Source organism: Solanum verrucosum, unplaced genomic scaffold (genome assembly GCF_900185275.1).
Source record: "Solanum verrucosum unplaced genomic scaffold, falcon-dt-bn FXZP01000129.1, whole genome shotgun sequence".
Classification (NCBI taxonomy): domain Eukaryota; kingdom Viridiplantae; phylum Streptophyta; class Magnoliopsida; order Solanales; family Solanaceae; genus Solanum; species Solanum verrucosum.
In genome coordinates this window covers 329586-401674 of record NW_026020333.1, presented here as the reverse complement: position 1 = coordinate 401674, position 72089 = coordinate 329586, and the positions used below count along the sequence as shown (strand labels likewise).

The 72089-nt window shown below is 32.4% G+C and overlaps 1 protein-coding gene across 1 annotated transcript; it reads left to right on the top strand.

Annotated features, from left to right (window-relative positions):
* The first annotated feature begins 20950 nt into the window (after positions 1-20950).
* On the top strand, positions 20951-36860 carry LOC125836825 (O-fucosyltransferase 27). Its single transcript, XM_049515985.1, has 10 exons — positions 20951-21310; positions 22192-22276; positions 23158-23228; positions 23305-23393; positions 23750-23993; positions 24735-24847; positions 24922-25012; positions 25119-25247; positions 25560-26110; positions 36389-36860. The coding sequence occupies exons 1-10, from the start codon at positions 21095-21097 to the stop codon at positions 36858-36860; spliced, it is 2061 nt and encodes a 686-aa protein (XP_049371942.1). The 5' UTR covers positions 20951-21094.
* Positions 36861-72089: the final 35229 nt, after the last annotated feature.

Genomic DNA, 72089 nt, shown 5'->3' with positions numbered 1-72089 from the left:
TGATGTCATTTTGAAATGGTTTGCCCTTAGTCCCTATTTCCCGTTAATTAATGTTGAATGTACTTCCGCGACCGATGAAGTGTGATGACAAGTTTGAGAGGCTTGTTTGGGGTCCCTTCGGGTTCCTCATTCGCCATGTCACGTCTAGGCCCGCCTAGGCTTGGGTCGTGACAATAACCTTCAGTACAGGATGTGTTAGGTGGCCCATAAGATATCTAATGAAAGGTCTTCAAATTATCTTTTCAATGCCACCGAGTTTGCTAAATTTCGAGCTCGTATGAGAGAGATATGTCCGGTTTGAAGTCAAGTTGTCCAATTAAGGAAAGTTACCCGAAAATATGAGGGGTATTTTGGTCTTTTCCTTACCAAATCAAATTTAAGCGTTTTTAGTAAGGTTTTAGGATTCTAAACTGATTAGAATTAGTTTCATTCATCCCCAAAAGTGTTTAGGGTTTTAGAGAGAAGATTCAAGAGGAGAAAAAGTTCAAAGTTTCAAGCGTTCGTTCAAGAAATTCAAGATTTCGCCAAGAACCTAGTTCTTTCAGGTATGTAAGTTTCCATAGTATTGAGTTCATTCACCCACACGCCAATCATGATTTATTCAGCGTAATTTCGTTCTTGAAATTTAAGGATTTAAGTTCTTGATAAGTGTTCTTGAAGTTTTCTTATCAAATTATACTTGGTTCAACTTCAAACAACCATATCTCTTAGAATATAAAGAGTTATGTGAGCCATAACCTATCCAATTAAAGGTATTTGAATCTACTTTCCAACGCCACCAATTTCGCGTCAATCCAATTGTTGAGTAAAAGGTTATGACTATTTTAGTAACTTATACAGTGCTGTTACGAATTAGCCGACAGGAAAACATTAAAAAGAGTTGTTTTTGTCTTTTTACCTCCAAGAAAACCCTAAACGAATTTCTTGATTAATAAAAGGCTTAAAACAATCAAATTTTCATATTTTAATCCATCATTCTCTTCTATCTCAAACCCTAAGGCAAAACCTTAAGGAAAAATTAAAGTAGAAGACTCCATTCAAGATTCTTTCAATCTTTTTCAAGATCCTTCTTCAAGGTATGTCTTTCTCCAAGAATTCCATTTTCTTTCCAACTTAAAATCCTCCATACAATTATGAATAACTAATGAAAATCATAATTCTTGGCCATAGCGATTTCAAGAAACTAATTCAAAAATCTCAAGAAAGGTTTTCTTGATTGTTTACCTTCAAGCTAGGGTTTCGAGGCTTTTAATCAAGTTCTTCTTCAAGATTCTTCAAGATTCTTCCAGAACCTTGTTCTTCCAGGTATGTAAGGTTATCATAGTGTTGGACTAGTTTGTCATCACGCCCTACATCTACTTTCAAATCAGTAAAAGAGAAATCTAGGATTCTACCCCTAGATTTGATTATTCTTGAGGTAAGTACAAGAATGAGAAGAGTCGTATATATGAGTTCCATAATGTTCTTTAGACCATCAAATATAGTCATTCATGTCCATAAATTCCGCATGTACTTCATACATTATGCATCTTTGAGAGCAGTAGTATCTTTGAGTTCTAAGTCTTTGAGCATTGAGTTCCTAATCCTAAAATGATATATGGGAACTAAGTATTCTCAAGAGTAAATGTTTTCATTTAAGATGAGAGGAAACTGAGATTTCCAAAAGAGTTTTGAGCAGTTTGAGTACTATCTCTTTTAAGAAAAAGATTTTTGAGTAATAATCTCAAAACTCAAAAAGAGTTATGTTTTTAAACATATGAGCTAGTATATTTTGGGAGTAGTATTGAGCACCGATATGGGGGAGAGTCCAGATAACTCACAGACGCCATAAACCATGTGGACAACGTGGGTAGAAAGGGTCATACTTTTTAAATGATTTCTTAATGCTTTTTAGCATAAACTAGTGGATCCACTTAGTCAGTAGGTCTTATACTCTAGCAAAGTATAGGACAGTTCTAGCAGCGTGAGCGAGACGTTGTATCATCACATAGCTCATAGTGATGGTTGTTGGTTAGAGAAACTCCCACAGAGATATTTTATATTCTTATATACACAGAGTATTTTGTATTTTCATATACAAACAAATTTTATATTGTATTCTTTTATACAAATTGAGTATATTGTATTCTTAAATACATTGAGTTGCTTTCTACTGTTTTAAAAGCTTTTCATATATTGCATCTCTTATTGATACTTTATATTGAGTTGAGTATCCATAGTTGAGTACCTTTGAGTTGAATATCATATCTTTGAGTTGAGTATCTTATTCTTGAGTTGAGTGAGTTCAGAAGAGGTAAGTATGTTTCCTTTTTATCAAGTTCAAGCCTATGTTTATACTTTAGAGTTCCCCTTACATGCTCGTACATTCCACGTACTGAGTCATTTGGCCTGCATCATTTCATGAAGTAGATACAGGTATTTAGGGTCATTAACAGGCGCTTCGTTAATACCACATGCAGTTCGAGTTAGCTATGGTGAGCCTCATTGCTTCCATAGGGTTGCACTTGTACTTTCAGTTGTTAGGATGTCATGGATCTTGTCCCGACCTCCATCTTTGTCAGTTAGAGGCTTCATAGATAGATAGTAGAGTTTCAGAAGTTTGTTTCATTTATCTTGTTAAATGTTTTAAAGACTTGAGTTGCCTAGTTTTGGCTAGTTGAATATACAATTATATTCTGAGTTAATTATTTGAGTTTCAATGAATTTTATTATGTTTTAAGCTTTGTATGCTTAAGTTAGTCTTCTGCTTGTAGTCAGCCAAGATGAGGGTTCGCTTGGGGACCAGCAATGGTTCTCAAGTGTCGGTCACGTTCAGGGTGTAGGCTCGGGTCGTGACAGTTAGTCAATAAAATAGCATCTAACTGTAAGACAGATAAAATCAAATATAAAGTTTAGGCTCATGTACGTAAAATTTAGGAATAATACTTACTATTATATAGATATATCAAGATTTATCATTTTCCAAACACAATAGAAAACTACTCCATACTAAGTTTGTACTACTAACGAATATATTCATCACCATTAAATAACAAAATACAAGAAATATTCGAGAGGAATAATGCCGCTACTTAATTAAAATCAGAATTTTAATATTTCAAACATAAAAAAAAAATTGAAGAAGAAAACAATTTGAAAGTATTGTGCTCTCTCCCCTCCAACTGCTTAACTAAGATTTTTATTTATAAAAATCTAGTTATGGAACTAATGTAAATTTAAGCTTGCGACTTCATATAAATCTTTATTTATAAAAATCTAGTTATGGAACTAATGTAAATTTAAGCTTGCGACTTCATATAAATCTTCCAATCATATTATTTTCTTCTTCTTTTTTCATCCGTCTTTCTTTTCTTGTTTTGAATGCATTGGGTCCCACATAAGTTGCATCATTTGTTTCCTTCTGTATTTTTCATTCTCTTTCATTTCCTTTGAACTTTTCTTTTAATTAGTGGGTCCCACATAGTTTGCTCATTTTATTTTGACAATAGCAACATTTTCATACGTTTCTTTCTTCATTTTGTTTATGTTGAATTTTCGATAGAAAAATCAGTACTTGAATTTCTTTGTCGCATATTTCCTTGTTTGATGTTTTTCTTATTAAATCGAGACATGCTCTGCAAATACCATAGATATATTCGATATATTTTTTCTCATCAAATACCAAAAACACGTTACCTAACAAGCAACCTATTAAACAAAGCAACTAGCCCAAAATCAAATACCCCTTACAATCCAATCGAACCTCTTCAAACTACAACCTGCACAGATATCAGCCCAACCTAGAAATTCTACAATACCCGGCTCACATGCCCAACAATCACAGTTCAAACTTCACAACTCAATAACCAAACAAAGAAAATAAGTCAATCTCAATGACAAGTATATCAGTCACACATAACAAGCACATCAATTACAATTCACAAGTAAGTCACGCATAAGCATCAAGTGTATCAAATCACAATGATCATCACTAGACGGAATCATTCTCCATCGGCTCTATAACACTCACAGGAAAAGACATCGACATAATTACACTTGCCACCAAAGACCTCAGCATAATAACACTCGTTGGCAAAGACCTTGGCATAATAACACTTACCAGCAAAGACCTCGGCATAATGACACTCGCCTGCAAAGACCTCAACATAATAACACTCGTCGGTAAAGACCTGAGCATAATAACACTCACCGGCAAAGACCTCAGCATAATAACACTCGCCGATAAAAACCTCGACATCATAGCACTCGCCTGCAAAGACCTCGACATAATGATGCATCACATGTCTCATCACGGTGTTCAACGATCAAAGAACACAAGTAATATCACACCACATTGAAGAGACAACAATTTACACAATTCAAGTCCACATTCATACTTTCAAGCATTTTATCAATCAATAAGGGCTACATTAAGGTAATTCACGTCAGCATGTTCAAGACATAACCCTTTTCATTTCAACCTCCTTTTATTTATTTAGATATAGCAAGTGGACAATTTAAACCCTTCACTTCATTCTCATTACTCCCAATGTTCAATCAACAAAGGAAGCATACGAATTCAAACTAGAATACAAGGTTTAGGAAGCCACTTACTGTAAATCAATCAAAACTCACTCCAATAGTTGAGTCTTCCCCTTTCGAATCACTTCTGAAGCCACACAATCTATAAGCAAGTATTTACAATCATTTTTCCAAAAACAACGCTCACAACCATTCCCTTGAATGGTGGGTCAATCAACACAAAACTCAATTCTAAAATTAAGGTTTGAATCCAAAATTTAATACTTGCAAACATCACTCAAGGCTTTAGGAACTCATTAGGGAAAATCATTTCAAAATGAGCTTGAAAATCAGTTCATAACTCACTTTTACTTCAAAATTCAAGTTTATGAAAAACTCCCAATTTATCAACCCAAAATCGTGATTTAAACTCATAATATCAATATTAATAATAATACTAATAATAATAATAATGAGTAATCAAAGATTTAGAGTTAAGAAATGTCACCCAAAAGATTTTACTCAAAAACCTGGTCCAAATCTCCTCCCCAAAACTTCTAAAACTCAAAAATGGAGAAATGGGGTTGAAACCCCAATTTTAGAAAAATATTACCTGCCCAGATCTCAAATGCTCATCTCGACCGTGACCTAGAGTCACACGATCGTGATGACTAAAACTACATCGTTATCACGGCAAGACCCACACAATCGTGATGCACCCCAAGATAATGTTACGTGATCACGATGAGAGAGTCTCACAATCGCTATGACCAGCATGGCCTGTTGGAATATATACTATTAACCATGTGTTTAGACATAGTATTTATTTTAGAATAATTATTTATTCATTTTCAATAGATCATATATTCATTTATGGTGTCTGTTTACTTATATAGTAGATGATTTCGTGTATAGAGTTTAAGCTTATACACAGAGGATTAAATCATCGATTTTTTTGTTCACAATCTAAGATGGGAATTGGACATGCCATCAGTACGATTGTAGCACAAGATTATATGTAGTTTATCTTGATTATTAGAATGATATCGTTCCAACTTCTTGTGCTAGTGCATTTTGTATGTATTGAACGGGACCGAGTAGAGATAGTTGTTTTAGACTGACTGACAAAAGCATATTCTCTAAACTATTAAATGTACTTATATTCTTAATCTTGATATAACTATTATGATCTGTATATGTTAATTATCATTTTGATTTATTAAAAGGTGAGATTCTAAGAGGGGTCAATATACCTGGCAGATTGGTTGATGATAATATATATATATATATATATATATATATATATTGGTGAAATAATAAGTTAGTTGATGGAATTCATGTATCAATATAGAGATTGATGATATGCCTTTTTGAGAAGTTTAAAAGTTTCATCATGTCAAGTCTTGCAAGTGGATTTATGAATCCGACACATGAAATAAGATAAGCAGTGTTCTAAAGGAAATTGATCAATGAATTAAGTTCGTCACTAATTTAATTTATTGATTAGTATCTATAATCTTAACATGGGTAATTACATGTGTTTAATGAAGAATTTTGAAATATAAATAGAGGAGTGCAATTACGAATTTCTAGTGGAATGATTTGTAATTTATTATGGTACGAATAATTTAAATTAATTATTTGGAATTATTTCCATAATAGGAAGCCTCGGCAAGGGAGAAGTATATCATTTTTTTCTATTCTAAGGAAAGGGAGAAGGACATGACTTTTTCTATTCTAAGGAAAGGGAGATGTACATGTCTTTCTATTCTAAGGAAGGACATGGTATTCATTCTCCTTGGACTAGGAAGAAATATCTATAAATAGGAATTCTTCTAACCCTTGAAAAAATATAAGTTATCTATACGATACTTTCCCACCCAAGTATTGAGAGTTCGAAAGTGAAGACCATACAACTATCGTCCGATTTGTGGACTAGCTTGTGGATCCACTTGAAGGTTCTAGCTTATCGACTAGCTTGTGGATTCACTTGAATGTATCTGCTCACGCTTCAAGAGGTAATTCTTAAATTAAATTTCAGAAAAGTTTATATGCTCTTAACACGATTGTACTTGTTCTAGCATAAACAATGTGTTGTCTATTATTCATGTAAGTTGTATGATTCAGGTATGCTTCCACTGTGCATATAGTTTTTCAACAATTGGCATTAAGAGTCATGCTTACATCTTTATAGATAACTAAAGTATATATCATCTGATTTTATTTTTTTGCAAGAAATGTGAAAAGTTTATGAAGTGTTTGTGGCAATTTTGGTTTCGAAATAGCTTTACAAATTCATAAAATGCACACTTTTGTTGGTATATTATTGAAAACAAAGATAAAAAGTAAACAGTGGCGGTGACCTATTTTTCTTAATTTGTTTTATGTGAAAAGAAAATTAAGTGTCCAATTTCTTGTTCATGTAAGATGTGGCAGTGAAAAAAAAATCCAACTCTTCATTGAAATCATGTTAGCAGAAGTACTCCTTGATTCTTGAAATCATGTTGGACTTCAACTATTATAAAATAAAAAATAACAAAACAAAACAAAAGTGGGAAAAGTTTATCCTTACCTAACAGTAAGCAATTGACGTGCCCGGTGGAGAAGTATAAACTTTCTTGTGGCATACAAGTTTCATTGTTATTGTTAATCGTTTGCCTTGTTAGCTACAATTTTTTGTGGTCCATTAAAATTATTAGTTTGTCTAGTTGACTAGTATGATGCACCAGTTAGAGCTAATTGGAATTGGCTTGATTTTATTCTACAAATTTTTTAAATATATGAGCATATTATTTCTCCTTCTCATGTAAATATATTAACACATATAGATGTTACGAATTTTATAATTAATAAATGGATACCATTAAATGGTTTATTTATTTGGAATTATTCGTAATTCTTAATATTTTATATATGTGAGATTACAATGTATGAATTGAGAATTATGATTATTAATAGGATTTACGAAAGTGATCTATTTATCTAAGTCATTAGAATATACTCAATGTATCATATATAAATTGTCGTGCATAAATGTATACTAGTAAAGGTTTATTTACCCGAAAGAAAATTTACCTTTAGATACTAGTATTACTTAATTAATTCATGAGAATAGATATTATTACATGTTTTCATTGGTCTGAAAGAGAGAAACGTCATATCTTGAATTCTAAGGTATATTAACAAAAAGGACAATTTGATATAAGAAGGTGTTGTATGTCTTAGACAAAGGGAAGACACACATATGTTGTATGCTCATGAGATAATTATTAGAAGAGAATGGAAATGTGAATCAAGTTATTTTAATCTTTAACTATGTCTAAAATGATTATTTTTCAAATTTGGTCATAATATAGGTGGTCATGAATTTTTTGATCCCTAGTTGACTTGAAATTTGATGGTTCCATCAAAAATTATTTAGATGGGTTTTAGGTAGTTTGTCAGATTAAAATTTAATTTGAATATGATAAGGTCATTCTTTATGTCAATTATACTTATGTTAAATAAGGAACATACCTACACGTTATGATTTCACATGAATTGATATATGATAATGTTATAGATATGATTATTTCTTCTTAAATCGTTTGAATCTGAATTTGATCATAACTTTGGAAATAAATATTATTTTTAAACTCTATTTGATCTGAAATTCAGTAGGTTCATTAGAAACGGTCAAATTAAAAATATTCACAGTTATGAAGTGATTTGGCAATTTGAGGTCGTTTAGATGAAGTTATTTTTTTAAGATATTTTTGTATCTTGAAAATTAATTTAAATGAAAAATTACTCAACTATGGTACAATGGTGATAGAGTTTGTTCTCTATGGATGACTAAATTCTAGTGAAGTATTAAGTTCATGTTTTCGCTTAGACCTTCCTCCATATCGGATGAAATTAGTACAAGTCACTAGACTTAATCTCTAGTTTTGATAATCTATATTGACTCTCCCTATTTGAGCAATATATGATTGGATCAATGGATCTAGGGATAATGATATTCACTTGGCTTAAATTAACAATATACTCTTTATCTGAGCTAGCTCTTGTTCTCAATTTATTGGAGTGAATATCTGACACCATATATGTATGTTGCATGAATGATTATTTTTTCTTCAAAAAATTAGTTGTTCAAGATGCATTAATATCTTTAAGGTATGTTTTGAATTTTAATATTCAATGTATACATAAATATGCTGAGTTTTGAAAAATAGTATTCAGATAATGTAAATAGTTTTAAAATTTTGTTCTTTGTTCTTGATTTGTGTATTTATATCACAAATGATAATATGTGATAAGATTTTTCTAACGGAAAAAATTCAATTCTACTTTGGCCAAATTGATCATAGTTTTGGAATTTGAAAAAAGGGACTCTGATTGGTCTGAAATTGTGTAGATTCATAAGAACGACCTAGTAAAAAATAATTTTTGGATTGTTATATTAGTTTTTGGTCATATTTGGCTATAGGGGTCCTTAATTTCCAATATTGAATTGTAGTGAAGTATTAGTTTCATGTGTTGGCTTAGACTTTCCTCCATATCGGATGAAATTAATACAAGTCATTATGTATATAATCTCTAGTTTTGATAAGCTATACTAACTCTCTTTAACTGAGTAATATGTGATCGGATCAATGTAACTAAAGTGATTTTCCCTTGACTTAAACTAACAGTAGACTCTCCATCTGAGTTAGGTCTTGTATAAGTTTATAGAATGAATAATCAGTCATTGTACATGTGTATCGCATGAGTATTTCTCCAATCCCATCGATTGGCTATTTGAGATGCATGGATATATATGTATAAATGAGCCCTGAATTTTGTTATTTAGTATTATTCGACATATTATGATCTATTTAATGTATTATATGTGAAATTCTCAATAGACTTTACGGACTCACTTAATACTACTCAAGTATTTCTTTCGATAGAGATAATATATTAATTCAAAAAAATTGCAGTATATATGTTCATGTTAGATGAAATTATTTTCAATTTCTAACTAAATAAGAGATGGACACTTAATATATTTTTCTTGTAACTCTTTTGAGTTTGATAAATATGTTATATCTTATTGTATATTGATGCATGAATTTTTTTTCCTCATGAATTTAATATTAATCTATCTCATAAGAGAAAATATCTTTTAAAATGAATGAAACTTATTTGTACACTATTTTCTGCGTCATTCATTCTGGATAGAACTTTGAAGTTGATTAAAGAATGGGCGTAATAATTCATTGAAATTGAAGTCACTACCAACATGTGAGTCATGTTTAGAAAGTAAAATGACTAAGAAACATTTCCTCTTAAAAAGGAAATAAAGGCAGTGATAAGTTAGAATTAATCTATTCTGATTTGTGCGGTAAATGATCATTCAGGCAAGAGGTGAATTTGAGTATTTTGAGATTTTCATAAGGTTACTCATGATATGAATATATTTTTTGATGTTTTGTAAGTCTGAATGTCTTGATAAACTCAAAATATTTTAAGACAAATGAAAATAGCATCATGTAAAATATATAAAGTCATTGCAATCAGAACTGATGAGTCACTTATCTGATAGAACAATTGTATTTCAATTGTCTACACCAGACACTCTATAAGAGATTTGTGTAAAAGAAAAAAGAAATAGACTCTTATGAAGATGATAAGATTAATGATTAGCTTATTTTGTTGTTGTTTTGTTTCTTTTGGGATATATTCTTAGAACTACATATCACATTTGAATTCAATTCCTTTCAAATCAGGAATGCAATGTGTGTGTGTTAATTGAATATCCAAAAACAATGAAAGAATGTTTATTTCATTGTCCTAAAGAAAACAAGGCAATTGTTAAGACAATTGTCAGATTTCTAGAAAAGGACAATTAATAATCCATGTTCCTAAAAGTAAACTAGTTTTACAGGAACTGAACAAAGAAATAACAAATGAGTCAGTTGTGAATTCAGACGCTCAAGAACATCTAATCGATATATCAAAATTGGCGTTCCATTGCATTTAAGTAGTGGGAGAAACATTAATAAACATAGGAAAACTACTACTTTAAGTAGAGGGAGTGATGTTGAGCAAATTAAAGAACACTACATGAAAAAGTTGTTACTATTTCAATACCAAAAGGTTTTGAGGAAAATATTAAGACTCAAGAACATGAAAGTGTGACTATTGTAGTAGTACTTAGTCGTAGTGGGAGAATCATAATGAAGAATGATTGATTTTGCATGTTTAAGGGGACTTCCATGATAAAACTCCTATAAAGAAGTAAACTTTTGAAATGTTTTATGATAGGGCCTCTGAAGATCTAATACAAAATCGATAAGTTATGACTCAACATTACTAGACGAAGTTGCATAGGAAAACAACTTGGTAAGATCCTTTTGATAAGATATTTAAAAGGAATATATGTGAAAGTTATAAATGCATTGTTAACAGTCTAAGTGGGAGATTGTTAGGGTATATACTATTAATCATGTGTTTAGAAATAGAATTCTAACAATTTTCAAGATTAAATATCTTAGTGGGACATTGTTAGGGTATATAATATTAACCATGCATTTATATATAGTACATTATAACAATCGTGATGGTTAAAAGTCTAAGTGGGAAATTGTTGGAATATAAACTATTAACCATGTATTTAGATATAGTATTTATTATAGAATAATTATTTATTCATTGTTAATAGATCGTATATTCGTTTATGGTGTTTGTTTACTTATATAGTAGATGATTTAATATATAGAGTTTAAACTTATACACAGAGAATTAAATCATCGGTTCTTATAAGTATAAAGTTTTTTGTTCACAATCTAAGATGGAATTGGACATGCCATTGGTACGATTGTAGCACAAGATTATATGTAGTTTATCTTGATTATGGGAATGGTATAGTTCCAACTTCTTGTGCTAGTGCATTTTATATATATTGAACGGGACCGAGTAGAGATAGTTGCTTTAGACTGACTGACAAAAGCATATTCTTTAAACTATTAAATGTACTTATATTCTTAATCCTGATATACTATTATGATCCGTATATATTAATTATCGTTTTGATTTATTAAAAAGTGAAATTCTAAGATGGGTCAATATACCTAGAAGATTGGATGATCATAATATATATTGGTTATATATATTAAGTTAGTTGACGGAATCCATGTATCGATATAGAGATTGATGATATGCCTTTTTTAGAAGCTTAAAAGTTTTCATCATGTCAAACCTTGCAAGTGGATTTATGAATCCGACACATGAAATAAGTTAAGCAGTGTTCTAAAGGAAATTGATCATTGAATTAAGTTCGTCAGTAATTTAATTTATTGATTAGTATCATGCCTATATTTAACTAGAACTTAGAATCTATTATAAAGGGAAAAGGGAGAAGTATGTGTCTTTCTCTATTCTAAGGAAAGGGAGAAGTATGAGCCTTTCTCTATTCTAAGGCAAGGGATAAGTATATCATTTTTTCTATTCTAAGGAAAGGACATGACTTTTTCTATTCTAAGGAAAGGGAGATGTACATGTCTTTCTATTCTAAGGAAAGACATGGTATTCTTTCTCCTTGGACTAGGAAGAAATCTCTATAAATAGGGATTCTTATAACCCTTAAAAAATATAAGTTATCTATAAGATACTTTCCCACCCAAGTATTGAAAGTTCAGAAGTGAACTTGGGATCACTATAGAAGACCATAGAACTGTCGTCTAATTTGTGGACTAGCTTGTGGATTTGCTTGAAGGTAGAGCTTGTGGATTCACTTGAAGGTATCTGCTCACGCTTCAAGAGGTAATTCTTGAATTAAATTTCAGAAAAGTTTATATGCTCTAACATGATTGTACGTGTTCTAGCATAAACAATGAGTTGTCTATTATTCCTGTAAGATGTATGATTCGTGTATGATTCCGTTGTGCATATAGTTTTTCGACATGGCCATGCATGAGAACTGAAACCAAAAATCAGCCAAACTCAAAGTCATCAGAAGGACCCTCGGGATTCATTCGGAACCCCATACACACAAACCACATTCGAAAATAAATTATACTCAAAGCTTCAGACTCAATGGAACCATCAAAACACGAATCTGACGTCTCCTAGACTTGACATCCGTGAAAACCACAAGAAACTAACCCACACCTAAAAAGGCTAAAAAAAAATCGAGACCACTCAGAAATCAACCAAGGCTTCAACTAGGAAATTTTGGGACCGATGAAATCAACGGAATCTCATTCCAACACTCGAAACTTCAAAAGACACGGAAAATCACTTTCTCAACAACTTAGCCTTTCAAACTCAAAACTTAACAAAAATCTCAATTTTAACTCAAATTCCAAACCAACTTTTCAAACTCAAGAAAAAATGACTCGAGATCAACATCAGGAGGGGAAAATGGTAATTTCCACTAAAAACAAAAAATAACCGACCTGGTCATTACAATTAACTTCTCAAAAAGCTATGAGTGTTAACAAACCTTATATCCCCAATAAGTATTTTATCTAACATTCATCATTAGTGGTTAATTTTACCTTATTGTTCTTTGTAGTAATCTAAAGTGGCAGAATATTGCCTATTTTCTCCATTTTTACTCTGCTTTTTAGGTTACTTATTCTCCTTGGTTAAAGATCTCCATATTTGCTTTTTGTGTAGGTTTTTTTCTCTAGATTCTCATGTTCTTGTATATATCTAATATATTGCATTTGCTTTTTTGTCATGTTCTCCGATTCTGGTGCCTCACTTATAGGATTTTCAAGTACAATGATCTGAAGAGGCTTTGGTTCCTCTGTTTGTGTGTGTAATGACCTTCTAGGTTATTTTCTATGTTTTTAGTATTTTTGGCGCTTACAGTTTTCCTACTGAAGACCAAAGTCATTTATGACTTGATGGGATTGATAGTTCGGTCACCGAGACATTTATTTTATTTTTATGCAAGTTTTTTCTATTTTGGAGCATCAACAGTTTGAATGGTTGACTTTGATAAAAAAATATTAAGGTAAACGACCTTATAATGCAATTCTGATGGTTTAATTAGCTCCAAAACTTTGAGTTTGATCTGGATGGACCTTTGATTTGGGTCTCGAGGCCCCCTGACACATTTTCAACAACCTTGTGGCTTATGGCTAAAACGGCGTCTTGGGTGTGGAACCCACTTTTATCAATACTACCTTTGTTGAAACGTCTAATTTAATAAAGTAGCATAGTTAGTTTGTTTACATGAATACCAAACCAATTTCGAGTACCCGATCGGAGGCCATTGAGACTTAGCTGTAACACCCCAGAAAAGTTTTGAACTAAGACTCGAACCATCCTTCGTTGTGAGTAGGATTTTACCAAGGAATTTAAAATTTCTTAAGTATTAAGGTCAGGTCACTAGATATAGCACCTTGAGTTCCAAAAAGAATTAAAGAGAATTCATTCAAGTCATTCCATAGTTCTTTTAAGTTTTGGGTCAACTTCAAATGATCATATCTTTCAGTACAGGATGAGTTAAAAGACCCATAAGATATCAAATGAAAGTCCGAGTCATCTTTCCAACGCCACCGAGTTTGCTAATTTTTGAGCTTGTATGAGGGAGATATTCCCATTTGAAGTTAGGCTGTCTATTTAAAGAAAGTTACCCAGATTTAAGAGGGGTATTTTAGTCTTTTCCTTACCCTATCATATTTAATTCATATTTAGTAATTAAATAGGTGTCTAAACTGATTTGGTTCAGTTTACACAATCATAATTCATGCTAGGGTTTTAGAAGAGTTCAAGAAGAGAAAATAGGAGAAAAGAGGAGAAAATTCAAGGTTTCATCAAGTTCTTGAGGTTTCGTTGTGGATTTCACCAAGGTTTTGATCCCTAAGAGGTATGTAAGCTTCCATAGTGTTGGGTTCGTTCACCCACACACCAATCATGAGTTTCTTTTGTGAATCTATCCATAAATATTGAGCAATTTAAGTTCTTGATGAGTTCTTAATCAGTGTTATTAAAGTTTCGTTCTAAATCTTGTTTTGTTGGTATTTTGATGAGTTCTTGAGATAATCATATGGATTTTAAGAGTCTTTTTTGAGTTTATTCTTGTGTACTTTGGTTGGGTATTCGAATCAAAGTGATTGGGGAAGAAACCATTCGATTCTAGGCGAGTTAGGGTCAGAAAATGAGAAATAAAAGTCGTCGGGGTTTTCTGGGTTGGGGCCTGGCGCCCCACGCCAGCCAGTATGCCCCAACCACACCTCTGTAGGTAAAGGGCTAGCACCCTGCTCAACTGAGTGCACCAGGGTGACCTGCCCCTACCCATTCTTCATCGTTTTACCCGTCTGAGTCATTTAAAAGGGTACATTCAAGCCCTATCAATTCTAAACCACTTCTAAACATCTAGAAACCATTCATAACATGAATCATAACTTTGAATCCATAATTCAAATTCAAGGTAAAGTTAAGAGTTAAGTCTTGAGAGTTCTTCAGAGTTATTTGAGAAAGTCCCTTTGAGTCATTTTGAGGAGTCTTCTACAATTTCTAATAACTTGTTTCAAGACTCAAGTAAGTGAGCACGAGAGTGTGGAGAATGTATTCATGAGTCTCACTATCATCAAGATCCTTCATATCATGAATCATAACTCTTGAATTCATAATTCAAATTCAAGAAAGAGTTAAGAGTAGAGTTCAAGAAAGTATTTGAGTTCAATTGTGAATCCTTTGAGATCAATGTAACGACATGTTTCCGTCGTTATAGAAAATCCAATAGGAAAAGAATTGGGGCCAAAAAAACTTTTTGTAGTAACTTGGGAATTCCTAGCCCAGATTTGAATGAAATCAGAGTTAGTGAGGTCTAGGAATATTGGTAGTAAACGAGAGATCTAATTATGAATTTTATCACATGAGTAGATAGCTAAGTCGTTAAGGAACCCGTACGACTTTACGAAATCGAATTCGGGTGAGTATAATTCCCAAAACTGATCTTAGCGTGAACAGGTATTTTCTGAGTGTCATAGGATGAAGGCGTGTTGTGAAATGGGGGTTTGGAACTCTTAATTTATCTCTCTATCTCTGTGCAAGCCTCCAGGGCAGGGCCGCTGTAGCGGGATGAGGTCCGCCACAGCAGGACAGACGCGACTTAAGTCGGAAATATTCCCCAAATATGTTATTATTCTGCAAGTTTCATTCTTGAGAGCTAAGGGACGACCCAAGGAAAGTTCTTGACAGTTTTCCACCACTTCTAGCACTAAAGGTAAGGATTTAACTCCCCTAATCCGTATTTCGATCCGTAGAACGTAATTTCTTGGGTAATTATCATTGGGGGTAAGGTTTTGATCTGAAGTTAATGGTGGAAAAAGCCCTAATTTGGGTATTGGGATCTTGGGTTGGCATAGGGTTGATAATGTTGATTATAATACGATAATTAGGCCTCGTATATTGATCCTTGCTTTAATTGTATGATTTTAGACCACGAACAAGTGGGAAGAATCCGAAAATGGAAGGCTCAAGTGTCTTAGGAGGATTCAAGCTTAGTTTCGAGGTAGGTGATGGTTGTGATTTCATGTTTTGTGTGATGTATGTTAGAAATTGCTTCATTGTAATGCATGTATGTATATGAATGAAGCCTATTGATCACACCTAATGTAATTGAGTATGAACGAATGATTGTATGTCATGAATCAACACTTGATTGTATGAATATGATAATGTACATTATGATTGTGATTGTGGCTTGTTAAATGGATCGGGTGTCACGTTCCGACACAATAACTGGGATCGGACATATATATTGGATCGGGTGTCACGTTTTGACACACTAACTTGGATCGGGTGCCACGTTTCGGCGCACATATGGGATCGGGTGTCACGTCCGGCACACTAATTGATATCGGGTATCATGTTCCGGTACACTAACACTTTGGGTATGGGTTCCATGAGAGGACCATTGACTTTTCATATATATACTTGTATTGAGAATGTGGAATTGTACATTGATCCTGAAATGATAACTGATATATATATATATATATATATATATATATATATATATATATATATATATATATATATTATTTTTTTTGTTATATGCATGTTTTACTTTGGTATGACTGCTTATATATATTTCGCTTACTAGAATAGCCACGTGATCCTACCAATATATTGTGGTTGTTAACTGATATTGCACTTGCTTGTTCTTTGTTGAGTATCAGACGACTATTGATAGACCTTAGTTAGGTGACTATTGAGTGTGACCGAATTCAAGGGTGAGTCAGTTCTTTCAGGCTGCCATAGATCTCTCTTGTTTAAGTCCACTCTTTTCGGACTCAGACTATTTGTTTAGGGTGTTTGTTTAGTTTCGGGGTTGCGCCCCCTTTTCTTAGAAATGTTGCACTTTAGATGTTTTGGTACAATGACTTTCAGGTTCTAGGGGTTGTTCTTCTGCATTAGTTTGGCTAGTTTATTTAAACCTTTGGAATTTATGGGAGCTCTATATAATTTCTGCATTTAAATCTTCTTCCGTATCTTTAAATGCGTAGTATCTTGGTTAAGGCTGCTTAGTTAGGTTATAGTATCGGTTCTCCCATCGGAGGGTTAGTGTGGTGCCAATCACGACGGTCTGGGTCGTGACAATCAATTATCGATTTGAGCTAAGTTTTGAGGAAGTAAGTATGAGAATGAGAAGAGTCGTATACCTGAGTTCCATATTGTTATTTAGACCCTTGAATCGAGTCGTTCATGCCCATAAATTCCGCATGAACTCCATCAGTTGAGTATCTCTGAGAGGAGTAGTATTTTCAAGTTCTAAGTCTTAACAATTGAGTTCCTAATCATTTTGGGTTTATATTTCTAATCATGGGACTACTACATGTTACCCATGAAGGTCCTTACGTTGAGTAGTTCATGCCCATAATTCCTCATGAACTCTATAAGTCGAGCAGTCTTGAGATGAGAAGTATCATTGAGTCCTTGAGTTGAGTAGTTCAAGCCCATAATTCCGCATGAACCCTCCGAGTCGAGCATTCTTAAGATGAGTAGTATCATTGACTCCTTGAGTTCTGGAGTTGTTGAGTTCCAAGTATTGAGTCCTATGCATGGTTATAAAAAACCTTGAATTAATTCATTCACGTCCATAATTCGGCATGAACCCTATGCTAAGAAGTCTTTTTACAAATTATTTTAAAAACTTGTTTTAAAGACTTGAGCACTGAGTTGAGGAAGAGTAGAGCTAAGTTCATTTTCTTTAAAATGATATATGGGAACTAAGTATTCCTAAGAGTAAATGTTTTTACATTTAAGATTAGAGGAAACTGGATTTCCAAAAGAGTTTTGAGCAGTTTGAGTACCATCTCTTTTAAGAGAAAGATTTTTGAGTAATAATGTCAAAATACAGAAAGAGTTATGTTTTTAAACATATGAGCTAGTTATATTTTGGGAGTAGTATTGAGCACCGATATGGGGGAGAGTTCAGACAACTCACAACCCCCATAAACTATATAGCCAACGTGGGTAGAAAGGGTCATACTTTTTAGATGATTCCTTAATGCTTTTTAGCATAGATTAGTGAATCCACTTAGTTGAGGAGTTCTATACCCCGACAAGGTATAGGACATTTCTGGCAGCGTGGGCGAGACGTTGAATCATCATATAACTCATAGTGATGATTGTCGGTTAGAGAATCTCCCACTGAGTTATATTGTATTTTTATATACAAATTAAGTTGTTATTGTATTCTTCAATACATTGAGTTGCTATCTACTGTTTTAAAAACTTTCCACATATTGCATCTTTTATTGTTGCTTTATCCTTGAGTATCTTGAGTTGAGTATCTAGAGTTGAGTACCTTTGAGTTGAGTATCATACCTTTGAGTTGAGTATCATATCTTTGAGTTGAGTATCTTGAGTTGAGTATCATATTCTTGAGTTGAGTGAGTTGAGAAGAGGTAAGTATGTTTCCTGTTTATCAAGTTCAAACTTATGTTTATGCTTTAGAATTCCCCTTACATGCTCGTACATTCCATATACTGAGCCATTTGGCCTGCATCATTTCATGATACAGATACAGGTATTCAGGATCATCAACAGGCGCTTCGTTGAGGTCATGCGATACTCCAATCAGCGTTGGTGAGCCTTTTCATATGCCGGAGTACTTCACCTTTATCTTACAGTTAGTAATTTTGAGATGTCGTGAGTCTTGTCTCGATATCCTTCTGTAATAGTAGAGGCTTCATAGATAGAAAAATTTGAGTAGTTTTCAGTATGTATCTTCTTTGAGTTGTTTTTTTTTTCAAACTCTGAGTTTATCTATTGAGTAGTTTTCAGATCTTTTTAAAGATTGAGTATTTGAGTTATTGAACTTAATTCAGTTTTTAAGCTTTTGTATGCTTGAGTTAGTGCCCGTTTGGATTGACTTATAGGTGTTTTTAAGCCAAAATAGCTTTTAAGCAGTTTTGAACTATTTGAGTAAAGTTAAAAAGTGCTTATAAGCACTTATTTTAAAGCCAAAATAACAAAAATAAGCCAAAAGTCATAAGTTAGAAATCCTAACTTATGGCTTTTGGCTTATAAGTCATAAGCCAAAAGCCAATCCAAACATGCCTTTAGTTTTCCGCTTGTAGTCAGCCAGGATGAGGGTTCGCTTGGGGACCAACAATGGTTCTCAAGTGTCGGCCACGTCTAGGGTGTAGGCTCGGATCGTGACATTAGCAATTTTGGATGGTGCCAGCTAGAGCTGTCAATATGGGCTAGCCCACCCCATCCCGACTAACCCATACATGCTTTGACATTTTACGGGTCAGGCCAGACTAGCCCATTTTTGGTGTGGGCCAGAAAACGGTCGGCCCAACCCACAAATACGTGGGCTACAGGCTTGCCGAGCCAGCCCACTTTTTTAAAAGTTATATTTTTTTATAATTATTAAATTAAATTATAAATTATAATTTTAAAATATTATCATAAATATCGACAAAACAATATTACATGGTGTTAATGTTACTACTTGTTAATAAAATCCACAAATAAAATTATATTACTTGTTAATAAAATCCACAAATAAAATTATCTTTATAATATTTATTAAGTTTTTTTTCAAGTATAAGTATAAATATCTAAATAGAAATATTAACCTAACTGTTTTGCAATGATCACAATAAAACACAAAAAATATGATAATATTCTAACCATAAAAAAGTAAAAAATAAACTCCTTAAAAAATCATGAAACTTATGGCGTATCTAACACTCCATGAAACCTATGGCGTATCTAACACTTCATGATCATCTTCATCAAGCATATCTGAATCAACTTGTGGGGAGGTTGTCTTAACATCTTCATTTTCATCTGCAATTTATATGCGGTTTCAATTAGTTAAAAATTAAAAAATAACTAAATTGAGAATTATAATATTTAAATGTACACAAAAATATATTACCAGTTTGAGAAAAACCATGTAATCAGTTTCGAGTAGCAACAGGTGTTTGGACATTTTCATGGTGGATGCAACTTCTATACTTAGTGATTTCCTAAAAAACTTTAAATAGATTTTGAGTTTGGATCTCTTTAATTTCAAATTTTAATATTATATTATATTTTTTAATTAATTTTTATTGGCCCACGAGCCGGCCCTACTTATATTTCTCAAGCCCCACAAATCAGCAAGCTTATTCAGGCCGGGCTGAAAAGTTTTTTTTTTAAATGGGCTCCAAAAATTTTAGCCCAGCCTTATTAAATCCCGGGTTAGGCCAGACCGGCCCAACAGGCCTAGCCTATATTGACGGCTCTAGTGCCAGCCTACTATTGTCATTAGGATACACATTGGGTAGGATAAATTATGATATGTAATATAGAAATTCGATTGACATAATCTTCTTGAATTGATGCATGAATCAAGATATATCAATTGCTAAGAAAATCTATATTATATTCTTTCATGTTACAATGTTTAGAGATGAGTTTTCATTGTTGGTAAATGCCTGACCAATCATACGAGAAATTACCTATAAGAACGTATTGTAGATTATTTTTTTTAGAGACTGAAGCTAGTTTTGATATTACTATTTCCTTGTTTGTGCAATTGTTCAATGTACATTAGTTATACACTCTATTTGATATTATCCTATGTATAATTAATAGATAACAAACAATGATATTAGCAAATATTGTATTTAATAATTAATTTTTTTAATAAAATGTATAATACATATTATTTTTAATAAATACTATATTAATAAATAATGTGAACATAACTAATATCTGAATTACTAATCTCTAATCTCTAATATTATTGATTTAAATTTAGTATAATGTTTTCAACACTATTCTTTACAACCTTCCAAACGACTTGTAAATAGTAAAGGGAAAACAAAGTGAAGCTCTCCACGCGCCTGTTTATTTATGAATGAGCATTGAGCATTTGTAATAACAACATTGTATACGCGGTTGAGTTGTCTCTATCTCTCTTCTCATGAATCTCTTGACTTTGACTTCTCCTTTCATTTTGCTCAAGCCCCTCAATTATTCAAATAGTTCTTTTTCATCATCTTTTAGTACTATATATACTACTATTGATGAACAACCCACATATCCTCAAATTATTTATCCAATTCTGTCTTTTTGTGATACTGGGGCTGTGCAAAGCAACAAGATGAAGTGGGTGTCAGTGAAAAATGAAGGGAAGATGTTATTCAAGTCTAAACTGAAGTTGGTTGCTTTAGCTGGGCTAGTTCTATCTGTTATTTCTTTATTAACCCATTTTCTTCTAGCTAAACATACATATGGGATTGTTTATGAGTACCATTCTTCAGTTACAATCATGTCATGGATGCCTAAATTCAAGAAATCAGATCTCTCCATTAGTAATGTAATGTGCTTAATAAAACCCCTCCAAGATCTCATCTTTAGTCCTTTTCCTTAATTTTCTTGAACTTTTTTTTGCTTCAGTTTCTGTTTCAGACTGATGCTCTTGCTTGCTGTGAGTTCATGGTGACAAAATTAGTTTCATGTTATTCAGGTTTTTGGGGTCTGCTGATGCAATGTAATGTGCTTAAACCCCTCAAAAATCTAATCTTTAGTTCTTCATGTTTTGATTCTTTAACTTTTTGTTTTAGCTTCAAAATCCCTCTTTTAGATTGCTGCATTTGCTTTGCTTGAGTTATTGGTTAAAAAATTGTTTCCTGATACACTTTTTTTGGTGTCTGCTAATGTAATGTAATGTGCTTAAATCCCTTCAAGATCTCATCTTTAGTTATTCCTGTTTTTTATTTTTTAAACTTTTTATGCTAAACTACAAATCCCTATTTTAGATTGCTGAATTGCTTGTTTGAGTTAATGGTAATATGCTTAGTTTGTTCTTTTTTGGGGTCTGATAATGTAATGTGTGATTAAACCTGTGTTGCTCGGAATCTTCAAAAATTTCAATGGGTGCCAGATACTCCAAAAAGTAGTGCATTTTGGAGAATCTGACAGGGGTGTGGCAACAATTGGAGAGTCCGAGCAATATAGGCTTAACACCTTCCAAGATCTCATCTTTAGTTCTTCCTGTTTTAATTTTCTAATTTTTCTTGAGCTTCAAATCCCTGTTTTAGACTGCTGCATTCTCTTGCTTTAGTTAGCGGCAATAACTATAGTTCATGTTACTCTTGTGTTTTGCTGGGGGCTGATGGATCTGAATGGTTAGTTACTGTTGCTGGAGCTGATTATGTGTATTCTTGTTGGCTACTGATGGAACACTTTCTCATGCAGCATCCATCTTACAGTAGACTATGGGCTCCAGTTAGACATTTTGAATCTTTACATCCTCTTGCAAATCGGAGTGGAGATTATGCAGGTTAGATTCACCTTCATATTTTTTGTGGCCTATATCATGCCAGGTATAGCAGTCTTTGGTAATTTGTTTGGCATTTCGAAATTGTAATGTTCCCAATCACTTATAACTGTAGTTCAAGGTTGAGATATTGTTGATTAACCAATTAATGTGACTTGTGAGATACAATAATTATTAGGAAATAATCAAGTTAAGGACCATATTTTCCCTGACTAATCAGTTTCCGGCCCAAGTGTCCGTTCATCCATCTTCAATCAAATAAAGACGAACATCTCCATTTAGATGTTTCCTAACTCTAATCAAAACCTGAAGTAAATATTAAGCTGTCAACTAGATCTGAGGACAGTTGCATTATATCCATTCATCTATATAGTTCCAGATGCAATATTTTTCTGTTTTACAAAGGGCATGTGAACTTACTTTTAGAAAATCATCTGCAAGTAACACGTGTTTTGCTTGAATCAATGCTCTCCAGCTGCTTAAGTTGGTGTACTTTAAGCAACTTAACTTAAACAGTTAAATGAGTGGAGTGTGGTAAGGAATATTTGGTATTTCTGGATGAATTAACTAACTGTAAACTCCATAAGATATTTTGACATTTTTATAATCCATTTTGTGACCTTCTGAAATCTGCCTTGATATTTTCATAGTGGAGTTCTTGCATATGCTGCAATTGGCCATTTCTTATCCAGTGCCAATCCTTTTACTATATTAATATAATCTGAGGCTAGGCCAACTTCACACAGCTTCTTTAGTAACCTTTAACATCCATTCTGGAATAAACTGTTTGAAAAATGTGTAAGTAGAAATTTTCTGCTGTGCTTGGTGTTTTCCATTTCTTTTTCTACTTGTTACTATTTGTTTCAATTGTGACCTTGTTGCAGCTCCTGAAATGCAATCAACTGGATTCATCTTTGTCAAGATACGTGGGGGTTTCCATGAGATTAGGAATGCGGTAAGGTATCCTCTGGTGCATAATAGGCTTGCTTTTAAATACTCCAGTAATTTATTAGGCTTCAATTGTCTGGCAGATTTCTGATGTTGTTGTAGTTGCGAGACTCCTCAACGCTACCCTGGTCATTCCAGAGATCCAATCAACCACAAGCAGCAAAGGAATAAGGTTCTGTCAAATTTATTAAATCTGGAGAATTGATGCAAAAATTGAATGATACTAGTCTTTTTTCCATAAAGATGAGATATCTTATTTATTTTTTTAAAAAAAGCAGAAAGAGAAATGATGGGACATTGGCCTCAGCTCTCAACTTATCTTAATCAGTAGAGGATAGTCTTTTTGATAACCTTAAGAGTGTGAAGGCAGAACGTACAGAATAGCCAATACATACTATTGCTTTCAGAGCTCAACTTATGGAGTACATTTAAAATATTAATGGAATGATTATCTATATTACATACAACTGCAAAATGGCTAAACTGCCTGATCGAGTCGTTATACATTTTGCTACTTCATTTTTGCAGCACTCAGTTCAAGAGTTTCCCGTACCTCTATAATGAGGATCAGTTCATAGCAGCACTAGCAAAAGATGTCAAAATTGTAAAAACCCTTCCAAAAGATCTGAAAGGAGCGAGGAGAAAGAAAGAAATTCCTTCATTTAAAGTTCCCCATGGGGCATCCCCATATTTTTACCTGCACCATGTTCTTCCTATGTTGACTAAGCACTCTGTGGTTGAGCTTCTTATTCATAGTGGTGGATGCTTGCAGGTAACATCCATTACCTTTATTTCAAATAAAATATGCCCTTGGATTTTACTTTTTTTTTTTAAGATCATAATATTACACTATGATGGTTTGTTGCATTAGAATTTACAAATGTGGATTATTTCAAAAGAAGTTTTACGAGGACATCCAATTCGATAAAGTAGGAGAATCATAATTTTGGAAGAGGTGGAATCATTTTCATCTCTATTACACAAGCTCTTCTGCATTCATGCAACCAAGTTTGACTTGAAATGGAAGCATAATAGTGACTCTTTTCTTTTTCACCCTTTATTTTTCTTTGATAACCAACTCTTTCTTATATCACCATTCATCTACATAAGCATGTACCTACTAATCTTTGATCTCCAGTAAAGTAATTGTTTACTGACTTCTCATCTTTATACTAGTACTCAAAGACCCAATAGTTGTTACATATCTATAAAACTATGGAACATTATGCTTTGCGGAAAGAGTGCTGTAAATTGTAGAAGGTTGAGTTCAATTTAACTTTTTAGATAATGTATTGTAAATATGTGTCATCCATTAATTGGAAATATTTTAGCTGTGTTTGGTTCAGCATATTTATTGTTGCAATGCTGCTTGACACTTTGTTCTTCTTTTGAATATGCAGTCCTATTTCTTCGTTCTTCTTTTCTGATGATCTATGCATCCGCTCTTCATGTCCATTCTGACCATACTGTTTCTTCACATTTTGACTGTCATGTTTTACTGTGTATGAGTCAGTCTATCCTGCCTCCACCACTTGTTGAGTATCAAAAGCTGAGATGCAGGGTTGCTTTTCATGCCTTACGGTTCAGAGAGGAGGTCCAAAATCTCGCTATTAAAATCTTGAATAGGTAACTTACTAATTTCTATTACTCATTGAAATGAAGATTGTTTTTGGTTATGCTTCTTTCTTGTGTTCTCACAGAATAAGAGCTTCAGGACAACCATTTATTGCCTATGATCCGGGGATGACCAGAGATGCTTTAGCATATTATGGTTGTGCAGAACTTTTTCAGGTATGTTCAGAACTTGGGAGCATCATATGGCGAACCAAGGTTTAGCTTTGCACATATTATTTGTCTTGTATCTGACGTATGTTCTGCCCATATATTTTTCCTCTAGGATGTACATACTGAACTCATCATGCACAGGCGTGCATGGATGATAAAACGTGGAATTCTGAAGGGGAATCTTTCTTCAGATTCAGCAGAACAATATCGTAATGGCTTGTGTCCTCTCATGCCTGAAGAGGTACCTTGCATCCTTCAGTTTAATATAAAATCTTCCCACGAATTCTTGCATTACTAAATATGAGAACTTGTGATGTCCTTCCTAGCAATAGTTTCAAGACCAACTTATCTAAGGCTTTTCATGTTAATTGCCCCTTTTCATACGATGAGGCTTGTCTTACTGTGGTCATTTGTTCTTCATGTCTCTGTATTACCTCATTAAGTTGAGACATGGGAAGGTATGTATTGAGAAACGTAATTCATTATAATATATAGGTATATATTGAGAAAATTTTGTTTGAAATAATATTTAGTCAAGTGAATTTTCTGACAGATTGGTATTCTCCTTCGAGCATATGGTTACTCATCCGACACTATCATTTATATATCTGGCGGAGAGGTCTTTGGTGGGGTGAAGAAGTTAATTCCACTGCATGCTATGTTTGAGAATGTTGTTGATAGGACTTCCTTAAGCTCTCCTCTGGAGTGGGATAAAGTATATGGTCAGGAGGCAAACCTTGTTGACCAATATTCAATACCTCCACCTTCAGATAATGTGGTCATGAGATCACAGGCATGGAAAAATTCTGGCCCACGACCTCGTCCACTACCACCTCCCCCAGCACGACCGAAGATGTACAATGTTGAAGGTTGGTGGGGTTGGGTAGCCGAGAGTGACGATGAGCCGGAAAGTACCATCATGGAGTTGAGAACTAATGCTCATCGGTTACTGTGGGAAGCAATTGACTATATGGTTTGCACTGAAGCAGATGTATTCATCACTGGATTTGACCGTGATGGTAAAGGAAACCCAAATCTTGCTAGTTTGGTTGTGGGTCATAGACTGTATCAGTTTCCTGCATCTAGAACTTATGGTCTGGACAGGTAATGTATTCCGAAGCAAACAATCCTTTTGGTCATTTACTCACTCACTCTTTTCCTACTGGTCATGTCTTATTCACACTTCTTATTTTTCTCTCTGTACTCCAAATGTTCTCTTTTTCTTCTAAATTAGGGCCAGGGTTGGTAAATGGGCTTAAAGTTGGTTCTATTTCATGACTGAATAAAACAACTTAGCTACAAAAATAATTGGTGTTACTGGTGTTACTTGTGAAACTAAGGGTGTGTTCCGTATGGAGAATGTTTTTCAGTTTTTCCACTTTCGGTTGTTCATAGTTTTTGGAAAATATTTTCTCTAGGAAAACAAGTTCCACAACTAGCATTCCACATTGATTTCGTCCTCCCCACCCTTCAACACACCTCATCTTCAACCCACCCTGTACCCCCATCCCCCCACCCCACACCCCTACCCCACCCCCACCTCCCATAATTTTTGTCTAGATTATATACAAATGCTATTAGGATATTAATTTTTGTACTTATGTACTGAACTTAGGCCTGGCAGCGGAACCGGTAAAGGAACTACCGAATCGGCACTGTTCGGAACCGGCGTCCTCCATGCGGAAAAAGACCGGAACCGGTAGTTCCGGAATTTTTCCTTGTACTGTACCGGTCCGGGACAATACCGGACCGGTAAACCGGGATAACAACTCTTTTTTTAAAAAAATAAAAAATTAATTATTAAAATTAAAAAATTACGAAATATTTCTTTTAAAAGTCTAATTTAAAATTAAAAAATTACGAAATATTTCAATCTTTAAAAGTTTAAATTGCAATCTTTAAAAGTTTAAACTCTATTTAAATTTCAATCTTTAGAAGTTTAACTTTCAAACTTTAAAAGTTTATATTTTAAACTTTAAAAGTTTAAATTTCAAAGTTTAAAAGTTTATATTTTAAACTTGGGATGAAGGACAAATATATCTCCGAATTATCGTAAATGGTATGCAGATATCCTCCGTCATACTTTTGGGACATTGGTGCCCCTGCCATCCATAAACTAGAGCGTATATACCCTTCACTCTAACGGAAGACTATATAGGGACACGTGGTACAATCTTATCTGTCGGATAGGCGGATAAGATTATGACACGTGTATGTCCGTTAGTATAGAGGGTATATATGCTCTAATTTTTGGACGACAGGGGCACCAATGTCCCAAAAGTATGATGGAGGGTATCTGCATACCATTTATAATAGTTCGGGGGTATATTTGTCCTTTTTCTCACTTAAAAGTTTAAATTTCAAACTTTGATTTTTAATTTTTTTAAAATTTCAAATTATAACTTAAGTTTCAACTTTGTCATTTGAAAATATAATTAAAAAAAGAGATGTATTAAAATTGAAGACAATAATAATAAAAAAAAAAGATTAAGGCGAATAACCTATAGTTTATTAATAAATAGTATAATTTGAGTTACAAAATATTAGTAGAAGACTTAATCTACACAACCACCTTCTAGGAAGGGTTCTATTTGAATTAGACCTCAAATTATCATACTAATAGTTCATGGTACCAAGCAAGTCTTGTCTTAAATCATTTAACATTTCTCTAGTAACATGATCTAGAATTGGTTGATCAGCTAGTTCCTCCAATGCATCAGTGCCGTCGTCACTAAGATCTTGCAACATTTCATCAATATCATTTTCAAATTGGGTAGGTAAAGCTGGGCCCCATAACTCCTCTCGGCATTAATCTAATCTCTAAATAATACTGATATCTCCAAGCTGTCTGCTGCTAATGAATACCTATGCTCTCCAATTTGAAATCTTGCTGCACTAAAAGGGCCTTTCAAAGCTACTGAAGATGCTTGAATAGCTAACACATCCCGAGCCACCGGTTGAAGTTTTGGAAATCCCTTGCCGTGATTGCTCCACCAATCTAGAAGATCAGGTAAACCTTGTGAATCCTTATCCGTACACTAATTAATATATGCTTCAAAATCATTTTTTTCCTCATGACTAAGTTCAAGATAACTTTCTAGCATATCATCAATATTATCTTCATTATATCTACACCTAGACGTTTCAAGTTCTTCATTACGTACTACATTTATTCTACCTGAATTATACAAGTCATACAATTTTCTAGCTTCAATTTTTATACTATCTTTAACAGTTGTCAAGCTAGCTGTTTCAAAATCTTAAATATCTAAATTTAAATATATTTTTTCAACCATTCGTGATGAACCTACATCTTTGTAAGTTGGGTTTAAAAAACAAGCAGTTAAATAAATTTGAGAAATAGGAAAACAATATTTTTAAAATTTTTCAATCAAACTTAACAGAATCTTCAAATCTTGGTTTATTTTTGAATTTATAAAATTTACTAGAAATAGCACAAATATTTGGTAAACAGAGCAAATAGTTGGATAATTAAGTCCAAAAATTTGTTTTGTAGCTAAATAAAAAACTTTTAAAAATTCTATAAGTTCTTTTACGTCATTCCAATCATTTTCATTATGTATATAGTCCATATTTGAATTATGAACATTACAAACCATTTGTAAAGGTTTTCTCTATTCATAAGCGACTTGAAGCATTTCAAATAAAGAATTTCATCTAGTACACAGTGATTTTGTAATTTTTCTAGGGGGCAGATTAAATTCACGACAATGATTTTCAAATTCTCTATGTTTAGACTTTACTTGACATTTAAAAATAAAATGACATGCAGTTTCACATTTTATGCAACCATAACTATACATTGTTATATCATCTCTAACAATCAAATTATATATGTATGCAACAAACCTAATATGAAAACCATCAATATAAATAAGGCAAAGAGTTTGTTTTAGTATTTCAACAGTAGATGTATTATTAGAAGCATTATCTAGGGTGACACTAATTATTTTATCACAAATTTCATAGTTTTGTAAAACGTCTACAATAGTTTGAGCTATGTAACTACCGATTTTATGCATTTTACAATATTTATAACCTAAAATTCGTTTTGGCATAATCCAATTTTCATCGATCCAATGGGCAGTAATGTGAAATAATCATTACCATTAACACTACGACCCATATCAGAAGTAATACCCAATTTACAAGTATTATAATAAAATAAACAACGAAGATATTTAAAATGTTGACCTTGATAATCAGAAAATAGCCTTTTTAATTGTGTTTCTTGTAATACCTTCAAAATATGGATTATACACAATTTGAATATAATGAATAAAATTGGGATTTTCAGCAAAACTAAGGGCAAGCCAATAACAACAATCATTTTAGTTAATTCTTCAAGATCTTTTTCTCTACTATATGAGCGTTGTGTACTAGCGCTAGAAACATTAGAAAATTTTAATTGCGATTGGACCATATTAGAGCTCGCTACTCCTACAAATGCATTAGGAAAGGGATACCATTCTTTTTAGCTTCGGCTACAACTTTAGCATGCAAAAATTCATTTTTATAACATCCCATTAAATGATTACTCAAATGTCCTGTCCCATCCTGTTTTCCCACAGTTTTATGATTCACTCTATGTTTACATTTATTGCAAATAACTTGTGTTTTATCTTCACTTTGAGTCATAAATTGTCACACAACAGATTTTTTAGTAGAGATTAGAGACATGAGAGTTGAGAGTTGAGAGTTGAGAGAATAAAAGATGAAGAATATTTGTGAGTAAAAATAACGAAAGTTTGGGGGGTTTTATAGTTAAAAAATAGGACAAAAATGTAAATTTAACACTTAAGGGTATTGAAAAGAGTTTGGGTGGGGGGTTGGGGAGTGTTTTGGGGGGTTAAAGGCTGAAATAGCCATTGGGTGGGGCCCAATACCCTCTACCCAACGGCTTGCAATGGCTATATTTGATTTAATTATTAAAAAAAATAAAAATTGAGTCGGACCAGAACTGGCAAAAAATCAGTTGTGGCAATTTATGACTCAAAGTGAAGATAAAACACAAGCTATTTGCAATAAATGTAAAATAGAATGAATCATAAAACTGTTGGAAAACATGGTGGGACAGGTTATTTGAGTAATCATTTAATGAGATGTTGTAAAAATGAATATTTGCATGTGAAACCTGTAACCGAAGCTAAAAAGAATGGTATCCCCTTCCTAATGCATCTGTAGGAGTAGGGGGTTCTAATGTGGTTCAATCGCAATTAAACCCTTCTAATGTTTCTTGCCCTAGTAGAGAAAAAGATCTTGAAGAATTAGCTAAAATAATTGTTGTTATTAGCTTGCCTTTTAGTTTTGCTGAAAATCCCGATTTTATTCATTATATTCAAATTGTGTATAATCCACATTTTAAAGGTTTTACAAGAAATATAATTAAAAATGCTATTTTTGATTATCAAGGTCAACATTTTAAATATCTTCGTTGTTTATTTTATTATAATACTTGTAAATTGATTATTACTTCTAATATGGGTCGTAGTGTTAATGGTAATGATTATTTCACTATTACTGCCCATTGGATTATGCAAAAAAGAATTTTAGGTTATAAATGTTGTGAAATGCATAAAACTGATAGTTCAAACTATTGTAGATGTTTTACAAAACTATGAAATTTGTGATAAAGTAATGAGTGTCACCCTAGATAATGCTTCTAATAGTACATCTGCTTTTGAAATACTAAAACCGAGTCTTTGCCCGGTTTTTATTGATGGTTTTCATATTAGGTGTGCTGCACACATATATAATTTGATTGTTAGAGATGATATAGCAATGTATAATAATGGTTACATAAAATGTGAAACTGCATGTCATTTAATTTTTAAATGTCAAGCAAAGTCTAGATGTAGAGAATTTGAAAATCGTTGTCGTGAATTTAATCTTTCCCTTAGAAAAATTCCAAAATCAGTGTGTACTAGATAAAATTCTTTATTTGAAATGCTTCAAGTCGCTTATGAATATAGAAAACCTTTACAAATGCTCATAATTCAAATATGGACTATAGACTTGATTGGAATGACGTAAAAGAACTTATAAAAGTTTTTATTTAGCTACAAAACAAATTTTTGGACTTTATTATCCAACCATTTGCTTTGTTTTACCAAATATTTGTGCTATTCTAGTAAATTTTATAAATTCAAAAAAAAACCAAGATTTGAAGATTATGTTAAGTCTATGATTTAAAAAGTATTTTTTTCCTATTCCTCAAGTTTATTTAACTGCTTATTTTTTAAACCAAACTTACAAAGATGTAGGTGCATCACGAATAACTGAAAAAATATATTTAAATTGAGATATTCAAGTTTTTGAAACACCTAGCTTGACAACAATTAAATATAGTATAAAATGGAAGCTAGAAAATTGTATGGTTTGTATAATTCTCGTAGAATAAATGTAGTACGTAATGAAGAACATGAAACTTCTAGTTGTAGATATAATGAAGATAATATTGATGATATCCTAGAAAGTTATCTTGAACTTAGTCATGAGGAAAAAAATGATTTTAATGCATATATTAATCAGTGTACGAAAACTATTAAGCATTCCAAGGTTTACCTGATCTTCTAGATTGGTGAAGCAATCGCGACAAAGGATTTCCAAAACTTCAACTGGTGGCTCGGGATGTGTTAGCTATTCAAGCATCATTAGTAGCTTCGGAAGGCCCTTCTAGTGCAGCAAGATTTCAAATTGGAGAGCATAGGTATATATTAGCAGCAGACAACTTGGAGATATCGGTATTATTTAGAGATTGAATTAATGTCGAGAGAAGGAGTTATGGGCGTCCAACTTTACCTACCCAATTTGAAAATGATATTGATGAAATGTTACAAGATTTTAGTGACGACAACATTGATGCATTTGAGGAATTAGCCGATCAACCAATTCCAGATCATGTTACTAGAGAAATGTTATATGATTTAAGACAAGACTTGCTTAGTACCATGAACTATTAGTATGATAATTTGAGGTCTAATTCAAACGAAACCCTTTCTAGAAGGTGGCTGTGTAGATTAGGTCTTCTACTAATATTATGTAACTCAAATTGTACTATTTAATTTTTATTAATAAAACTATAGGCTATTCACCTTAATCTTTTTTTAATTATTGTCTTCAATTTTAATACAAGTCTTTTTTTATTATATTTTCAAATGACGGTTATAATTTAAAAATTAAAGTTTGAAACTTAAACTTTTAAAAGGACAAATATACCCCCGAGCTATTATAAATGGTATGCAAATATCCTCCGTCATACTTTTGGAACATTGATGCCCCTGTTGTCAAAAAATTAGAACATATATATATATCCTTTATACTAACGGACATACACATAAACTTATCCGACAGATAAAATTGCACCACGTGTCCTATAGTCTTCCGTTAGAGCGAAGTGTATATACGCTCTAGTTTATGGATGACAGGCGCATCAATGTCCCAAAAGTATGACGGAGGGTATCTACATACCATTTACGATAGTTCGGGGGTATATTTGTCTTTTGTCCCAAGTTTGAAATTTAAACTTTAAAGATTGAAATTCAAACTTTTAAAATATAAAGTTTGAAATTTAAACTTCTAAAGATTGAAATTTAAATAGAGTTTAAACTTTTAAAGATTGAAATATTTCGTAATTTTTTAATTTTGAATTAGACTTTTAAAAGAAATATTTCGTAATTTTTTAATTTTAATAATGAATTAATTGTTTCTTAAAAAAGAGTCGTTATCCCGATCCGGTCCGGGATGGTACAAGGAAAAAATTCTGGAACTATTGGTACCGGTCCAGTTTCGGTTCCGATATTTTTCTACTCGGAGGACGCCGGTTTCGGTCGGTGCCGATTCGATAGTTCCGCTGCCAGGCTTACTGTCTTCTCTCTTTGTATGAATATATTCACAAGCATCAATTAGATCCTTTATATAGGCGTAAGTAGCAACCTCTTGTCCAGTTGCAGAGCCAGAAATTTCACGAAGGGTGTCCAGGTGCTTAAGTGAGCCTGGTCTTCTTAAAAAGTGGATAAAAAGAGCTGCTACTAGTGAGATATGAACACTTGAAGTTTGCGTGTCTTGTCTCTTTCAAGGCGCCTTGAAGGCTGAAACCACTGGGCTACATGCCTACATCACATTGTTGTGTCAAGGGTGTCTAGAATATGTTATTTAACCACTTTGTTTATCATTTTACTTGTATATACGGTATAATTTTCCGACGAAGGTGTCCAATTGGACACCCTGACATGAGTGTAACTACACCCCTGCTCTTGTCATCCCGATTCAACTCGAATTAGTTTTAGCTTATAGCTCACATTGCTCTCCCTAGCACATGTAGCTCACATTGCTCTCTCCAACACATGTAGCTCTCTAGCTCATGACACTCTCAGCTCAGCAATTTCCCCCTCTTTGACGATGACAAACTCATAACATCCCACAACAAAAACTTGACACTTCATTGTAGTCGCATGTGCACTCAGGTGCAATTCTTTTCCCTAAGAACCAATTCCGTGTTTATCATCAAGACTTAGTAAGATCTGAAGCTCTTAGCTAAGTTTTCTCTGGGACTAACCTTTCGCTCATAGCAACCAGTAGGAGGCTAGGTTAAGTAAACCTGCTCAGATCCATATCATATTTTCTCAAGGACCAGGTTCACTCATAACTCTTGCTTCAAGGACCTGATTCGTTCAGCAAACTGTTCCAGTGTCAGTAGTTAGGAACCAGGTTCATTCTTCATCAATGATCTTAGAGTTATGTAGTATTTTAATCAATTCAATTTTCCCCTTTTTGGTATCATCAAAAAGCAACAGTGTTTAGTATAATCCTCATGAGAGAAAAGTAGTATTTATTTCCAACTCGAGAACACATCAACGCCAAAATGGAAGATATTTTGATGCATCCTTTTAATTCATACTGACCAAACCAAATAGATTATTACATTAACTTACAACACTGCCATGAAATAAGATAGTTTTTGGTCTTGGTTTTCAGAGGTGACCTGAAAATAAGTTTGTTTGCTAAAAGAAGGAAGGTTTATAAGTGTGTGTTTCCAAGTAATTTTGTTGAGGCAGTGACGTTCTCCAATTCTTCTCCTTGCCTTCTTCAATTTTGATCATCTGGATAATCAGATTTTTGCTCCTTGAACTTCTTTTTTTCCAATGAAAAACCAACGGTAAGGTTCTCATTATCACACTTCTTACTTTTTTTTATGCTTAATTAGTTCTATTTCCAATCAAGTAGATGCATAATAGTTACAAAAGCTTAGTAGCAAAAGGTCAGCTCTCCTTTACATTGTTAGTTAAGAGTCAGGGGGCTGACAAAGTTCAGAAATGTGTCAGGGGGCTGACAAAGTTCAGAAATGAATCAGGGGAATCTAGAGGGGATAAATAAACCCAAATATACAAAAACATGAGGCAATTAGCTTTTAAAGATTGGTAGGTAGTTGATATTCCATCAAAGCATCTTCTATTCCTTTCATTCCAGATACTCTAAAAAATGGCTGCAGGTATCATCTTCCAGATTCTCTTGATGGTGCTATCAACTTTCCAGCAACTCCAGCTTATCAAAACACCCCTGATATTCCGAGGCATGACCCATTTGAGGCCAAAAAGAGCTAAAAACATACTCCATAAGTCTGCTGCTACTTCATCCAATCACATCAATTTGATGGACTGATATCGAAGGAACTGAGTTCTTCATCTGTCTGTCTATCACTTCAGCTCTTCATCAATATTCAGCATTGAATTTTGTGAACATCAACCATTCCGCACATAATACTTGCAATGAAAACCCTCCTTTGTTCTCAACAATAACCTGTTAAGATTTTAGTCCTTACTTGACATGGTTTCCTTCACGCATTTGGCTTATTTTCTACTATTTTCAAAGTTTCTTCCTCATTGGTAAATATAGTAATGTTTCCATATTTTTCTTGCTCCTTCTCTGGATTTGTCGCGATTCCAATTCTTCATGGAATCTTCTACACACTTGGAATCTGCCTTGGCTTAATTATCTACAGTCTCTTCCAGTTCACCGTGATGGACCTTGTTTCTTTACTGCATATGATGCACTTCTTGATAACTCTCTATTTTGATCATGCTAAGAAATGTTTCTGTTGTAGTACACTTCTTGGTAGCAACATGGAAAGGGACTTGTTCCTTGTAATATCTTGTTATGAATACTATCAGTCCTTTGTTTTTCTTTCTCAAAAAAATACTACCGGTCCTTTGTTGAGACATGTGAAGGACCTGGTTCTTGCATATCTTAGTTATGTTTTGCTACTTTATTGTTAATCATCAGAGCTTCATATTGTAAGCCTTGGCTCATAGCTCTCTAGCTTGCTCTTCCTAGAACATGTAACTCTGGCTCTATGTTGCTCGGACTCTTCATGAATGTCGATGGGTGACACTGGTACAACATCATTTTTGGAGAGTCCGAACAACATAGCTCTAGCTCATGACACTCTCAGCTCAAGCACAAAATACTACAAGTATGCTAGTTTGTTGAACTGTAACTCTAATGGGTATTACATGTTAACCTGCATTTGGATGTAAAAGACAACAATTATTTTTCTTTTCCAGTTTTTGCAAGCACTGTAAAAATGTTTGGAACTTTTGTCAATCAAATTCCATTAGAGAACATTCAGTTTTTGCAAAATTGGAAGTTTCCTCTAATGGCGTATGGTTGAAAAAAAAAATGGGTGGGACAGTTATATTCCAGTGTTTGCAAGCAAACGCAGTTGCTTTAGTGACATGACTTGCACTGTAACCCTGCAAACCATTGATTAAACTCTGAGTTGAATCATAAAAGATGTAATTGAATCTGAATTTGTTATTAACCTCAGTTGTCCACATTTCTTCATCTTTTCTAATCTATGGTCATTCTTATTCCTTTAATCAAGATACTGGGAGTATGCTAGAACTGCAACTCTTCATGGCTTTATTGCACTAATCTCTTGTTCCTTCATACATTAAATGGAACATGTATGCCCAATGGAAGGTTGTGTTGATAAGACAGGGTAAGTTTCAATAGTTGACACAAATCCATGTTTGATAACAAAATACTAGGTGTTTGAATATGAGACCTGGTAATTCCCGCAGGTTTCACTTGTTAGTTGACCTCCATGACTGAGAACAGCCAAAGGAAAATGTCTTTAGTGTGTAAAATGTAACTTATGGACTAGCACTAAGGTCTGTGCTAGTAGAGCGTATATTTGCTTGTCGTCCAATTTGTGCTTTTTGGCTGCAAAGTCACCTGCATGTCAACCTACTTAGATCTCCATATTTGCCTTCACCATTTGGAGAATTTTTAGTTGTAACACAAATAGGATAATATATTCCTTGACAGGTTTCTGATGTGTTGTTATCTGAGTTAATGCAGGAAAGAAATTGCCAAACTTTTTGAGGAGATTCGCGATACTCTTTATCAACCCAACCACACTTGGATAACCTCACTGCGCAAACAATTAAGAAGAAGTTTAATCGATGGATTGTTGGAGGAATCCAAAATATCCAAATCACGGTCTTTTCTTGCATTTCCAGTTCCTGAATGTTCTTGCATTGCAAATGATTCCATGAAGAGATTAGTCAACACTTCAAGCCCTATGCCAAAATATGATATTCCAGTGTTTTCTGGACAAATAGGCCAATGCCCTTCTTGGATGAATGTCCCCACTTCTTCTCAATCAACGGAAGAAACAGAAGAGGAAAATGACAAAGATGATTCTGCCTCCTCGGGTCTGTTCTTGTGGCTGGGTAATGGCGATCAAGAAGGTGATAGCGGAGACATTAGCAACAAAGAAGAAGCTCTTGTGGAGGATCAAGAAGAACTCGAAGGAGGAGACTCTCGCTAACTGCATTGGTCTCTTTTTAACAACACATGCAGACTAGGGAAGCTCGTACGACTTGAGGTAAGCTTAGCTAGACCAACAGATGCTCCAACTGACATTTCTGATTGTTGGGAATCCAATTTTCACAGAAGAACAGTTGTAGTTTAGGGTGACACTTGATTTCTGGTAATCTGGATACAAAATGGAAGCTGGTGGTGTAAAGTATTTCACAATTGTGTAGAGCTAGTTAAACAGGAAAGAGTTTAAGTTCTACGCACCGTCAATGTAAAAAATATTTACACAATCACTTCACATGATGAGAGTAGGATTGTAGTAAGTTATAACTCTTATTGATTCTGCTCTATTTTATGATATTTTTAAGGTCCTGTAATTGGGACTTATTAGCATATTAAATTAATGTTCGTTAATCTGATTTAGCAACTTTCCCTGTTACGTTCATCCCCAATGTAATAATTTGATTAATCGCTAGATCTTACAAGTAAGCACCCTTTCTAAAACAATATTTGTATTTTGCTCCAAGTTTGCTGGATATTAATGTAGAAGTTAAAATGGCCTTGGATTATTCTACCCATGGTAAGAGAGAAGTATAATACATATACTAATAAAATAGTGATATGGTACTTATAAGAGGTGGTTTTATAGTTGGTTAGAGCTATGTGGGTAGTAGTTAAATTTTGGGGTAAATTAAGTAAATACCTCATAAAAACAAAATAATTACAAACATATACCCCTTACATTTATACTCCACTAAATAATTATATTATATGCCCCTTAACTAATTTTGCTTAATTGATACTAAATTAGTATATATATATATAGTACAATGGAGTCTTGACTTGACCTAGCTTGACCCTACTCCTCTTCTTCTTCTTCTTTGAGTTTTCAAGAGAGAGAATTTTTGGAGAGGATGAACTTTGGGAATTATTTGGGTTTTGGAATAAATGACTTAATTGGGTGAGTTTTGGGGGTTAAAATGACTTATATAGGGGTCCTAGGCTTGGGCAAAACGACATATCTTTGAGTTAAAACAATTGGGAAAAGACCCTAGAATTCCCCTTACTAGAAACTGCTGAAATGGCATGAAGGAGGCCTTCACGGGTCGTCATCATCACCACGGCCCGTCAAACGGGTCGTGAAGAATTTCACCTGACAGTGCTTCACTATTTCGGGAATAACTTTTTACTCTGAGATGGGAATTGGCCAAACTCGGTGGCGTTAGAAAGAGGACTCAACGACCTTTAATTTTATGATCATTTGAAGTTGACCCTAAACTCTAGGTCTAGTAAAAAGCCCTTCACGTGAGGCTCCATGAGCCGTGGTGTCTCTCGTGGTCATGATCCAGTAGCTAGGCAATCTTCCCCTTAACCCCTAAAAACTAAGTCAACCTCACGACCCCTCCCACGGCCCGTCAAGGCCTTCACGAGCCATGAAGTGGCTCGTGTGGAGGAGGTCAAGTTGGGCAGCCTCGAGGAGGCTACTGCCTCACCACCACGGATGGCACCACGGGGCGTGGTGGCCACCACAATCCATGAAGGCTCACGTGGTCATGGGCAGTGCCTTGGGAAGATGGGGCACCCTTTGCCCATTTCCCTTGGCTCTTACCCCTTGCCCTTGACTTGTTGCCTTCTCACTTAGCCCTAATTAACCTACTAAGCTACAGAGTGTTACAATATCTACCCCTTGGGGACATTCGTCCTCGAATGACGATTTAGACACCTTACGAAAGTTAAGACTCAAGACTAGCAGCCCATCATGCATGCAACATCATAACAATGTACAAAACAAGGAGGAAACATCAACTCCATCTCAAACATATACAATGCATCACAAGGAAGTAGGAACTACATCTAACAATCCATTATGCATGAAATTTCAACATTTCTCATGTTCTTAGGAGAAATTACCTTCTCCAAGCTAAAAGCATACTCAACAAAATCTTATGGAGTCTTTATGCAATTCTACCCTCAAAAAACATAATTAAAACATGTTCAACAATTCATCTCATGAAGCATATAGGCAACTCTTACTCAATGCACATAACAAGAGGAAAATTAATCATAAAAACTCATTTTCTTACTATACATGAATTTCAAGAACATGCATAACATAAGGAAATCATGGAAAAACACATATAACACACATGACTCCCAAAACAAGAAAACTCAAGAGGAACTATTTGTTTCAAGCTAGACTAGGAGTAGAAGATAAGAAATGAGGATAACGGGACATCTTATTGGCCCTCGGCCTCCCAAGTAGCACCCTCAACTAAAACCCTCACAAAAAGGTCACTCCTTAACTCTTTCATGGAAGCAACTTCCTTGTTCTTCTATTTCTTAACTTGTCGGTCTAAGATCCCAATTGGTACTTCTAAATTAGGGAGATTCTCATTAACTCCCAACTCTTCTAAGGGATCTATAAATGTCAGATCTCCAACACTCGTATATATCCAAGAGATATGGAAAACCGGGTACACCGGTTCCACTCATTAAGCAACTCTAGTTCACAAGCAACGTTACCAACTCCACTCAAGATCTCTTATGAGCCTACAAAACCGGGACTAAACTTCCCAAACTCACTACACCTCTCAAGGTGAGAATTTCAAGCAAACCCAAATCATGAACATCTAGAATACCCAACAACCTTGCTATGTAAGCACATCATCTCCCCCTTGGGAATAAGCCTATACGGACTCTTATAAGCATTATTTCTTTCAATTCTAGGGTCGGAGCAAGTCATCACTAAGCTTTCACATCCATCACTCAAGATGATTTTAAACCATGGTGAATTACACTTCTACCCTTTTTAAAGGAGTCTACTCACTCAACACATCTAGACATTACTTAAACACCCTATTCATCAAATCTATCCACATACCCCAAAACTCATCATGACTAAGTCGGGTTCTACCATCAAATACACATAACCATAATGCAACTCATTTATACCAAAGACAACATCAAAGTCTATCATGACAAGTCTATCAAGTCACAAAAGACAAGAAACACCGGAATCTAAATAAGCATAAAACATATACCGGGAGAAACATTCGGAGGACACTCTTGTTCACCTCTAGCTTAGAGAGCATAGAACCTAATTTGCTTTGGGGCATTCGCACCCGAACTAATTGGACCAGATGAAAGGTAAGGTTGAGACCTACGACGACTATTCCCTTCATTTCTAGCAACCGTAGGGCAATGCCTTATCTTGTGGCCTAACTCACCACAACCGAAACAAACATTGGAACCCGCTAGGCATTTACCCACATGTCTCCTATCACACCTAACACGAAAAGGCAATAGGGACTCACTACTAATTCCTTGCGGTTTAGAACTAGACACCCTATCATCATTATACTTAGGAACATTGGAGTAATCTTGTCCAGAAAACCTTTGTCGATTCCTAGAACGACCATGTCCATCGAACCTCACATGAGAGAAATCACCATCATCATTTCTAGACCTCTTTTTCTCTCTAGCTCTCCCTTCTAGTTTCTCTTCCTCAATTTGTTGAGCATAAGCCATAAGACGAGAAATATTCATATCATGATCAAACATGGCCGTACGATATTCTTTCACTACCAAGTCGGACACCCGTCACAAACTTACTCATTCTCGACCTAGGATCGGACACTAGGATGGGCATATTTAGACAATTGGGTGAACCTCAATGCATATTCCTTAACATTTATATTACCTTGCCTAAGGTTAATGAACTCAAGCACTAAAGCTTCTCTCATCTATAAAGGGAAGAACCTGTCTAGAAAAGCACTCTTGAACCTTTCCTACTCTATGGGACCCATTCCTATCAGTCTAGTATCTTTTCACTGATTAAACCAAACTTGAGCAACCCCATTGAGTTGGTAAGAATCCAACTCCGCCTTCTCTACCGGAGTCACTCCCACAAAGTCCAACACCTTAGAGACTTTATCTATAAACTCTTGAGGATCTTCCTCTATTTTTGACCTATAAAATTCCAGAGTTTCTATCCCAACCTGAGCCAACATTTGAAAACCAAACCTAAACTTTTCATTTGTTACTTTCTCTTCCAAATGGTGAATTAGAGCTTGATGAGGAACTTTTTGATCCACATTGTCTTCCCCATTCCTTCTAACGTTAGCCCTTGTAGTGGTCATATCCTGAAAATCATCGGGCACAGATTAGGAGAAAGACCTAATAGAGTTAAACTCTATGGCACGACTTAGAGAATGAAGAAGTGAAATTTCCTAAACATCTAATAGTCTCTCATTCATAAATGTGGTGCACTTCACATTTATGAACAAGACTCTACTAGACGTGGTTTGAGACATCCTAGAACTATTCTAAACCTTGTGCTTTGATTACCAACTTTGTCATGACCCATGGGTACCCCCTAGATGTAACATGACACATAGAACCCCGAAGGACCCCATGTAAGCCACTTAGCATATCACAACATAAGATAATGGAAAAGTATGGAAATTTAAAACATTTTTCAATACAATCAAAGTTTCATAAAACGAAGCGGGAGTCTATTACACTTGTCTCAAACCATCTAATACTTGAAAAGAGTAAGGGACACAACCCATACAAAATTTCTAACATAAAAGAAAGACATAAAAAGGAAAGGGTGATAAAGTACTCGATGATATGAGGACTCACCAAAACTTCTCTTCTTAATCTACTACGAACCTAGCCCCAAGGATGGAAGTCAATATCGCCGAACCCTACATTTGATAAGAATGTAGGCAAAAATATGCGTTAGTACAATAATGTACTAAATATGATGGCTAGCATAAATCATCAAGATAAGCATAATAGAGGCATTAGTCAACATAAGACATATACTAAAATCATAAGAGACAATAACATAAGTCATAAGCATAAGAGACATCATCATAAGACATAGGCTATAAGCATAAGAAATAACAACGTAGTCATAGGCATAATCAATGCATCTAGTTTAACATAACATAAGAGAAACACTTCATAAGTCACCTAAAGGCAAGCTTGTGCAATGCATGGATAAGACCCCATAATCCCACCCATGCTAAGCAAGTCATTTTAGGCACTCATTCATATTTATCATCTTTTGATCTCATCCTTAGCTTATTTCTCATAGACAAGGGAACATTTACCTTTAGTCACACATGTATTGGAGGGGCATTTCAAGCTACAATCTAAACTAAGCATACATCATACAAAGAACCTCATATCAAAACATACTTACAATACTTCCTTGAAGTATCCTTAGTTCATTATTCGTGTTCATAATCTTATTGTGATAGTGGAAAAGCATAAGTCATAGGCATATTCATTACATAGATCATCATAACATAAGAGGATCATACCATAATTAACCTTAAAGCATACTTGTGCAATGCATGAATAAGACCCGATAAATCTCACCCATGCTAGGTAAATTTTCTTGAGAAACCATAGTTCATAATTCATATTCTTGTTGTGGGAATTAGTCTTAACCGACATAGACCATGTGAGCATAACATGGAATCCGGTGTCTACCCCTAAGGTAGAACCATACTCTTAGCTTTGGTGGATCCATTAGCTAAGTAACCTACGGGGTATATAGTTTATGGTATAAGGAGATTGCTAATAGAAACATGGACTCAACTAAGGTATAAGGTTTCCATCTCATGAGACATACTTAGGGAGCCCGGACTCAACTAGCATAGAATGAACCCATTTGGAAAGTCGTACTCAACTAATGTAAAAGCTTTCATTGGGAAGCCGGACTCAACTAGCGTAAAAGCTTCCATCTCATATTCAATATCCACTCGGTGCTAAGCATAAATTCCAACAGAGTTCATATTAAGTCTTGACTTAAGTTCATATTCATGGAAGAATGTCTTAACACTCAATCCAACATAATTCATACTATATCTCATTAGATCATGCATGGGAATAACCTTTCACCGTCCATGTCTACATATAGATTCAATAGGTGAGAAAGTCTTTCAACCTTAGAATCATCATATTGTGTGTATATGAGAATAACCTTTCAACAACACAACAACTAGATCATAATCATATTCACTTTACTCTCAAAGTGTTCTTAAAGCATAGACTAAACTTTTATAATTCATGCATATATCATAATTTTCCCTTTCAAGGATCAAAGCTCATATTATATCAACACATCTAGAATTCACTACATTAAACATGGATATTAACATAATTCAAATAACCCCAACTACTACAAGCATAATCTCATAGTATCCTTCTTTCATCAACAAACCCACATCACAAAATCGTATTTGGGAATAAGGGGATTTCATGGGTTCTTGGGGAATTAAACATAAAAACCATAATAAATCATTAATTCAATCATAATATAAAATAATTCAAGCATTGGAATTGTTTTTTAAAGGAACCCATGACTTCGGAATCATAATATAAAACATGTTGATGCATTGACCAAGTAAAAATAACATAAAACTGAGATTTACTAATCTGAAATTTATGTATACAAGGTCATGCAATATTTGTAAACATGTTGATTTATGGGAGATACTAAAATCGACATAAACCATATGAGCTACCTTATAGATTATAGTGTACTACTCCCACACCGAAATGAAGTGTCCTAAGGACCATGATATCTGAGCTGAGGTGGATCCACTAGCTAATATCTATTTAAGACAAATTCTACGCTAGCAAGTAGTTTAGGGGAGTAGGAGTTGTTACTAAAGGTCCATGTACGCTAAACGGAAACTTTTATTCCAAAAGTCCACTCAGTGCTAAGTATACTCCAAAAGGAAACATGCATAAATCTGAAAACATTAATGATCTAAACTACTAAATTATACTAACAATCTGATAAATTACTGAGTAGCTCATAAATATAATCTGAAAGATACTTTAATCGAAAGCATCTAAATCATGATATTTGTAAATATACTGAGAGATACTTTATTAGACAGCATCATAATTCATGATAATCTGAGACATGCATATAAAAATAACATAATTTTGATCATGAAAATACTTGAATACTATGGGTTCATAGAAATATCATTGAAAACATGGATTATAATCAAAATCATGCAATTCAGATCAACCATGAAGGAGAAACTGAAATTTAATAAGAACCCATGAAGATCACTTAAACCCTAGTCTTGGGGAATTCATAATTTTAGAAATTGAGGTTTTCTTTGGAATCAATGGGTGAAGAGGAATACATTGATGAAGTTCCTACATATCTGAGATAGAAACCCTAGTTTGAATTCATCAATGGAGGCTTGGGTCCTAGAACTCTATCTTGCTTGAGGGAGAAGACTTGAGAGTGAAGAAATTGATCCTAGGTGGGTTATGAAAGAATGAGAGGTTATGGTCTTTAGAAAACACTTAACACACTTAGAATATGCTAAAATAGAGTAGTTTAGGGGTTAAAAGAGTGGAAAAAGACTAAAAATTCCTAATAAAAAACTATAGGAGATCATCTATGGATGCCCTCCACAGACCGTACAACCATCTACAGGTCGTGAAAGGGTCCGTAGAAGTCAGAGGGAATTTTTTTTGGGTTTTAGAAAATCAACTCTACGGACTAGTCTACGGTCCATATAAAACAGTATGACTCGTACAAGTGTCCGTAAAATCTGGGTCACCTGAGTTCTGAAGTTTCTTTGTACTGACGGTTCCATGGGCCATAAATGTTTCCACGACCTGTAAAACTCTTCATCATGTTCAAGAAATTTTCCTATGTTTCTAAAGTCTGGTCTACAACCAGCTCTACGGTTTGTGAAATCTTATACGAACCGTAAATCCCCTCGTGAACCTTGGTCCTGAAATCTCAACTTCTGAGGTCCAATCCACTGGTGGCATCTACGGTCCATAAGCATTTGTACATGCCATGAATCCATTTCGTAAAAGTTACTTTTCTGCAGACTTCAGCATATTTCTGCACTATTCTGATCTTATCTGAGCTAGGTACTTACGGGGTATTACATAAGCATATTGGGGAGTCAGAATATGTCAGATAGAACGATCAAGAACCTACGTTCACATACACAGTTTCGAGCATGAATGCATTGGGATATGGTTTCACACAACCTTTAAGAAAAAATTAGTTAGGATTATAATTTGACTATTATACTCCTTATTAATTTTTGGAATAATACATATATTGGCCCCTAAACTTGGCTTCAAATTTTAACTTTGACCTCCAACTTTCATAATGCACAAATAGGCACTTTAACTATCCTACCTTTAAATAAATAAACACATGATTTTCGGAGCCAAAAGCGTGAAATGCAAACGCTCCCACGGGTATTAGTGACCCACTCAATGGCTGCCAACTAATTCAATGCATGTGGGCCCGTTTTCCTGTCTATTTGACACCTTTTCAATTTGCTATGCATTTATTTCAATCTCTTTTAATGGATATGGACCCCACCTCACTAATTCCATTCCCTTCTCTTTATTTCTGCGTCACAACTTCTTCCTTCACTTTCATTTTGTGGTAAATTAATATTTGAAAATGTCAATTATTCAATTTATAATTTATTTGTCTTATTTGTTTTTTTAATTTATGTGTATTCAAAGATTACATTTAAGATACTATAAATTATTAGACTTAATATTTTAAAAAAATTATTACAAAAGAAAATTACGTAATATACACTATTAATTACAATAATTACTAATTTAAAATATTTTTTCAATCTAATAAGAGCCTACAAACACACTATACGTTATATTTAAAAGTACTATAAATCATAATTAAAATATATTTTTTTTAGAAAATTTTTTTGTTGACTCTTGAAATTCTATTGGTGACACATGAATTTGAATAGATGGAACAATATATATTATTGAAAGTTAAAAATACTATAAGTTATTCGAAAATGACGTTAGATTTTTATAAATTATAACAAATTAGCAACTAAAATATTTTTGAAAAAACATACAAAAAATTAGTTGATGAATCAGCCACCACACCGTGGACATGTATGCTTTCTGTGATTAAAATTGAGTTTAAGGGTTATTTTGGTCATTTAAGGATTTTTCTTTAAACTTCAAGCTTTATTAATAGTGATGTATTCATTTTAGAGTTAACATGAACGTTTACTACCATATAAATATATATAATTTATTCAAATTTAAAATTTAAAACTATTTATTTAACGTCAGTTAAAAATTAACTTTTAAATTAATTATTAGCACATGCTCTTCATCACTAGTATAATATAATAAGCGGGAATAGAGAGGACCTTGGGGTCGACACGTGTTCCTTTTTCCTTCTGGACAAAAAAAGACTATATAGGCAGGAGGTCAACCTGTAAAAAAAAAAGGGGGACCCATATTTTACTATTGAAGGATGCGTGTTTCTTTTAAATTTCTTTTACCATACTAAATAATTGTATAAAATATTATAAATCACGATAATTAATTACTTAAATATTTAAAAGATATAAAAATATATAAAAGATCTGATTGACTCTTCAAATTTTACTGGTGACGCATAAATTCGGACAAATGAAATAATATATATTATTTGAAAATTTCTTAGAAAGTACTATAAATTACAGTAATTAACAGCTAGAAATATTTCAAAGACAAAAAAAATTGATTGAATCTCAAAAAAAAAATTTAGTACTACACGTGTTCCTTTTTCCTTCTTGCCAAAAAAAAACTTCATTATAATTTTTTTTCGTAATAACAAAAAATTTTATTAAATGTCACTTGCATTTTGCAGTGAACAACAAATAATGCAAAAAAGAGGGGAAAATTGTTGAAAAAAATATAAAGAGGGTTTAATTGTCCTTTCAATGCTTTTTTTACTGTTGACCCCCTGGATTTTTACATCTGACGCGCCTAATTTGAGTGTATTTCACGCATTTTGCCAGGTAGGATCCGAGTGTTTTTTTGTTTAAGTTTTGGATAGTTAAAGTGCCTATTTGTGCACTTACAAAGTTAAAATTTGAAGCCAAGTTTAGGGGCCAATATATGTATTATGCCTTAATTTTTTTTATCTTTGTCTATTTACATACCTCTTAATTCAAGAATAATTAATGCAAAGGGTAAAATTGAAACTAAATAATTACTTTTCTCTTGATTTTTAAAATTGACAAGTATTTGGAAACAACTATTTTAATATACATGACAACTAAATGGAGGAGGGTGTACTTGTTAAGGTTACTACAAATTTTACAAATTGAAAAACTAACATTAAGTTGTTGCATACAACAACATTATAAGTGAAATCTATTTCAAGAGCGGTAATACGTTCAAGTTTTATCTTTATTCTCGTTTTACAATAGTAATGAAGGTAATTTAGTTAATTAGAAGAGATTCAAAGAAAACGAGAAGGGTTAGAATTAGTGGTAAGGAGTGACTCGAAACCTTGATCTCATTCTAATAGCACAATCATTTTTCCATTAATGTGAAACCTTCACATTGTTTTGTAATATACTTCAACCTCAGTTTAGATCGATTTTTCCCGAAAAAAAAATAAATAGAAATGATGTGACTAATGAATTTGGATCCAGACCTTAAATGTTTCTTATTTCAATGAAGCTGAATTATGGTTTATTTAATTTGTAACTAAACACTCTGTAAATCATCTCATTCAGTCTAATATTTATGTATAATTATTTTGTAAGATTCATTTGTCTTATCCTCAAAAAGATGAATCATTTTCCTAAAAATCTTTTGAAGCCAGAATCCTTAAATTAGTCTCCTTGATCTTCTATATCAAAATATGATAAATTCATATCTAAAACATAGCCGACAGATGTGAATTTAATAAGAAATCTTCATAAAACTATAGAAAGTTGCACGATTTTAAGTTCGTTCACTTAGGGAAATAAGAAGAATAAACTTGATTTACATTTAGCTAATAGCTCGATACACAAGAACCACATACAAGCAGGGGCACAAACATATTGTAAAAAACAAAACATAGTGCTAGTCTACTTGGTAGTTGAATGTTGGGAAGATAAACTAGATACTAGGAACATTGGCTGAATGGAAACAGAGTGCCCTGGCCACTAGTACCACATTAATCTAGGCCCTTCCATAATCATCATAAAGTGAAATCATGTCCATTATATTGGCCACCACCTCTTTGGACTTCTTGAGCACCTTGACGTTCTCTTTGAGTCTATTGCAATTTTCAACTACCAAAGGTGACCATCAAGCATTCTACCAATACCACCACCATGAGGTGTCAACGATCTCGTCTTCCATTTCCTTGTTAATCATGTTTTGAATGCTGAACATTATATGCAAGGCCATAGAATCCACCAACCTCATTAGCACAATTTTCCAATTGGCCATCATTCTCATATTCAAATCGAAAGTTTGTTGCACCACATCTAGATGCTTCCTCAAATGGCCAACGTCAATTACTCCTACTCCTTCAAGGTTTATTATGAAGCACTTTCTAGGATCATTCATAATATCCATGAACATGTGTTGTTGAGCTATGAACTTACTGTAAGGAGGTAAATAGTTAGGTTAACAAGTGTAATCAATCAGATTTTTCATCCCGATGATTTCCCTTACCCAATCAACTGATTTATTCTTCTTCTTGGCAATCAAGTGTTGCGCTGATTTTCTTGTAGAAGACTGAAGTTCTGGATAGTTCTCATAATGATACATCAAAACTTTGATAATAACTCTCTTTAAGTAATTCCATAGTTTCCCCACAAAATCCTCCGGAGAGGCAGCAATTTCCTTCACTTTTTTCTTCAAAACATTAAGGAAAATGACTACAGGAATGAGGTTTGGCAATCCATTCACTTCCGTTTCTGGTGAAACCATAATCTCTTTCATCAAGAATTCATCCATTTTCTCAAAATTCTTGGAATGTAGCTTATTAGAGTATCGATCAAGCATTTCAACTAATTATATAATCTAGTTGTAGAGTGCATTTCTTTTTCATCTAACTCTCACACTTAGAAAAAATTTTCTTCAATGAATCACTATAACAAAAACAACTTTTAGCGGCTATAAACAGACATATTAATAAAGAGTGTTAAGTTTTTACCGGCATTAATTAAGTGTCATTAGATCTAGTGTCGCTAAAGGCTTTAGGGACATATACAAAGAGTGCTAATTGCCGCTAAAAATATATATTTAGGGGAAATTGAGCTATTGCCGCTAAAGATCATTTTTGATGTAGTGAATACTTTGTGAACTCAGAGTGCACATAAACGTCATTAGAGCTTCAAACACAGAATTTAGATGTTGAGGAAGCCTTTTGAGTTTGGTTGAACCGGAAGCATTGGAATAACCTGACCATGCAATCGGTTCCCTTTTCCTATTATACGAACAATTCTAACCTCTTTCCATGACAACCAACATGATTCATAATGCACCAAACATTATCATAACAAGAATGTCATCTGAAGATTTCGACATATACCACACCATATCAACTAGATAACAATTGTCATAAACAACACAAACATTATATAGGACTCCACATTCATAGCAACCATCTCCAAATACAAACACATGCACATAAGCACCATCAAACATATCATCATAGTATCAGACTCTCTCGTTTGTACATACGCTAAGGGTCTTATTTATGTCCAATAGTCATGACATGTAGGGGACCAGCTTTGTCTATGTACCATACCGACGTGGTACCCGATCCTCCAAATATATTCAACCACTCATCTGAAAGCTCACCTAGGACACGAGCAACTCATCAATTGTAAGGTTGTAGTCACCCTTACCTTTATCACACATATAGCTCATTGTATTACAATTCTATGCACACTTGCAATTCTAATAATCCAATAGACCCATCAATCAATAATTCATGGGTTCTCAAGCATCAACAACCACGTCACCAATTATAAGTACGCTCAAAGACCAATCAAAAAATATTTAACTTAAGTGCATATATAAATCTTGATCAGTTAAAACTCCTAATTAACACAAGGAAACCTTTTCCCTTATCGTAATCAATAGCATAGCAATAATAATTAAATAGAAATATCATACTTTCACGACCACACTATGACAAGTTCACCCTTCTTTATTGTAATTAAGTATTTTTCCTAGGTAACCAATTAATTTAGGGTGTGTTTGGTACGAAAGGAAAATGTTTTTCATGAAAAATGTTTTCCTCGAAAACAAGTAGATTTTTGACTTATTTTTTCATGTTTGGTTGGTGAGTAGAAAATATTTTCCGAAAAATATTTTTACTGTTTGATTTATGAATGAAAAAAGTTTTTGAGAAATATCTTTTATTTTTACTAGAGTAGAAAATAATTTTTGAAATTGAAAATATTTTTTAAAAACAAACTTAAGTTTTTTTTGGGGTGGGGGTTGGGGGGGGGGGCTGGTAGGGGGGTCGAGGGTAGGGGTGAAAAAAATGAAATTTTGAAGTTGAAAATATTTTTTAAAATGAACTTAAAATTTCTTTTGGGGGGTGGAGGGGGGGCGAAGGTAGATGTGAAAATAATGAAATTTTGAAGTTGAAAATATTTTTTAAAAACAAACTCAAATTTTTTTTGGGGGGTGGGGTCGAGGATCGGGGTGAAAAATAAAATTTTGAAATTGAAAATATTTTTTTAAAAAAAACTTAATTTCGTTTTGGGGAGTGGGGGGGGGGTCGAGGGTAGGGGTGAAAAAATAAAAATTTGAAGTAGAAAATATTTTTAAAAAACGAACTTAATTTTTTTTTTTGAAGGGTATGGGGGATGGAAGGGGGGCTGATGTGGGGGGAGGGGGCGGAGGGTAGGGGGTGGGGGTAAAAAAATAAAAAATTGAAATTAGAAATATCTTTTAAAAAGAATTTTTAATATTTTGAGGATGGGGTAAAAAATTTGAAGTTAGAAACATTTTTTAAAAATGACTTTTTTTTTTTTGAGGGGGGGGGGGGTGGTTGGGGGATGGTTTGAGGGTAGGGACAAAATAAATTAATTTTTTCAACAAAAAAAAAATTGTAATTTGAACTTGGAAGTGAGTTTTGGAAAATGTTTTCCTTAAGTTTTGAATGGAAATCATTTTACTTTAATTTGAGGAAAATGAGTTGATTTGGAAAACATTTTACCCAACCAAATATGAGAAAATTGGAAAACATTTTCCTCCATACCAAACACACCCTTAATTCCTCTAACATTACTCATCTTTACCCTATAATTCATCAAGTAAGTCATATCAACACGACACACCCATAAAGGGATTCAGACAATAACATATCAACACACAACTAGATCTCTTTTTACTTTAAGTACCATGTTTAGTATATATTATATTATAAGGGGAGGTATTTAGTGACCTACCTATTTAGTAATTAGCTTAGCTTGTTCCTGTATGTATGATGGTTGAATTGTTTTGGCACTGTACATTTGGTTACATTTCTTTGAATATTTCTTGGTTTTATTAAGTATCGATTATTGTCTCACTAATTAACATTTGCTACACTCGGAATGAACGTTCTAACGCTTTTCAATAGGCTACACCATCCCCGATTCAGCCCATGAATGTAACAACTCATGTTGTCATTATTAGAAAGTATACATGATAAGATCTCCGACTTTGAAATTTTGTATATCAAGTCAACTTAAGCCGGGATCTGCCACATCTTAGTCAATAAAAATTTTATTTTATGCGATAGGAAAGGGTGGGGCACTTCGAAGGACCGCTACAGCGGTCCCTTAGCCGCTATAGCGGGCCACGGGCTGCCGTAGCAGCGATAAGTAGTGACCGCAACGAATTTTAAAACCCCTTTTCTCCCAGTTTCAGTTCAAAAAGAGTAGCCTTCTACTAAAAACTCCTTAGGAAATCTTTAGAGAAAACCTCGATAACGGAGAGGGCAAGACTCAAACTTCTTCTTCTCAAAACACTTCATCAATCTCACTAGAACGAAACTAAGAGACAAAGACTCATGCGCTCTATAGCAGCAGTTTGGACTGTGGTTAGCTAGGTTATGGTTTATAAGTAGTAGAATGTGGTAAATATGTTTGTAATATAGATTTGTTGGGAGAATTATGATTAGGCATACGGGCACGACATTTGGCGCGATTCTGATTCTCAATTTGGTTTTTTGCTTTGCAAGTGTTATCGTCCATCAGGTGGTGAAAGCCGGAGGGGCAAACCACTTGTAGAGTTCAAAATTGTGATGAGACCCAAATTAACTAAACCTAAACACCACTTACATACTTAATTAAAAAGTAAAATATAATTAAGTATAAAATTAAAATGTTTCTAATTAATGTTTAGTTGTAGGATTGTAATTATGGACTGGAGGCTTGCGTCGTGGCCTGGCCCTTCCACTATAATCCTTCCACATCAAATTTGCCACTTCAACAAACTCCTTTGATTCATATTTCTTATTAGCTCCCTCATGTTGATGTGCCTTCACAATTGATTCTGCTTTGGGCTCAACTTTCTCCACCTATCATAATATTGAAAAAAATCTTATACTTATAGTAATTTTGATACAACATATGATTTTTAGAGGAGAGATTAGTTTATATATAAACTTACGACGTAGGCAAATCTCTTTATAACAACAACGTTTGTCTCGATATTGTGTGGTTGTTATAGGGAAATGTTACTAAACATATAATATAAATATAGCATGAAACATTGATTTTATAAAAGAAATGTGATTGTTATAGTCATATAATATAAATATAGCAAAAAATGTGATTGTTATTGGGTCATTATGAAAGATGATGTTATGGAGAAGTCTGATTATATGTTCGTGAGCCTGATTATGAATGATATAGAAGACCTCCTATTTATGCTATAACATAAACAATTATAAAATATAAAAAGATTTATGCTAGCATAGGCAGCATTTTGGAAATCCCATATAATTTAATAATGTCAAAAAAAAATCTAAAATATTAATTTAGGAGACCTTCCTTTCTGTTTACTTTTACAATGCATGCCTTCTTTTAAATTTGATATATTGCATTTAGCTTCTTTATTTTAATTTTTTTTTAACCAAACTAATTTAAGTGACTAAATTTGTCTAACCTTCCACGCTTACTCTTTTGTGTTAATTATCAAACAAAGACTCTCATACATCTCTTTACACTTTATAACGGAGAATTGCCCTTATGGTGTACCTTTATATTTAAAAAAATTTAATAAAAGGTGCATAATTTGGGGATATAAGAAAAAATACATCACCTAAACTAGTTTGGTTACACAATATCTTGAACAAGGGAGGTGAGTGGAATACGTTAAACCATATTGGATATTAGTATTATTAAGATATAAACCTGAAGTGAGGTATCTATAATTAACCTAAATTGTACTATTTTTTTTTTATTATTATTTTTTTTCATTTGACTTCTAGATTATCAAATGTAAAACAAAAGTGGGGTGTTGAATGCAGGGATAGAAATTAATAACCTCAGCGTTCATGTGATGTTTTTCAAGAGGGACATTATTTGTATCAACTTCATCATTTCCTGTAGAAAATTATACAACCATAACTTTGAAAAGAATGGTGAAACAAAGTATACAAAAAGCATAGAAATTATTATAACCAGCATTCCACAAGCATATGAAAAATATACAATAATTACATATAAAATATGTATATTTATTATATATATATTTGTCAATTATTATTTTGGTGAACAGTTATACAGACAAAAATCCTTTTTTAAAAAAGGGACAACATATTCTTTAAAAGCTAAAAATGGAGTAAACTAGAATTATACCTGAAATGTTGGGAATACTTTGAAATGACATATTACTTTCCTTATTAGAAAATTGATTTGCCAGCGTTTTTCTTCCTGTAGCCTTCCTTGGTATTCCTGCATAGAGGACTAAAAATTTAGGCAAAAACCATGTCCATTGCTCTTAATTAGGGTGTATTTGGTATGATATCTTAACTTTAATTTTGACTTTATATCATATCATCATTAATCTTCACTACTCAAAAGTTTAGTGAAAACATTATTCAATTTGCTAATTTCATATATACTATCAATATTTAAAAGATCTCCAATCAAACGCCTAGAAAAAACATTTTTCATAAAACATTTTCTTTCTTTTTTTCTCTAAAAAGTTAACTTTCAATTCAAACTATTGGAAATAAAGGTTTTTATCCACTGGAAAAATTGTGCTATAGAATAGTAATTTTTTTTTTTCATTCATTTTCCACCGAACTAAGTAACTAGGAAAATGTATCATAGGAAATAGATTTTCATTGAGATAGTAAAAAATTTCTTCCTAATTTTTCCATATGAAAACCTTACTATTATTTTTTCTCACCGATTTCAATCGAAAATATCTCAAAAAATAACCCCCAAATATTTTTTAGTGAAAAAATAGTAAGTAAATATTTTTTAATAGCACACTAAGAAGAAAGGAAAAGGAAAATAGAGAGTTAATTACCTAAGTGAGTATGAGCAAAAGAGGGGTGCTCCAAGACAAGCAAAAGAAGGAGCACTAGTGAGAGTTGTACCAAACGAGTTGAAGCCATTTTTGAACAGTAACTCATGACTATATCTTTCTTTCTTTTTTCAAAATAAAAGACATGAAAATGATGTTTTATTAATTTCATCATTGGGTTTTTTATATAGAGAGAGTTCAAATATCAAGTCCTATAGTCAAAGCTTGAGTACCGCCGTAGAAACATATTGTCTTATTATAACGACAAAAAATAGTGAAAATTTCAACATATATTAGACTAATATTTTCAAGTTATAGCAGTAGAATCAAACTTTCAATTTGTAACATTAAAAATTTCAGGTTCTAACAAATTATTAAAAAAAAGAAGTTATTTTTAATAATTAAAAACATTTGATTTGAAAAGAATAAAAAGATAAAAAAAATTAAAATAAAATGTTTATGAAGGAAAAAATGAAAAAAAGGAAATAGGGGTATCAATTAAATTTGAATTAATTTAAGATAATTATTAATTAGCATGAATTAAGGAATTTCAAACTAATTAAGAATATTCAGTTTCCTTAATTCACTCTAATTTGTTAAAATTAATTCAAAAATCTGATTTTATCCATTTTTCTTCCACGTTTCTCTCTCTTCGATTTTCTTCCAGAAATTTTGTCACTAGCGACTAATTGAAGTTTTTTTTTTGTTTGAAAAATCCTGATTTTTTTTGTGATGGACAACTACGTATCAATATTAATTAAACATGGCGGAAGGATCCTTCAGGTTAGTATTTTTAATTGTTTACTATTTGTATTTGGATTTCAGTGAAATGAAAAAAATTGAAACTGTAAATCACATTTTGTGATTTTGTTTTTGTAAATCGTCACTATATTGAATGTGATATGTTTTTTTGTATAAAACAATACGTTTTGTTCATAATACGTATTAGTTGTTGTGAAACTATAATATCAATGATTTTCTTGGTAAGTTACTGTTTTTTGGTAGGGGTTTAATGTCACCATATTTTTTGTTTTTTGGTTATTTTTTATACTGGCAAAACAATGATTTCGTGAGAAGTTGCCGCAATATATGAAAGATTTGAGTATAAATGTATAACATATAAATATTTTTATCGTTGTAGATTGGGTACGTAGAATAAAATTATAATATCGATTACTGTATTTTTTCCTGAAAAAATAAATTAAAATGTATAGTTTTGAATGAATTTGTTAGTATAAGTGTAATGAATTTGCTATGAAAGTGTATTCACTAATGTGAAAAAAAGGTTATTTAGAATTTTGAAGAATTGTATGACAGTTGTTTTGAGTTGGTATGAAAGTGTGTTAACTAGTTAGTAAAAAAAGTTATTTAGAACTTTGAATAATTGTATGAAAAGTGTTTTAAGTTGGTATGAAATTTGAAATGTTATTGTTTATATAAGTTTGTCAATTATGTATAAATTTGTGTGAAAGGAATGAACTATTTGGTATGAGAAATGTATAAATTTGGTATAAATGATGATTGTATGTATGAAATTTGTATTAAGTGGGTATGAAATATGAAATTTTATTTTTTAGTGAAATCTGTTTATAGTTTACTGTCTGAATGATTTTTGTATGAAAAAATAATGACAAGTGTGTATAATTTTATTTTTATTTTGTATTATGTAAGACTAATTGTTATTTTTTTTTATTGAAACAGGGAAATATGTTGATTTTCAAATGGAGGGGATTATATATGAGTATTATAGTCTTTATAGTGGTCTAGTAAGTGTGATAACATCGCAACTAATGATAGATGTTAATATTCACAATATAGAGATAAAATATATAGTTAGTGATAGATGTCCCCCTGTTAGTATCCACAATGATGTTGGTGTGCGGGTTTTTTTAGATCAAAAGAAAGCTAATGTAGATTTCTTTACGATTTCATATAGTTGGAAATAAAATTTATTCCAAATTAATATATAAGATAATGTAAATATTTGTACAGGTTTTCGATTTCAGATTTCAGATTTCATAAACGTGATTCATTAATTATTCATACAGATTTCATATACTTGAAAATAAAATTTATTCCAGATTAATATATAAGATAGTGTAAATATTTGTACAAATTTCAGATTTTAGATTCCAGATTTCATATACGCGATTCATTAATTATTCATATAGATTTAATATACTTGGAAATAAAATTTATTCCAGATTAATATATAAGATAGTGTAAATATAGTGTAATATATAACAAACTGTATACCAATCTTATTCAAGTTTCATTCCAACACGAACTTCAGTTTCTATCACACATATTATACCAACAATAAATCAACTTCATATAATCACACAATGCATATCATTTGTATACCAATATTATATCACAATTAATACAATATCCAACCATCAAACATTAAATTCAGTGTCATACACATATTAATCAAATTTCACACACGTTTCATTCATTAATTGTACAAGTTGGATACACACTGATATTTTAAAATAGTGAATCCAAATGGTATGAAGTCTGTATATTACTAGTATCCTGAAATTATAATAGCCAAACAATAATTCATATGTAGATGGTATCTGATTGGAAGAAAACATATGATATTATATATCATCAAATACTTAAACACAAAAAAGTTGTTCAAAAGTAAAAAAAAAAAAAAACATGTAATTCTAAAAAAGTAGAAGGTGCAATCAACTATTTCAAATTTCTTGTACGTGGTCTTGGTGTAGGATAATTGGTGGTATCCGGAACATGTTCTTTTGCTATGCGAGGTCCACCAAATTTGCTAGCAACCGTATCAGTAACTTCACTCTCACTGATCGCGCCATTCTCACTCTTTGTATATACAGTTAATAGACAATCACACTACTGTTAAAACACAATTCATGCCATTTGTATACCACTATTATATCACAAATCATACAATATCCAACAATCAACTGTTTAATCATACACATATTAATCATACATTATTAATCAGATTTCATACACGTTTCATCCAAACAACTATTTCGAAAATAATATAAGAATAATGTGATATTTTTAGAAAAAAAACAGTAGTTTTAATAATGTGAAAATAAATTGAATATAATATTTACCCTAACAACTCTTTTTTGTCTTTTTTAGGTGTTGGACTTCTGATTCCTTCTTTTTTTTTGGATCTTCTTGTAGATGGTTTTGACGACTGAGCAACTTCAACATTCATTGTTTTTTTTCTTTTTTGATTCAGTAACAAAATCAGAATCAGAATCAGAATCAAAATCAAAAGGGGTTTCAACATTTTTTCCCTTCCTCTTCTTCCCCTTTCGATTTATCGGACTCACCCTTTTATTTGAGTCCTTTTTTTTTTTTTTTTTTTTTTTTTTTTTCTGTTTTTGATCTATCAATAGAGATTAACCACCCCTAGCCAGAGTTTCAACAATGTTTGACGGCGGTGTTTGAGTCAAAATGTTGAAAGATGGAGCATGAACTTCATCCGTAGAAGTTCCTTCGACTAATCGAGGGATCTTTCGAGGAGTTACAACCGTTTTCTTCGACATGGTTTTGTTGAAAAAACTAAATTGAATGGAGGATTGTGAAGTTGGTGTAGTTTGGTGGTGAGAAAGATGTGATAGATGAAGGTAAAAGTGGGCTAGTGTGTTGATGGCGTGTAGAATTGGATGAGCGTGGGGGGAGGGGGGACGGATTGACGTATGGGCGGTTTGGAGGGGGGTGGGATTGATGTATGGGAGGTGGTAACGGTAAAGAAGGAAACATGTTGTAGGTGAATCCCTATATCTATGTAACTGATAATTTCTGATTTAAAAAAAAAAGAACAGAAATCAATTTAATTACATATTATTAATTAATAATAAAAAAACCATAAATAGATTAATCATTTATTCAATAAATGAAAATTAATTTTTAAATAAAATTAACTTTAAATGATATGTCATAACTCGTAATAAACTGTTATAAGTAAGAATTTTTTAAAAGTTTATTTAAAAACCGTAAAAATTGACTCTTAAATGTGTATAGGGCGTGACTTTTCCCAAAAAATATTGACACTATCTTGATCATACAAAAATTAATTGAAAAGAAATGTGTTTGTTTTCTCTTTTTAGTTCAATCAATCATACAAAAATTAACTGAAAAAGAAATATATATCTACTTAATAATACCCTAAACCGGACCCAACCATATCAATTATGTGCCATCTATTTTCCTCAAGTTTATCAACTAATTGAATGAAACTTGCAAATATGTGGCCTATCCTTGCATAAATTAATAATGATTTTGTTACGACATAAAAATAAAAAATGTGATGACACTTATCTCAACTTCATTGATAGATAAACCAATTATTCACGAAGCGCATGTCAAAGAATAATCACAGAAGTAAAAGCTTAACAAGAGAATAAATTTTAAAATAGTTCTTTTCATAAACGGAGAAGTGCCTAAAATGCCCCTCAACTATTTGAATTGATACAAAACTATTCACATTCATCTTTGAGCCCTCAAATACCCCTGACGTCAACTTTTTGGCTCAAAAATACCCTTATGTCTAACGGATCATACTCATAAGGTGGATGGAGGGAAATATTATACCAAATCTCATACTTTAAAGGTATTTTAGGCCCTTTTCCGTCAAAAATAATTTGAAATTACTTAATATATAAGCTCACATGAATGAGTTGATTTTTAATTTCATAGTAAATTAAAAAAAAAAAAAAAGGTTAGACATCTACTATCTACACTCCTCCCTCCCCCCACCCCTTCACTTCCTATCTCTTCCAAAAAAAATTCAATTTGGATCTTGTCCTACAATTTAAATTTTATATTTTCATTTATGACAAACAAGAGAGAAAAAAAGGAGGAAAATAATGATGCATTCATATATAAATAATTAGTGCAATAAAAAATGACTTAATTAAGCAAATATGTACGAATATTGTATTTTTCGTTTGTCTGTATCAAAAATTCAAAATAAAATAATAAAATAATCATTTCTCTTATCTTCACTCTCATCCCACCTGTAACACCTCGGTATTTGAAAGACCTAGAATTAGAAAGAACTTTTTTTGGAAAGAGTAAATTTGGAAATTTTGGCAAGTTATGCTAAGTATGAGTTTGGGTCAACTTCAAACGACCATAATTTTCAATACATGATAAGTTAGGTGGCCTATAAGATATCAAATGAAAGGTCTTGGAATCCTCTTTCCATCGCCACCGAGTTTGCTAATTTTTGAGCTCGTATGAGGGAGATATGCTCGGGGCGTGACACTTCCATAACAACAATACAAATTAAAATAATATAAACATGTGAGTTCATTTCAAGTTTGAGTCCCGGATATCCTAATTAAGATAAGAGATTAAAAAGGAATAAAAGAGAAAATGAACAAGACATTTGGATAATTGATAGAAATATATTAATAAAAATAAAAACTTTTTTAGATGGACAATCAGTCGGGGTGAGTATTGATTTTAATTGGATCCCCACTTATGAGTTGGGCTATGATATAATAAATTGGGGTTTATTTAAAATAGGTCAAAAGGAAGATATCATGAAATTAATTATTTTTCAATATTATTTTCAAGTGTATCGCGTCAAAATATGATTTTTATTATTTATTTGAGAAGGGTTTAAATTTTGACCAATCATATTAAGCAACATAATAAATAAATATTTAATAATTTTACTTTAAGGGGCTATTAAAAATAACGGCAAATATGAGCCAAGGGATTAACATCGAGGGTATTTTGAGCTAAAAGATGGATGTCAGGGGTATTTTAAGGCTGAAAGGTGGATGGGGGGTAATTTTATACCAATTCAAATATTTGAGAGGCATTTTAGGCCCTTCTCCGTTTCATAAATCATAATAAAACGCAAAAAGTAATACAAAATTCCCCATGCCCTAAGTAGAAATTTCTACGAATTACAAATATAACAATAATCTCTACAATATTAAAAAATGAACCGATATAAACGAAAAGAAAGATAGAAGAGATGGAACTGCATATTACCCAAACTGTCTCAGAATCAAACACGGGCACATAAATTGAAACAAAATAATATACTACTATCAAGTTAATTTGGGTTTGAGACTTAATTAATTGATTGATACAAAGCCGAGGGAACTATTTGGAATTGAGAATTATACTCTTTGCTTCATTATATAAAAACACATTTTCAATTTTATTTGCTATTTTTAACCAATCAAGAGAAGAATATTATTTTTTTTATGTTTTACCTTCAACATTAATTATTTATTTCCCAGAATATGAAACTATAGAATAATTTAACAAATATGAGTATTATAATATATTAATCATTATTTCTTTTTAAAATGTACAAAATCTAAAATCAATAAATACAGAGACAAAATTAGAATTTGATATTTATGAATTTAATACCCCTTTTAATTTTATTAAATTACTGAGTTCTAAATCAAAATAATTGAATTTAACAGAACCCATATGTCACACCCTAGCGCTGCAATAAATAAGTACACCCTCCATCTAACAATACTTGTCCACTATACTAAAAATAGATGTCCAACCATACTTGTCCACTTTATGAAATGACATAATATGTAAACATGACATTTAACTTGGCGTCAGCTGACAACTATGACCTTTAACTTTGAATGTGCACTAGTAGACACTTAAACTTGTATAAAATTGAACAAATAGACACATCCGTCCTACATGGCACCCTACATGGACATTTTGTGTCCTACGTATGCGTCCTACATGTATTATGTCATGTAGAACACGTGTGTCTTATTTATTCAATATTATACAAGTTTAAGTGTTTAATTACTTGTGCATACTCAAAGTTGGAGGACATAGTTGTCCGATGAAGCCAAGTTAAGGGTTATGTTTATGTATTATGTCTTATGAAATCCATGGATAATTTTACACATAGTTCCTAATTTACCCTTATCATTAATTATAGTCATTTTCTTATTACATTTTTTTAGACATTATATTTATTATATTCAAATAGTGATATAGTAAAAGGGTAATGCTAAATGGCTAGAAAATTTGGGCAGAATTTGGCCAGTTTAGAATATCTTTTCTTATTTTAAAATAAACTAATCTTTTTTTCATTTTTTAGTTAAAAGGGTAAAAATGTTCAAAAAGGTAAAATAACATAGGTAAAATACTATTTTGGCCAAATTTTCTGGTCAAAAAGATTTTTTTATAGTAAAATTACTTTTCTATTTATAATTTTTTAAGAGATGTGTCAAGTCAATAATGGACAACTGTTAGATTGCGAGAGTAAAAGTGAAGGAAAAAGCTAAGTTCCCCAAAGAAGCATGAGCATTAACATGAATTGGAGTGCTAAAGGGAACATAGGCAAGTGAGTGTTCATGGAATTACTAAAAAGGAGCAAGTGATCTTTGCATGGAATTGCTAAAAGGAGTTTAAGGAAACGAGGGCCCGTGTCTATCTTTGTGATTTTTCCCTTGAGAACTGCGAATTTTTCTGCATCAAGCCGGTTTCATACCTTGAGCAAGCACATCCAAGTCACAATTTTCTAAAATATTCAATCAACAAATAGTATTGCTCGGTTCATTTTTACTTTGTTTTCCCGATAATAGTTGTCCATTAGTGATTTAGCACACACATCAAGAAACTAGGGGTATTAAAAGAATATGGAAAATCATTGAATTGATCAAATCTAATCGTATCGAACCGATTTATATTATTTTTCAATAAAATCGTGAATTTTTATTTAAGTGTATAACCGTCCCGAATAATTGAAATGGTTTTTTTAATTTAAAAAAAAAATCAAATATTCTCGAACCAAACCGAATAGCCTTATGTATGCATATATATTTTTTATTTTAAGAATATGTTAAATTTAATATATAAATATATTATATAATAACATTTGTCAAATATAAATATAAACTAGGTCTTAGGCCTCTGGTGATGGGACGACTTTGGTCCTTTGCTTTTTAGTTAGCTTTTAATTAATTAGGTATTAAACTAAAATATACTATAATAGATACTCCATTAAACAATACGATAAAATCTATGCAAACACTCATATTTAAAATTTAAGATCAAACAATACGGCTACAAGATTTTACATTTTTGCTTCTTGGTGAAAAATTGAACTGCTTCTTTAAGAACACACTTGCGAAAAAATATTTTAATAATGATTTTTTCTGAGGTGATACTTTAAAAGTAAAAAAAACCCAAAAATTAATTGAACTGTATCAATATCGAATTTTGGTTATACATTATAAAAATCCGAAAAATTGGGATGATACAATTTTTTTAAAATAATCGGTTGAACCGTTCCATTGACACTCCTACAACAATAAATTTAATACTTTAAAAATATATTAGATATTGAATTGTATTTAATGTCAAGGGTAAAATAGACACAAAAGAATAAATTAAATTACTTTTTGATTTTTCAATCTGAACAATTATTATTAGATAATTATTTTTAGTATGGTGGATAAATAAAAATAGATAGAGGAAGGACTTTTTATTTTTATTGATGAAAATTATGTAACTAAAGTTTGAATTTTATCATAATATTCATAATTGTTAGCATTTCGAAGAAGTCTTGGGAATGGGTGGTTAGTGTTGTACGGCAAATCAAGAAAAAATGTTACTCCCTCCGTCCGATTTTATGTGGCAATATTTGACCGGACACGGAGTTTAAGAAATAAATGAAGACTTTGAAATGTTTACCAAATTGCCCCTTCAAAAAATAGTCATATTAAAAAGTAGACTCACTTTTCTCTTTCCTCAGAAATATATTGGAGTACTATCTTTAAGATTAAGTGGAACCAACAAGGGTAGAAGAGAAATTGTACATTTAAATACTTACCATATAAAGAAATGTGACATTCTTTTTGGGACTGACAAAAAAAAATGATGCCACATAAAATGGGACGGAGGGAGTAGTACTTTCTCAATCACATACGTCCATTAAGAAAATTAATAAATACAATATATAGTTCACTATACTCTCTTTATTAAATAAATGGTTTTCTTAATACTTAACACTATTAAAAGGATGAAGCATAAGAGTATAAGTGGAAAAGCAATATTAATTTGTCTTAAATTTTTAAGGTGATATTTAAAATAGACATAATATTTTTCTCTGCAAAATTAAACATAAAATTTATTTTTAGAAGAGTGGATAAGCAAAATATAAAAGAAACAATATTTGGCACGACTCATTCATGAATAAAATTGAGTGATTAAGAATTGAGATTGTAACATGCGAATTAATAAGAAATTTTTATAAAAATATATAGTCTAATACAAAAAATTATATCTAAATATATATAGCTCATATTTTTAAAATCTAATCGTTTATATATATATAGAGAGAGAGACGCACATTGTGTACAATAATTATTATATAAACAAAATACCAAATCTTGTACCATATTATTCTAATTCGAGTAACCAAATGGATGAACATAAAGTACAAGTGACATGTAACCTAATCCTTGTATCAAACCAAAGAAAGAATTTACGATAAATCAAATAATTAGGATAGGCGCGCGCATATATATATATATATATATATATATATATATATATATGAGACATGTGATGATGAGTTAAGGCTCCTAGTAACAATGCCCTTGTTTCCCACTTCAACTTTACTTCTCAACTCTCAACAATTCACCAAAGAACTAAAAAAAGTTGTTTGGTATGGGGATGTTAGGATGGGATAGACAAAGTTGTTTCATAATTTTTGATATTTTATGGGACAATTAGTTACCTCACCATATATATGGTATAACTTATTTTATTAATATGGTACAAATGATGGAATAAATAATCATAGAACTAATTAATACTCCTAAACCAAATATTGGATAAAATAATCTTGCATTCTATCTTGGATTATTATCCCTTTTCCCTCATACCAAACTAAAGGTATGTTTGATAGGAAGGTCTTCCAATTCCCTCTGCCCAGGCCCACACCCTCTCCTCCGACCCACCACCCTCTCCTTCCTTCTACTGCTCCGGTTAGGGGTGTAAAAAATGAGCCCAAATATAGGTAATCCGCCAGAATTGCCCAGAATTTTAAGGATTGGGCTCAAGAATAATTTGAAGTGGATTTTATCTTAAACTCATTCAAGTCTAAACTCATTTTAAAAGAATTCTCAATTGAGCTCAATTTAATCTCTAATTTCAACTCATTTTAAGACTCTATATTTTAAATTATGTATTGTATGTTCCTATATTGAAGATATGAATTACTATCTATTTTATATCTTTTAAGATTTATCTACCTGTTTGTGATTTTAAAAAACAAATCTTAAGTTGAAATTCAAATTGTAGTTATAAAAGTTAAATAACAATATGTTAAAATTATTGAGCTTAAGTGGGTCAAACTGGGCGGGTCATGACCCAACCCAATTTTTAGCCCAACCCATTTGAGCTCAAAGTAAACATGGGTTGGGTCTTGGCAGGTCATGACCCAACCCAATTTTTAGCCCAACCCATTCGAGCTCAAAGCAAACTTGGGTGGGTCAAGACCCAACCCAATTTCGAAACCATATACACACGTATACCATGTTATCTAATAAGAGGCAAGCATGGCTCTTGATGCCATTTGATAGAAAATTATATGCACAACGGAAACATACTATAATTTTACTGCTTACATGAATAATAGATAATCAATACCGTTTATGCTAGAACACATAGTCATGCTAGGACACATAAACTTGCTGAAACTTAATTCAAGAATTACCTCTTGAAGCGTGAGCAGATACCTTCAAGTGAATCCCTAAGTTAGACTGACCTTCAAGCGAATCCACAAGATAGACATCAGCTATGATCTTCTACAGTGATCCCAAGTTCACATCCGAACTCTCTCAATACTTGGATGGGCAAGTATCGAATAGAAAACTAAACTTTTTCTAGGTGAGGAGAATCCCTACTTATAGAGATTTCTTCCCAATTCAAAGAAGGGAACAAAACGCAGTCTGTTTTTTTTTAAAAGAACACACATGTTTTCTTTTAAAAAGTAAAACCCACGCTTGACTCCCCTTTTTTCCTTAGAGATAGGATTATGAGTTCTAGTTTAATATGGGCACTATAGGGACCACATAATTAATTATTGAGGCTTCCTATTATGGAAACAATTCCAAATAATTAATTTGAATTATTCTTACCATAATAAATTACAAATCATTCAACTAGAAATTCGTAATTGCACTCCTCTATTTATATTTCGTAATTCCCATTAAACACTTATGTAATTCCCCATGTTAAGATTATAGATACTAATCAATAAATTAAATTACTGTCGAATTTCAATGATTAATTTCCTTTAGAACACTACTTAACTTATTTCATGTGTCGGATTCATAAATCCACTTGCAAGGTTTGACACGATGAAAACTTATAAGTTTCTCAAAAAGGCATATCAATCAATCTCTATAATGAGACATGGATTCCATCAACTAACTTATTATTTCACCAATATATATTATTATCATCCAATCTACCAGGCATATTGACCCATCTCATAATCTCACCTTTTAATAAATCAAAACGATAATTAATATATACAGATCATAATAGGTTATATCAGGATTGAGAATATAAGTACATTTAATAGTTTAGAGAATATGTTTTTGTCAGTCAGTCTAAAACAACTATCTTTACTCAGTCCCGTTCAATACATACAAAATGCACTAGCACAAGAAGCTGGAACTATACCATTTTCATAATCAAGATAAATTACATATAATCGTGTGCTATAATCGTACCGATGACATGTCCAATTTCCATCCTAGATTGTGAACAAAAAACTTTATACTTATAAGAACCGATGATTTAATTCTCTGTGTATAAGCTAAAACTCTACACACTAAATCATCTACTATATAAGTAAATAGATACCATAAACGAATATATGATCTATTAAAATCGAGCAAATATTTATTCTATAATAAATATTATTTCTTAACATATGGTTAATAGTATATATCCCAACAATCTCCTACTTAGACTTTTAACCATCACAATTGTTATAATGTACTATATCTAAATGCATGGTTAATAGTATATACCCTAACAATCTCCTACATAGGCATTTAATCTTGAAAATTATTGGAATACTTTGTCTAAACACATGATTAATAGTATATAGCCTACAATTTCCCACTTAGACTCTTAACTATGCATTTACAACTTTCACAAGCATTCCTTTATTTCTTATCAAAAGAAATTTACCAAGTTATTTTCTCATGCAATTTCATCTAGTAGTGCTTCGTTGTAACAAATTGATGTTGTACTAGATCTTGAGAGAGCTTCTCATGAAACCTTCCAAGAGTGTACTTATTTTTGGAAATCTATCATAAAAGTTCTCTCAAGCATACAAAACAATCAATATTCACTATGATTCTCCCACTACGACTAAGCACTACTACATAATCACACTTTCATGATCTTGACTCTTAATATTTTCTTCAAATCTTTCGATATTAAAATATTAACAACTTTTCATGTAGTGTTCTTCAATTTGCTCCACATCACTTTCACTACTTGAGGTAGTAGTTTTCTTATGTCTAGTAACATTTCTCCCATTACTTAAATGCAATGGAACGTCATTTCTGACATACCGATTAGATGTTTTTGAGCGTCTGAATTTACAATTGAAGTATTTGTTACTTCTTTGTTCAATTCCTGTAAAACTAGTTTACTTCCAGGAACATGGTTTACTAAATGATCCTTTTCTAGAAATCACAGTTGTGTTAACAATTGCCTTATTTTCTTTAGGACCATCTTTCATTCTTTAGGATATCCAATTAACACACACATTCCGTTCTTAATTTCAATTTTCTTATTCTCCCACTCAACACATGTGCTGGACAATTCTATATCTGAACATGTCACTGATTAGACTTACGTCAAATGCAACTAGTTCTATAGTTGTTCAAGGTACTGATTTGAAAGAATTTGAATTCAATGATATGTAGTTATTAGAACCTATCCCACAAGAAACTAAATAATTAATAATAAGTCAATAATTAATCTTATCATCTTCATAAGAGTCTACTTCTTTTCTCTTCTACACTAATCTATTATAGAGTGTCTAGTGTAGACAATTGAAATTCAATTATTCTATAAGATAAGTGACTTATGAGCTTTGCAGAGAGGTTTACGTCACTACAATCAGATTGCATTGACTTTATATATTTTTCATGATGCTATTTTCATGTGTCTTAAATATTTTGAGTTTATCAAGACATTTAGACTTACAAAACATCAAAAAATATATTCATATCATGAGTAACCTTCTTGAAAACTCAAAATACTCAAATTCACTTCTTGCCCAAATGCTTATTTATTACACAAACTAGAATAGATTAATTATAACTTATCACTACCTCTTAATTTTTTTAAGAGGAAAGGTCTTTTAGTCATTTTTCCTTTTAAACAAGACTCACATGTTGGTAGTGACTTCACTTTCAATGAACCGTTATGTCCATGCATTAACCAACCTCGAAATTCTATTCAGAATAAATGACTTAGACGCTAATGTACATATAAGTTTCATTCAATTTACAAGATATTTTCCCTTATAAGACAAATTAATATAATTCAATTCATGAGAGATAATACTAATAAAAGAATCACGCATCAATATACCACAAGAAATAAAATATTCATCAAACTCAATGATAGGAGAGTTACAAACAAATATATTAAATATTCATCTCTTATCTAGTTAGAAACTGATAATAATTCCTTCTAACATAAGGTACATGTACAATGCATTCTTTGAATTAATATCTTATCTCTACCAAAAGAAAAGTTTAAGTAGTACTAAGTGGGTGCGTAAAGTCTATTGAGAATATGAGATATAATGCATTAAATAGATCATAATATTTTGAATAATCCTAAATAACAAAATTCAGGGCTCATTTATACATATATATCCATGCATCTAGAATAGCCAATCGATGGGATTGGAGAACTACTCATGCAATACACATGTACAATGACCGATTATTCACTCCATAAACTTATAAAGACCTAACTCAGATGGATAGTCTACTGTTAGTTTAAGTCAAGTGAAAATCCTCTAGTTACATTGATCCAATCCTATATTACTCAGTTTAGGAGAGTTAATACAGATTATCAAAACTAGACGATTAAATACATAGTGACTTGTATCAATTTCATCTGATAGGGAGGAAGGTCTAAGCCAACACATATAGCGAATACTTCACTATTATTTAATCAAATATGACCAAAAACTCATATAACGATCCAAAAAAAAAATTAATTTCTTGCTAGGTCGTTCTTAGAATCTACCAAATTTTAGATCAATCCGAGTTCTTTTTTTTTTTCAAATTCCAAAACTATGATCAATTTGGTTGAAAATGTTATATGGCCAAAATAGTATTTAAAAATTTTCCGTTAAAACATTCTTATCGCATGACACATCATCATTTGTGACATAGATTCACAAATCAAGAACAAAGAATAAAATTCTAAAAACTATTTACTTTATCTGAATAATATTTTTCAAAATCAGCATGTTTATGAATGCATTGAATAAAAAAATTCAAAACACACCTCATAGATATCCATGTATCTTGAACAATAAATTTTGATGAAAAAATGACTATTCATGCAACATACATATGTGGTGTGAGATATTCACTTCAACAAATTTAGAACAAAAGCTAACTGGAGAGTATATGTTAATTTAAGCCAAGTGAATATCATTATCCCTAAATCCTACTCAGACAGGGAGAGTCAATACATATTATCAAAACTAGAGATCAGATTAAATTTAGTGACTCGTATAAATTTATCTGATATGGAGGAAGGTCTAAAGCCAACACATGAACTTAATACTTCACTAAAATTTATTCATGAAGACCATAGAGAACAATGTCTATCACCACTATATCATAGTCGAGTAATTTTTCATTAAAATTAATTTTCAAAATACATAGAAATATCTAAAACCATTATCTAAACGACCTCAAATTGCCAAATCACTTCATAACAATGCGTATTTTAAATTTGATAGTTTCTGATGAACCTATCGAATTTCTGATCAATCAGAGTTCAAAAATAATATTTATCTCCAAAGCTATGATCAAATTCAGATTCAAACGATTTGAGGAAAAATAATCAGATCTACATCCTTATCATATATCAATTTATGTTAACTCATCACGTGTAATCATGTACCACATATAACATAAATAAAAACAATATAAATAATGTCATTCATACTAAATCATATTTTAATTCCAAAGAACAACTTTAAAATCATTTTAACGACCTCAAAGAAACATAACCACATAACAATGAGTACTTCTTACTAGGCCGTTAGCAATGAACTTACCAAATTTCAGGTTAATTGGAGCCTATAAAGAATATTTATTTCCAAAGCTATGACCAAATTCAAATTCAAGTAATTTAAGTATCTTTAGGAATTAAAAACAATATGACATACATTCTTATCACATATCAATTCATGTTAAATAACCATGTATCATGTTCCAAATTTAACATAAACATAATTAACATAAAGAATGATCTTATCATATTCAAATCAAATTTTAATCCGACAAACTACCTAAACCCATCTAAACGATTTTCGTTGGAACCATCAAATTTCAAGTCAATTAGATATCATAAAATTCATGACCAACTTAACTATGACCAAATTTGAAAAATGACCGTTTTAGGCAAGGTTTAAGATTAAAATAACTTGATTCAGATTTTCATTCTCTTTTCATAATTATCTCATGAGCATAAGGCATATTGTGTCCTGTCTATCGGCTAAGACACTCAACTAACCTCTTTACAACATATTGTTCTCTCAATTAATACACTTGAGAATTCAAGATATTATATTTCTTCCTTTAAACCGGTGAAAATCTTTAATATCTATCTCATGAATTAATTTAAGTATTACTAATATCTAAAGGTAAATCTCCTTTCGAGTAAACAAACCTTTACTAGTATACATTTATGAAGAACAATCCATACATGATACATTGAGGATATTCTAACGACTCAAATAAATAGACCACTTTCATAGATCCTATTTATTTATCATAATTCTCAATTCATATATTGATATAACCCCACATATATAAACTTTGAGAATTTCTCGATGATCTCAAACAAATAGACCATTTAATGATAGCACTATTTATCAATTACAGACTCTCAATTATATGTACATTATAGACATGAGAAAAAAATGGTGTCATGTAATATAGACAATGCCCAAATAATTCAAAAAGTAATAATTCCTAGCCAATCAAAAAAGAACAGGCACATGAAACTAAACTTCTTTTTTGTCAATAATTTGACTAAAAATTACATAAAGTCACTATGAAAACAAATAATACCCTACGGTATAGTTGTTGCCGCCGACACGTGCAAAATTGCACTACTTTTTTAAAAAATAAATAAATTGGAAAACAAACTTGAAAAAAATTTAGGTTTTAATCAAGTTTCCACAAAGTTTTTGGAAACTAGCCGACAACCAACCTCATTCTTTTTTTTTCTCTCAAAATACCAATAAAAAATTATTAATGACAAAAGAATCAAGAAAACAACGGTGCTGAAAATTGGAGTTTTAATACTTATGCTGATGCAAGTATGTGTAGTCGAGTTAAATAAATGTAAAGGAATCTGGAAATCTGTTAGAATTGTTAGGCAGTTAACACTGTTCTGTGAAGAAATTAGTTAGTTAGCTGTCAAGAAATTAGTTAGTTAGTTTCTTTTGTTGTATTCTTCTTTAGTCATTTTACCCATTGATTAGTTGTATAAATATATGAAAAATATATTGATTCATCATTCATGAATAATATCAATCTATTCTTTTTTCCTTCTTCTACATCTTCTCAGTTAATCTTCTCGGTTGTACCCTGAATTAGTCTTCATCTTCTTCAAGCCTTAGCTCCTAGTTTAACTACTATCATCACGATTGAGTGTGAGTGCATCCATTGGTATCAGAGCTATCATTCCTCGGTATGGCTTTGACTCGCAATAAGAACCCAAAAGGATCGACATAGGACATGGATAACAATTTTTTGCAGATTCAGGAGCAATTACAGAAATTGATGGAGAGTATGAATGATTGAAATGTGAGGACATATAAGGAATTGTTGGAAATCAAGCAAGCCATTGGTGGTATGAAGCGAAGAGACAAGGAATTGGATAATTGCAGAGGTGAATCTTCTGCTGGAGGTGACAATTCTGTAGAATTGAGGCAGTTGAACACAAGTAGAGACATTCAGATTGGAGTAACTGGTAATTTTCTCACTCGATGCTCTAGGTTAGATTTCCCTAGATTTTCTGGACAAGATCTGAAAACATGGTTGTATAAGGTGAACCAATTCTTTTCTATGGATAAAATTCCTTATAGTCAGAGGGTCAAGGTCACATCAATTCACTTAGATGGGGAAGTTATTGCTTGGCATATGTCATATATGAAAGCTAGGAACACTGCTGTAGATCAGAGTGTATTTTATCTTTGAATGAAAGGTTTGGGGATGGATATGAAGATTCAATGGAATCCATTAAGCACCTGGAACAAACTAGCAATGTAAGAGCTTACCAAGCTGAGTTTGATAGGCTGCTGGCTGGGGTGAATTTGTCTAATGAGAATGCCATCAGTTGTTTCTTAAGAGGGCTCAAACCTGAATTGAACAAATCAGTAAGGATGCAGGCACCAAAGACCCTGATGCAAGCTTATAAGTTGGCTAGATTGCAAGAGGAAGTTTTTGAGGCACAAGCTCAGTCTTGGGGAATTAGATCTTTTGGAAAAAATCAGAATCCCATTTTACCAACTCCAAACTTCCATAGAAATCAGAATGTACAAAGGTCCATACCAGCTAATACTAGTTACAGGAAACCTTTTGATAAATCTTATAACAAACCTAGT

Coding starts and splice junctions, on each gene's coding strand:
- LOC125836825 (XM_049515985.1), top strand. CDS start 21,095: ATGAAGTGGGTGTCAGTGAAAAATGAAGGGAAGATGTTATTCAAGTCT. Junction 24,848..24,921: donor GCTATTAAAATCTTGAATAG/GTAACTTACTAA, acceptor GTGTTCTCACAG/AATAAGAGCTTCAGGACAAC. Junction 25,248..25,559: donor GTCCTCTCATGCCTGAAGAG/GTACCTTGCATC, acceptor ATTTTCTGACAG/ATTGGTATTCTCCTTCGAGC.